General features: G+C 47.6%; 1 protein-coding gene and 1 non-coding gene across 2 annotated transcripts; one reads left to right on the plus strand and one right to left on the minus strand.

The window, feature by feature from the left end:
- Positions 1-3,712: 3,712 nt before the first annotated feature.
- On the plus strand, positions 3,713-3,819 carry LOC112439238 (U6 spliceosomal RNA). The gene has a single exon (XR_003027520.1). It is a non-coding gene; the product is annotated as a U6 spliceosomal RNA (small nuclear RNA).
- Positions 3,820-9,998: 6,179 nt separating this feature from the next.
- Positions 9,999-52,838, minus strand: GYPC (glycophorin C (Gerbich blood group)). The gene is made up of 4 exons (XM_034954263.3): positions 50,310-52,838; positions 16,361-16,417; positions 12,721-12,804; positions 9,999-10,721 (listed from the first exon to the last, which is right to left on the minus strand). The coding sequence occupies exons 1-4, from the start codon at positions 50,329-50,331 to the stop codon at positions 10,525-10,527; spliced, it is 360 nt and encodes a 119-aa protein (XP_034810154.1). The 5' UTR covers positions 50,332-52,838; the 3' UTR covers positions 9,999-10,524.
- Positions 52,839-71,626: the final 18,788 nt, after the last annotated feature.

Genomic DNA, 71,626 nt, shown 5'->3' on the forward strand with positions numbered 1-71,626 from the left:
AATTTACAACAGTGCCAATTCTTGGTGAGGCTCATCTAATTTTTAAAATTCTTTTTATCATATATTTTTGGTAGGGGATGTGGAAAAGTACTTGGTAGGAGAAAAGTATCTGGAAACAATGACCCATAAAGACATCCATAAAGGTGTCCGATCCTGGAAGGCAAAGAGAAGAGGCACAAGCTGATGCTCCCTCCTGTCTCGGCCTCTGAAGCGGGTGGAGTCTTGGAAAACTTCTTGATTCTGATGGAACTTCTTTTAATGGTCTTAGTACCCTAAGTAATTACCCTTAATATGCAGGTGAAATTTTCCAATCTTTTCTGTCCTTTTTTGGCATGCTTGAGTTTACAGTGGGTATATTGTGTATTTTACTGCTTTTCACTTAACATTATATCACAAGCATTTCCTCAACTTATTAAAAATTCTTTGTAACATCATTTTCTTGCTGTAGAATATTTAATTCCAAGTCTGCATCATAATTCTCTTAACATTCCCCTAATGATGCAAATTTAAATAGTTCTATATTTTTTCTATGGCAAATAGAGCTGTTATAAGCCTTTTTTAAGCGGAAATTTTGGCCCATATTTCAGCATATTGTTTTCAGGATAGACTTTGAGAGGTACAATTTTTGGATCAAAGAATACTAACAGTTACAAGATTCTTGGCACACTGCCACATGTACTGTCAGAGAGGTCATGCCCACGTTTATATTCACTAGCCAGTGCGAGCCTAGTGACTTTGGGTAAGAGTCTTTTAAATGATCTCTGGCCTAATTTAATATGTTAAAATGCAATACACACAGGTACACCCATATTTACTACACATATATATGCACATACATGTATATATACAAGTGTATACATACACATCTACCTATCTATATCTAAATCGAATCTATCTATCTATATCTACATCTCTATAAAGTTGACCCTTGAACAATGTGAGGGTTAGGAATACCACCCCCATCCCTACACAGTCGGAAATACATGAATAAGTCTTTTGACTTCCCCAAAACTTAACTACTAATAGATTACTGTTGAGTAGACGCCTTACCTATAACCTTAATCAATTGTTGTATGTATCATATAGTATATTCTCATCATAAAGTAAGCTAGAGAAAAGAAAACGTCACTAAGAAAATCATAAGGACTGCGTGAGGTGGCTTGCACTTGTAATCCCAGCTACTTGGGAGGCTCAGGTGGGAGGGTTGCTTGAGCCCAGGAGTCCAAGGCTGCAGTGAGGTATGATTCTACTGCTGCACTGCAGCCTGGGCAACAGAGAGAGACCTATGTCTCAAGAAAATTATAAAGAAAGAAAATCATAAGGAAGAGAAAATATATTTGATATATTTACTATTCATTAAGTGCAAGTGGATCATCAGAAAGATTTTCATCTTCATGTTGAGCAGGCTGAGGAGGAGGCGGGGTTGGTCTTGCTGTCTCAGGGGTGGCAGAGGTGGAAGAAAATCTGCATACGAGTGAACCTGCTCAGTTCAAATCCGTGTTGTTCAAGGGTCAGTGGTGTATATATACATACATATATACAAACATACATGCATATATGTATTTTTTATTAGTAATGCAGCTGCACATTTTCTTCCTGTTAGAATCATTTTTCAATGGCAGGTGATTTATAGTGGGTGGAATAAACAAGCTACAGAACTTCCTTCTACCTCCCTGGGGGTAGCTGCAGTTAGCTGCCAAGAATTCCAATTCAGCTTTGCTATTTAAAATCTCCAGCCTTGTTTTAAAAATCAAACATGTCTGTGAGGGGAAAATCTCTCTCCATGTAAACAAACAAAAAATATCTTTCTGATAATACATTTCAACAGGGTATTGAAAGGAATGAAAAATACTTATGGTAAAGAGCTTTCTTCACTTTTAGGCACCTCTGCATCTCACTACATTGGCTAATTCTAAGTTTAAGGAAGAAGAAAGGAGCAAGGTTTATCACCCCCCACCCCCCCTTATTTTGGGAGGTTTTTTTGTTTGTTTGTTTGTTTGTTTGTTTGTTTTTGAGACAGAGTCTCGCTGTGTCACCCAGGCTGGAGTGCAATGGCCCAATCTTGGCTTACTGCAACCTCTGCCTCCTGGGTTCAAGCAGTTCTCCTGCCTCAGCCTCCTGAGTAGCTGGGATTACAGACACGTGCCACCACACCTGGCTAATTTTTGTATTTTTAGTAGAGACAGAGTTTTGCTATGCTGGCCAGGCTAGCCTCCAACTCCTGGTCTCAAGTGATCCGCCCACCTCGGCCTCCCAAAGTGCTGGGATTACAGATGTGATCCACTGCACCAGGCCTATCACCCCTTTTTTACTAATGAGGAACAAAACTCCAAGAGGAGAGCCACCTGACTCTGCTCCATGTCATCTCCCAGGAGCTGCCTTGTCTTATTCACCTAGTGAGTATCAACTGCAAGACACCAACAGATTCATTCAATTGTCAGCCCACATGTGGTGTCTAGTAATTGCACAGGTACCCAGTATTGAATGGATGACTAGTATTGCTCTGGTATCTAGTATTGCACAAATATCTAGTATTGCACAGGTGCCAGTATTGATCAGATGCTGGTACTGCACAGCTATACCCAGTATTACACAGGTACGTATTGCCCAGGTGCAAACATTGTTTGATGCTAATGTTGTACAGCTGTCCAGTATTGCACGGGAGCCAGTATTGCTCAGGTGCCCAGTATAGAATAGGTGCTTAGTATTGCATAGGGGCCAGTATTGCACAGGTATTCTGCATGGCACATGTGTTGATATTACTCAGATGCTAGTGGTACACAGCTGTTCAGTAGTGCTTAGATGCTAGTATTGTACAGGTGCCAGTATTGCCCAGGTGGCTAGTATTCCACAGCTAGCCAGCATTGCACAGGTGCCCAGTATGGAACAGATGCTAGCATTGCACAGGTATCCAGTACTTATAACATATGTGAAGCCTGCTCCCCCTGGCATCTCCATGACCTCATTTCTTAGGAAAATGAGAAAGTGGGACATGAGTCCCATACTGGATTTTATGACCTTGTCTGAAACACTTGCCTGACTTCTAGCACAACTTTTTTTGGTCTCATGTTCTCACATGGGCGCAGGATGGCATTCCGACCTGAGAAGCGTGTCAGAGCTGAGCCGGGGAAGAGTAGTGAACTTGGAATCATCTACGTTTTCTTCCCTCCTGTGTCCCTCCCACCACACACTCCACACACATGCCTCGGCATCCCTTTTGGCGATCCTGTCTCCAGATGAAGAGGGAAGGTGGTGGGCCTTCTCACTATTCTCCCTGCTTCCTCCCTGCCTGGAGGGACGAACTTGGCAGAGAGCTTTCTAATACTCATCCCAAAGAAGAAAACTTGCAGGATAAAATTTCTGACTCAGGTCAAAAGTCTGGGTGGAATGGCCTTCCCCCTGGCCTCCCAGAGGCATAGAGGCCAGGCCTCATGAGGTAGCCCTTCTGAATCCTTTGCTTTCATTTTCTCTTTGGGATCCTAAATAGGTATCTTTTGTTGCAGAGGAGCTGCAGATGTGTCTATGTGATACTTAAAAACTTGGTTTATTCCATAGAGATTTTAGTACAAAGGCAGATGAACGGTCTTCATCCACAAACTCAACAGGTCTAGTTTGGTCTTTTGCTCCAGGGGCTATTGTGTTCTGTACACATGGTGCTTCATAACCAATTCAGGGTCATATTGATTCACAATTGTGTTAAAAGAGGATTTTGGTGCTCACTTACGCAGCACATATACTAAAATTGGAATGATACAGAGAAGATTAGCACGGCCCCTGTGCACGGATAACATGCACATTCATGAAGCGTTCCATATTTTTATTTAAAAAAAAAATTAAGAGGATTTTGTCTCATCCTGAAAGATCTCTCATAAGGTGCTTTTCCCTGTTCAGGCCTCAGTAATTTCTAGGCTGTCTTCCTCCCCAGAGTACAACCTCTAATTCCTCTCAACATTGGATGCAACATAATTTGCAAATCTGACCATATCTGCACCCACTTTCCTCCTGTAAAGGGCTCTTACCACCTTCAATTACAGCATAGTGGCCAGCCCCCTCATTAGCTGATTCTTTGCAGTCTCTGTGTCTGGAGTCATCCTCGGTTACTTCCATACATGCCTGAAGCTGCAGGAAGAATTGCACACTTGCAGGTTCCAATATCACCTTGATTTCTCTGCATTTGTCATCCCCTCACCTAGACAGCTCCTTCAAAACCCATCTCAGAATTCTCCCTCCAACAATCCTTCCCTGACTTCCCCTCAGGCCATTTGGTCCTCTGTGATGGAACCGTCGCAGCTTGGACTATTTTAACACATCTCTTATTGCAGCCAGTGTCCTCCAGGGAGCCAGTAAGGCCTTGCTCAGCTCCAAATCTCTGGCATTGCATCACCTGTAGTGTAAATGCAGAGAACATTTGTGTTCCGATTGAAGGAATTAAGGGTGTTATCTCTGCCTGGGAGCTGAGGTCTGGATGCCTACCATCCTTTCACCCTAACACCTCCATTTGTTACCTTAAGAAGACAATGTCCGTGCACTGCAGCTATGAACAAAATGGTCCTTCCTGGGCCGAGCGCAGTGGCTCACGCCTGTAATCCCAACACTTTGGGAGGCTGAGGTGGGCGAATTACCTGAGGTCAGGAGTTCAAGGCCAGCCTGGCCAACATGGTGAAACCCCTTCTCTACTAAAAGTACAAAAAATTAGCTGGGCATGGTGGTGGACGCCTGTAATCCCAGCTACTTGGGAAGCTGAGGCAGGAGAATTGCTTGAACCTGGGAGGTGGAGGTTGCAGTGAGCCGAGATTGCATCATTACACTCCAGCTTGGGCAACGAGAGCAAAACTCTGTCTCAAACAAAACAAAACAAAACAAAACAAAACAAAACAAAACAAAAAAGGTCCTTCCCTGGAGAAAGGAGTGGCCTCACTCTGACTTGGGGAATCTCAGTAAGCCCAGAGGAAGCTTTATCTTGAGAAAGCTGAATATAGAACTTGTTTCTAAGTACTTTTTGAGAGAAAAAAAATGATAATAATTTCAGCTACTTGAAAAATAAAAGGTGGCTAATGTAATGTATTTGGTTCTAAAAAAAACTAGGAGATCTGCATATCTTAACATCAGCTTTGGAGGTCTATAATGTTGGCAAGAGACCTCTTGATTACAGGATGATCTTAGAATAGAGGCTGGCGAACTCCACCCAACCTTATTGCCAGGGCTCTGGATTTATGGATCCACCCATGAACCAAAACATTCTCACAGCTGTATGCCTCTATGTGTTCCTGTCATAGCAAACCAATAAAAAAGACCAAGCCTGCAGTGAGATCTCTCATACACTGGCCAGAGGATGGAGAAAAGTTTTCTGCTTTAAACTCTTGCATGTGGTTTGAGAAACAGAAGATGTTTTTGATTTTCTGGAGAGAAAGCTGGGACACTTTAAAGACCTATGAGCCCTGTTATTTAGTTCATTGCATTGTTCATTCAACATGTATTTATTGAGTACTCACAGGTACCAGGCACAATGTTAGGCAGTGCCTACCTTTTTGGAAGACAATTCTCCATGGGTCTCTTGCATTTTTCACATCTGTTGAGTGAGGCAGGAACTGCACTGTGTTCTTGACTACCTTTTCCAGGATGTTTGTGTATTAAACAGACTTGGAAGACTCAGTAGTAGCTCCCTCCAGTGCAAAAGGCAGGCATTTTACTGCCCATTATGAGATTCTGATTTTCTTGGTTCAAGATTTCTCTTCTGGAACTCCACCCACCATATGGATAAACATCCTCTGAGATCACCCACATCACCCACGTGTAACTTGGAGATGAAGAGATGCCATTCAAATATGCTGATGTCATGCTGCTTGCTGGGTTGTAAGTGCCTTTGTCTCTGACCCAGGTATCTCATGTCTTCTGTCAGCATCTATGAAACTGGTACAGGCCGAATTGCTCACTTAAAAGCAGGGCAAAACCTCAGACCCTTCACAATTCTTGGCAAGTTTCTATCTTCCTTTAACTTACTATTCAAAACATGAAAATGCAAATATTTTGTCACCATGTTACTGGTAAGAACCGTGGAGCACGGAGAAGTTAAGTAACTCTTCCTAGGTCACGCAGAGCTAGTTAGTGCCTGAGATGAGATTTTTGTCCAAGTCTGTCCAATTCCAGAGCCACTCTCTTTTCATAGCATCATGCTGACATGCTAAATTGCAAACATTAAAATGCCTGTAGTTCTACTTGTGACAGTGGGCCAGCTAAAGTACTGTTGGCCCCTAAATCATTCCCGTTGCTATGATGATAAAAATCTTTAGGTAAGGAATGAAAAACAATTGAGCAGATTCTCTCCAGGGAGGACAAAAAGATAAAATCATGAAGGGGAGTTCCTTCCATTAAAAAAAGAAGAGAAAAATTCTCTCTAATATTTACATAACAATTGGCTCAAAGCCTTGACCTCCTGCCGCTTCTTCTGGTGAATAGATGAGATCCATCTCTCTCCAGGCAGGATGGGCCGAGTCATGTGAAATTCAGACTAAACAATGGAGCAGCTGGAGGAGTGGGTGAGCCCCAGGGTGGGGAGGCCTCCAGCTCCACAGGCAGGGTCTGAGCCTTGCTAGATCTTTTGAAGCCCCTTTGTGAATTTCCATGGTGCATTTTCATCTTTTGTCTTGTTTAACTTGATCATTATCTTATCCATATGATAGAGACTGACTTGTTCCTTCAGTGACTCTTTATTACCTATGCAACAAAGTCCTAATTTCTTAGCTTGGGACTGAAGCCGCTCTGTGGTCAAGCCCTTATATACTGTGCAACTGGCCCAAGCCTCCCTTCCTCTCTAAAGCATTTCCTAAGTCCATCTCACTCCCAAGATAGAACTGATCTCTCTCTCCTTAGTGTTTTAAATTGATCTGTATCACTACTCTCTCAGCATCCATAATACTTTAGGGCTTATATACATTTACATGTTTATCTTCTCCCCTAAGCTAGGGACCCCTGAAGGCAGAGGCTGCTATATTCAGCTATGTAATTTCAACACTTACATGGCACCTAATAAATGTTTGTGGATTACAGCTATATGCTCAGACACACACACATATATATTATCTATCTGTCTCTGAATCTGAAATTTAATCACTAAATACTCTTAGTTTGGGAATGAGCACTTTGAAGAAGCACAAATCATCTAAGAAGTGTTGGTAGAGATGCTTTGGCATGATGTAATCTAGATGATCACTTTCCTTTTCATAAGACTGGCCTGGGTGCAAGCGTCCTGGGTGCTGGAAGTGTGGATGAGGTGTGACCGGGCTGGCAGCACTTGCTATCTCTATAAGCTAATCATCCCACCAAGAGCAGATAGACTCCACTGCATTATCTCTCCCCACCAGGAGGAGAGACCTCTCAACCAGGCCAGCTCTGACTAGGGATGGCGATGCTGGCAGAGGTGCCTGGGCCATCACTGTCCAGGGCCACTGGGTGGCAGAGACCTGGCTGGGGATTCTCTGATCCCAGCACTGGTCAGTCATGCCAGCATCCATGAGTCTTGATGCCACCTGCTCTGCTCCCTGGGCAGCTCCTGCTGACTCATCTCAACCTCCTGAAGGGAGGCCAGACAGGCCTGAGATAAATGGCTCCTCTGCCATTAGAAACTGTGAGACCTCCAGTAAAGCTCATTGACCTTTCTGCGCCTCAATTTCTACAGATCTAAAGGGAGGATAAGGATATCCACTTGCCAGGATTATTTCGAGGATTAAAGGAGGCTTATGTGCAAAGAAGCTGGGATTTTCTACAGACAGAGCTCTGTCCCTTTCCCTCTTCTTCCAGCCCTTCTCTGCCCCATCCCCTCTCTTCCTTTCCTCTCCTCTTTCTTCCTTCTTAACAGTCTTTTTGACTCTTTGGTGTGTGCAAATTTGTGCATTATTTACCCCAACTAATACTGGTTGCAGGCGTGCTGCAGAATGACTTAGTGCATTGCTGGAGGAAGTATCAGATTTAAAAACCTGGTCCCTAATCTAAGAGAGGATTATTAATTGCCCACAAGTGTCCACCAGTGTGCACTGTGTGTGTGTGTGCATTATCTCTTTAAGTTGCCCTGCTCTCTGGTGTGGCCATCTGGCCTCTGCAGTTAGCCTGCAACAGTTCCCTCCTCGTGGCATCTGAGCTAGGCCACCTGGGACAAACCAGCTCTGCAGCTTCCATGTCATCACTACTGCTGCTGAGCCTGATTCTGGCTGGGTCTGGGGACCCAGTAGACTGGGAGCAGACTGTGTTTCAATTGTTTTCCAGGACACTAGGCAGGCAAAAGAGTGAGGATAAAGGGAGGTGAGGAAGGGGAGGTGAGTGGCCAGGAAGTCAAGCTTAGTATAGACAGCTCCTGGGCCCAGTGAGGGAGAAAGGAATGAGTTACCATCATCCTTCCCCCACATAGGCACCTGCTCTCTAGGAGGCCTGGAGAGCCCTGGGCTCATCCTCTTCTGGAGCCTTTTCACCCCAATGAGTGTCTATGTGTAGGTTCTGGTGCCTCCTCTGTGCTCACTGGACAGTGATCTGTGCTCCCAAGATGTGGGTGCTCAAAAACCTGAAATGGCATTGCCACAGGAAGGGATGTTAGAAACCATTTACCTGAGTGTTTCCAAAATGTGCTCCGAGGACCACTTGGTCCACGAGTTCCTAGCAGGTATCCTGTGAGCAAATGGGGTCTCTGGTTCAACATGCTTGGGAAAGGCTATGTGCACAGCTCCCCTCCCACCAGTGTCAGCATCCACACTGGGCCAGTGAAGACGCTGAGGAGCCTGCACTGCTTTCACTTTACATGATACATCATTTTCTAAACTGACTTGTGCATATTCATTGGGACTATTTATCGCCATTTTTGCCACACTGGTGTTCTGAAGATCAGTGTGGGCCATGCAGATACAGCCAAGCCCTTTATTTCATAGATGAAGGCCTGCGAGCTCGGGTCACCAGGAAAAGGTCTCACTTTTGGACCAGGCTTCTGCCATCACTGCTTCTGTGAGCTCCCAGCTCATCTCCCCCACCACGGCCCCAGGATTGCCAGCTCCTCTGACAGGTGGACCCCCCACTGAGCTCACATTCCCCATAATCCTCCCAGGGAGATCTTTGGGACCTTTCTGCCAACTCCCAAGTGGAGATGGTGCAGCCTCAAGAAGCCTGAGCCCCAGGGAGTACCTAGGTGACCCCAGCACCTGGCGTGCAGTCTTTAACCTCATAGCTGCTGGTCCTTGGAGTGACAGCTGAGCTGTTGGGAATCTTGGAAAAACTCGCCTGGAAGGGGATGGTTAACCAGTTCATCTTCTCTTCCTGTTACTCTGTGATTTTGAGTGACAGCTACTCCTCAGGAAGTGTGCAGAAGTAGTGCAATGAAGAATGTTTGTTTACCGTTGCACACAGTTGCTGACACTGGAAGACAGGGAGGTCTGAGCACTTGACCCTCAACGCTGGGAGTCAGGCACAACAGAGGTGTCATTATCAGCATCATTTGTACATGAGGGAGGAGAACACAGAGGCCAGAGGGGTCAAACAAGTTGTTCAAGGTCCTGGGACCAGGAAAGGGGAGCTGGGACCCAAAGCCATCGAGCGGAGCTCTGCAGCCTCTGCTTCCACCCCTGGGTGCCACGGTCACTGTGATTGGAAGGACAAGACTCACTCATATTTTTGGATCAGGTCCGTTTGTTCTAATACTGCACCTTGGAAAATCAACACTTCAGCTAGTGCCCTGGCCACTGGGAAAGGCTATTTCTAGAGGGACATTTCACCCTGCCTTTTGTTTCATGCAGCTGGTGCCCCTGTAGGGAAAGGAAAGCTGGTCACTTGTCCTTCCTCCCTTGGCAGGCTTGGGAGCCGCCTGTACTGGCTGTGCTCTCTGGGAACTGGCCCCCACGGGAGCCAGAAATGAACTGTCCTGGCCCCGTCAGAGAATATAATATTGCACAGGTGAAAAGCAAGCCCTGGGTGGCGTTTATCTTTCCCCAGATAACTACAGTAATACTGTTGGACTCTGAATGCTCGGTTACATTTCAAATTTATTTCCAATCGTTCTGAGCTGGATCAATGGGAGACAAAGGTACCTTTTAGCTCTGGCACCTGCTGTTCCCCCCAAATGTCAAGGACTGACATTTGATGCCATTATCCCCAGTCAGCATACAGATGACTTATTTCCTTGCTTCCCCAGCCCCCGGGTACCCCGGCACCCCCTCACTCTCAACAAGGACTTTCCTTCCAGTGAGCTGATGTTGTCCTGCACTGCCCAGGGGGCCCCATGTGCCCAGATTTTCTCCCACCTCCGTGGAGCAAAAGGTGGCCTCTGGGGTGGCCATCACCTCCCTGGGTCCCTGGGAGTGGCCTCTTGTAGCGCGAGTCCTCCTTCGTTCCTCCCTGGGCAGGCACCTAGTGTTTCCAGGTGCCTATCTTGGGAAGAATCAAGTGCTCTCTCTCTCTGTCTGGTGGTATCAGCAGGGGTGCTGGTCGATGGGGTGTATTTTTCCTGATGGAGATGGGGGAGGCATTCAGGGAAGTGAAATCTGTTGTCCCTCAAATAAAGTACTCCTTTCTGCTGCTATCACCAGCATCTTGGAGGGCAGGGTCGCCCTGCAGGGCTGCATCTGCACTCTCAGCAAACTCCGTGCCCTTGGCCTCATTGGTGTGGTACGTGCCCTTGTGCCGGTACATGTAGCGCAGCATGACGAAGAGGAGGGAGATTAGGACGATGGCCACAGCAGCAATCACGCCTGCAGGTGGGAAGAGGTGCAAGGGTCAGTCTGAGGCAGGAGCTCTGGGGCCTGGGATGGGGGTCAAGACTCACAGGGGTTGTGTGAGGACAGATACAATGCCACAACCGAAACAGATGCTCCTTGATTTATGATGGGAGCCAGGTTCCTGTAAGCCCATAATAAGTTAAAAATACTGTAAATGAAAAATGCATTTAATACTCCAAACCTACTGAGCATCAAAGCTTGGCCTAGCCTACCTTAAGCAGGCTCAGAACACTTACATTAACCTAAAGTTGTGCAAAATCATCTGACCCAGAGACTATTTTATAATATAGTGTATCATACTATATATTGCCAGCCTGGGAAATGGTCAAAGTTCAAAATTCAAAGTACCGTTTCTACTGAATTCTTTTGCATTCACGCCATTCCAAACTCAAGAACTCATAAGTTGAACCGTGTACACTGGAGACAACTGTACCAACACCAAACAGGCCAGTTCATTCCTTCCCCATGCTTCACCAACCTGTTGTGTGGTGGCACTGTAACCTGTGCCTTCCTAAAATAATCCTCCTTTCCCCTTCTCTCCTCTCCTTCCTTCCCTCCCTTTTCATTTTCTTCCTCACAGTTCTGCTACTAACCACTCTAACCACTCTGCAGACAGGTTAGAATCATACCCCAGGACTGAACGTTGTTTGGAGATTTTCCATTCTAAAACTAGGAAAGTCCCAGAAAACAGGGCAGAGCTGGTTGCTCTATGTACACTATAGAGGGGGAAAAAAGATGAGGCTATTAACTGTGCTTGGGGCAGGTTGTGTGGTTTGTGTTTTTCAATGGCCCGATGGCTGCTCCTCACCCTACCCTGCTCCCATTCCCTCCGGGGGACTGAGGACTGGGCGAATCTGCTGGAGGAGCAGGACTTGGCCACACAAAGGACTGAAGTGGGAGAGGGTAACGCAGAGGATGCCAAGGTGGTGGCTGTGCGAGGGGTAGTCACCCCTCACTTCTGCTGGGACTCCAGAGGGGTGGGGAAGTACAGTGTGAAGCTGCTCAGGAGGGGTCAGATCAATCAGGACCTTGAAAGTGAGGGGGCAGCAGTCTCATGGGGTGGGGGTGTTTTGAGTTTGGGCATTTACTTTGAAGCTGCATAACAAGCCTCTGTCTTTTCTTAGAATGCAGGCTTATTTGGAGGCCTTGGGGAGGGACTGCTGAAGAATATGGAAAGTCTGAAACTGCTCCCAAGTCCCACCTTTACAGAACAATTTCCTAAACTTCCTACTACCTTCAGGGGTACACTTGTATCTGCAAAATGTTAATAATACCATCTAAGAAGAAAAAACGCTCAGTGGTGCAATGAGTTGGAGAATGCCCGATTACACAGAGTCCAACAGGTGTCTTTGATTGCTTGCTGCTGATGCTTTTTCTTTCTTTTCAAATTGTAGATGTTTCCTGAGTTATTAATAAGCTGCTGAGAAGTGTGGATCTCAAAGAAGGTCGCAGAGCATACAGCACCTCCCAAACTTGGTTGTTCTTCAAACACAGTTTGCAGTCACAGCCATGACCCATGGGGAGCCCCTTGCCCAGGGTTCAAAGCAAGGCAAAGGCAGGCTCAAGTTTCCTTGAGGATGGAGGGTTGGGGGTCATGGACCCAGGGAAGACAATAATGTGAGATGAGGGAGATGGTGGAGAAGTCTAAGTAGCCTGATCAGTCTGCCCTCATCCCACCTCCACCCTCAACCTCCTTCACCAAAGCTGCTGCCTCTCCAGCCCCTGAGTTCCTGTGAGTCAACAGCCCTGAGAAAGGCCAATAAATACATACATAGATATGTACGATGTATGTGTGTATATATATATTTACCCAGGGCTAGACTCCTCCATTCCACATTCAAAACCACCTCTGAGGGAGAGAAAAAATTGCTACAGCCACCACTGCCCAAGTCCTTAGGTCAGTTCTCCCCTGGATGTTTTCACCAAGGCCCCCCACCCTGGCTGCTTAAAGGGCTCTGTAATGAGAGCTCACCTGCAATGATGACAATGTCCATTATGGTAGGGGTGGAGGCCTCCATCAAGCCATCCACCCCTCCAGCCATCCCTGGATCAGGCTCTGTGAACAGAGGACAAGAATCTGAGGTCAGAGAGGAAGACTCTCCATGCCTAGCAGCACCTTGGCCCAAGCTGCATCCTTTGCTCAGGTGTAAGCAGCTCTGAGAATGGGTCCAAGTGGACAGAGACAGTGTGGTGCACCCACCAACTCCTAGCAGGGGTGCACAGACCAGGAACCAGGTTCTGCTTGGTCACTGACTGGGATGGAACTGTTTGAACCTGAACCACCAGGTCGCTCCAGGCCCATTTGAGTTCTCTGCCATATGCCTCCACTGAGGGTGCTGCCTACACCTGGAAGATGATCAACAGATGTCTGTGGTATGTATGAAGGCAGGTACTCTTGTTGTGTTTAAGAAAGAATGTTTGTGGAGTGTCTGATGCTCACACCAGCTATCTCAGTCCAATTTGTGTTGCTATAGCTGAATACCTGTGTAATTTATAAAGAAGAGAGGTTTATTTAGCTCACAGTTCTAGTGGCTGGGAAGTCCAAATTGGGCAGCTGCATCTGGTGAGGGCCTCATACTGCTCCCACTCATGGCAAAAAGCAGAAGGGGAGCAGACATTCGCAAAGAGACCACAAGGTGATGTAGAAAGCAAGAGAGTTTAGAAAGCTGAATTTGCTTTTATAACAACCTGCTCTCCAGTGACTAATCCAGTCTCACGACAGCTAGAACTCCCTCCCTCCCTCAAGGGGGTATTAATGTATGCAGGAGGGATCTGCCCCTGTGACTCAAATATCTCCCACTAGGTCCCACCTCCCATCACTGCCACCTTGGGAATCAAATTTCAACATGAGCTTTTGCAGGGTCAAACCACATCCAAACCATAGCACCAGGTGTTGCTTTAACTGCCTTCTATCTACTCTATCATGCAGTCTTCACATCCATCCTATGAGGTGCCTGGTGTTATTGGCCCGTCTCACAGGAAGAACACCAGGGCTCAGAGACGTGATGTGCCCGTGATCACACAGCTCATCCGATATCAGGTCAGGACTTGGCCAGTGCTCTTGCCTCTGGAATGTACTTTCTCTCTTGGAGAAGCCCTTCTCAGGGCTCCTGTCTGAGGAGTCATTCCTGAAGCCCTCCCATAGGTCTTTACATTGAATCTGCTGTGGGAAGGACCACTCTATGACACTCTCCAAGTTACTGAGTGTGTTTTTTCACAGCTTAATGGCCTGGCCAGAGAGGGTAGGATGTCTAGGACACTGGGGACCGGGATGTTTCCTAGAGCTGCTGCACAGAATGCCTTCTCTCCTCTGGGAGATGATTGTGAAGAAGGATTTATTGGATCACAGAAATATCAGTGTTAACATAGGAAATCCCATGTTCCCATTACAATGGCTCTGCATAATAAAACAGAGAAGGATGCTTCATAATAGTCATTTCCACTCAGATAATCACTTTAATTATAGTGCTATGAGGTCATTCTCCCCAGTGCAGCTGCCAGATGCCTCTTTCTTATAAGTAACTGCCTGCTGGAGTCAGGAGTCATAGTGGGTGAGGGGAAAACAGACTCCCAGCTAGGGGTCCACAGCAGGACGCAGATGGGCCAAGCTAGGGGTGTCTGGGGCCACCAAGGAGCTTGGAGGTGGGGAAGAAGATAACACAAGGCATTGAGGCCGCCAAGGGACCCAGTGAACACTGGGTCAGGAGTCAGGACCTTGGGAGCCAGGAACCAGGCAGGGTATAGGATCCAGCATTCATGGTGCTTCTCAGTAGTAAGACCTGAAGCAGGAGCCATAGCAAGTTCAAGTGGGTGCTGGACTTTATTATACAGTGTGAACAAGTGCAGCCTCCAGTTTAGTATCTAGCACATAGTAGGTACTCAATAAATATTCACCGAATGCATGAGTAAATGCATGCATATATAAATGAATGGATTTAGTGGTGGGGTTCTAGACTTTTCCAATCACCAAGCACCTCAAAGTTCGGAAAGAAAGAATAACACCTTGCTTAAGTAGGCATGGATGGTTATAGAAGCTCAAATACCCAGAACTGCCCTCCGAAATTTTCCAGGTGAAGACAACATTTCTTATGACAGGTTGTCCAACACAATCATGGTTAGAAGAGACTGTTATTTCCTCTTCCTTTAAAACAACTAACAATCGCTTACTAGGTGCCAGGTGCAGGTCTCAACATTTAATGCATTTTAATATGGTCCTTGCAACAGTTGCAAGAACGTTGCTTGGAGATTATTCATTCTAAAACCAGGAAAGTCCCAGAAAACAGGGCAGAGCTGGTTGCTGTATATACACTATACAGGGGGTAAAAAGATGAGGTTATTAACTGTGCTTGGGGCAGGTTGTGTGGTTTGTGTTTTTCAATGGCCCGATGGCTGCTCCTCACCCTACCCTGCTCCCAATTCCCTCCTGGGGATTGAGGACTGCGGAAATCTGCAGGAGGAGCAGTTAACTTGGCCACACAAAGGACTGAAGTGGGAGAGGGTAACGCAGAGGATGCTAAGTTGGTGGCTGTGCGAGGGGCAGTCACCCCTCACTTCTGCTGGGACTCCAGAGGGGTGGGGAAGTACAGTGTAAGGCTGCTGAGAAGGGGTCACATCACTCAGGAACTTGAAAGTGAGGGGGCAGCAGTCTCATGGGGTGGGGGTGTTTTGAGTTTGGGCATTTACTTTGAAGCTGCAGAACAAGCCTCTGTCTTTTCTTAGAATGCAGGTTTATTTGGAGGCCTTGGGGAGGGACTGCTGAAGAATATGGAAAGTCTGAAATTGCTCCCAAGTCCCACCTTTATAGAACAATTTCTTAAACTTCCTACTGCCTTCAGGGGAACACTTGTATCTGCATAATGTTAATAATACCATCTAAGAAGAAAAAACGCTCAGTGGTGCAATGAGTTGGAGAATGCCAGGTTACACAGAGTCCAACAGGTGTCTTTGATTGCTTGCTGCTGATGCTTTTTCTTTCTTTTCAAATTGTAGATGTTTCCTGAGTTATTAATAAGCTGCTGAGAAGTGTGGATCTCAAAGAAGGTCGCAGAGCATACAGCACCTCCCAAACTTGGTTGTTCTTCAAACAGAGTTTGCAGTCACAGCCATGACCCATGGCGAGCCCCTTGCCCAGGGTTCAAAGCAAGGCAAAGGCAGGCTCAAGTTTCCTTGAGGACGGAGTGTTGAGGGTCATGGACCCAGGGCAGAAAATAATGTGGGATGAGGGAGACGGTGGAGAAGTCTAAGTAGCCTGATCAGTCTACCCTCATCTCACCTCCACCCTCAACCTCCCCCGCCAAAACTGCTGCCTCTCCAGCTCCTGAGTTCCTGTGAGTCAACAGCCCTGAGAAAGGCCAATAAATATGTAGATATGTATGACATATGTATGTATATTTATTTACCCAGGGGTAGACTCCTCCATTCCACATTCAAAACCACCTCTGAGGGAGAGAAAAAATGGCCACAGCCACCCCTGTCCAAGTCCTTAGGTCAGTTCTCCCCTGGATGTTTTCACCAAGTCCCCCAACCCTGGCTGCTTAAAGGGCTCTGTGATGAGAGCTCATCTGAAGTCATGGCAGTTTCCATTATGGTGGGGCTCTGTGATGAGAACTCACCTGCAATGGTGGTAGTATGCATTGTGGAGGAGGCGGAGGCCATCCCTGGATCAGGCTCTGTGAACAGAGGACAAGAATCTGAGGTCAGAGAGGAAGACTCTCCATGCCTAGCAGCACCTTGGCCCAAGCTGCATCCTTTGCTCAGGTGTAAGCAGCTCTGAGAATGGGTCCAAGTGGACAGAGACAGTGTGATGCACCCACCAACTCCTAGCAGGGGTGCACAGACCAGGAACCAGGTTCTGCTTGGTCACTGACTGGGATGGAACTGTTTGAACCTGAACCACCAGGTCACTCCAGGCCCATTTAAGTTCTCTGCAGTATGCCTCCACTGAGAGTGGTGCCTGCACGTGGTAGATGCTCAACAGATATCTGTGCTGTGTATGAAGGCAGGGACTCTTGTTGTGTTTAAGAAAGAATGTTTGTGGAGTGTCTGATGCTCACACCAGGTGTCTCAGTCCATTTTGTGTTGCTATAGCTGAATACTTGGGTAATTTATAAAGAAGAGAGGTTTATTTGGCTCACAGTTCTAGTGGCTGGGAAGTCCAAATTGGGCAGCTGCATCTGGTGAGGGCCTCATACTGCTCCCACTCATGGCAAAAAGCAGAAGGGGAGCAGACATTTGCAAAGAGACCACAAGGTGATGTAGAAAGCAAGAGAGTTTAGAAAGCTGAATTTGCTTTTATAACAACCTGCTCTCCAGTGACTAATCCAGTCTCACGACAGCTAGAACTCCCTCCCTCCCTCAAGGGGGTATTAATGTATGCAGGAGGGATCTGCCCCTGTGACTCAAATATCTCCCACTAGGTCCCACCTCCCATCACTGCCACCTTGGGAATCAAATTTCAACATGAGCTTTTGCAGGGTCAAACCACATCCAAACCATAGCACCAGGTGTTGCTTTAACTGCCTTCTATCTACTCTATCATGCAGTCTTCACATCCATCCTATGAGGTGCCTGGTGTTATTGGCCCATCTCACAGGAAGAACACCAAGGCTCAGAGACGTGATGTGCCCGTGATCACACAGCTCATCCGATATCAGGTCAGGACTTGGCCAGTGCTCTTGCCTCTGGAGCGCACTTTCTCTCTTGGAGAAGCCCTTCCCAGGGCTCCTGTCTGAGGAGTCATTCCTGAAGCCCTCCCATAGGTCTTTACATTGACTCTGCTGTGGGAAGGACCACTCTATGACACTCTCCAAGTTACTGAGTGTGTTTTTTCACAGCTTAATGGCCTGGCCAAAGAGGGTGGGATGTCTAGGACATTGGGGACTGGGATGTTTCCTAGAGCTGCTGCACAGAATGTCTTCTCTCCTCTGGGAGATGATTGTGAAGAAGAATTTATTGGATCACAGAAATATCAGTGTTAACATAGGAAATCCCATGTTCCCAATACAATGGCTCTGCATAATAAAACAGAGAAGGATGCTTCATAATAGTCATTTCCACTCAGATCATCACTTTAATTATAGTGCTATGAGGTCATTCTCCCCAGTGCAGCTGCCAGATGCCTCTTTCTTATAAGTAACTGCCTGCTGGAGTCAGGAGTCATAGTGGGTGAGGGGAAAACAGACTCCCAGCTAGGAGTCCACAGCAGGATGCAGGTGGGCCAAGCTAGGGGTGTCTGGGGCCACCAAGGAGCTTGGAGGTGGGGAAGAAGATAACACAAGGCACTGAGGCAGCCAAGGGACCCAGTGAACACTGGGTCAGGAGTCAGGACCTTGGGAGCCAGGAACCAGGCAGGGTATAGGATCCAGCATTCACGGTGCTTCTCAGTAGCAAGACCTGAAGCAGGAGCCATAGCAAGTTCAAGTGGGTGCTAGACTTTATTATACAGTGAACAAGTGCAGCCTCCTATTTAGTATCTAGCACATAGTAGGTACTCAATAAATATTCACTGAATGCATGAGTAAATGCATGCATATATAAATGAATGGATTTAGTGGTGGAGTTCTAGACTTTTCTAACCACTATGCACCTCAAAGTTCAGAAAGAAAGAATAACACCTTGCTTAAGTAGGCATGGATGGTTATAGAAGCTCAAATACCCAGAACTGCCCTTTGAAATTTTCCAGGTGAAGACCAGCATTTCTTATGATAGTTTGTCCAACACAATCAGGGTTAGAAGAGACTGTTATTTTCCCTTCCTTTAAAACAGGTAATAATTTCATACTAAATGCCAGGTGCTGCTCTCCACATTTAATGTATTTTAACTCAGACCTTGCAACATTTCCATTTGATAGGAGTTATTATTAGCCCCATTTTCCAGATTTGGCAGCTGCGTCCCAGAAAAGTGTTATTTTCCCCGGCTTGTACCTTGAGAGTCAGAAGTCAATCATTTGAAGCCCTGGCAGCCTTGAGTCAATGTGTTTAGCCCTACAGGGCACTGCGAAGTGTAGAGCCTTGGTAAGCTGGTTTCCAGATGAGATATTTGGCTTGAACAACTTGGGGTGCATTTCTTGGCTTCTGGTTAGGGACCTTGTACCCAAATCTGTATACTGGGAGACTATACACACTTCCAGCAGGGCAGCCAGGCTGGGAGGGGAGGTAGGACCTGAGAGCTTCGGGGCCTCATTGGGAGACCATTGGGATTGCCTGCTGGGCCTCCCAATGTGGGCGCCCTCCAAGCTCATGCCCCCTGAGGAGCGTGGTGGGCAGGAAAGGTCCCTCAGCTGGAACTACTCTCTCCATGCCCCCCACCCCACCAAGTGTGTGGAGCTGAATTTACACATGTTTCACAATGTGACAGACTCCAGGGGAGTGACATTTCAGCCCAACCAGAGCTGCCCTATATTAATAGATCAGAATCAGCATAGAGAGGAAGCTCAAGGCTGTCTGGGAAGGTGCGGATGCTGTGAGACAGCAATTCTCAAAGCATAGTCTCTGGGTACACAGCATCCTCTGGGAGCCTGTTAGAAATAGAAATTCTCAGGCCCCAGCCCAGACCTACTGAAGAAAAACACTAGGACTGGGACCCAGTAATTACTATAGTAGATTCTGATTCATGCTGTAGGCTGGGAAGTGCTGGTGTAAAGAGGGCTTCCAGAAGCGGTGACATCAGGATTGGTCCTTTAAGGGCAAATAGGAGTTTGCTGCACAAAGCCTATAAGCATTCCAGGCAGAGAGCTCAGCATCTAAGGCAGCTCTCCCCACTTCTCAGCTTTCTCCCCAGTGTCTGCTTGCCATCCATGGCTCCAAGGCTCCGGAAGCCTCTGGAGATGGAAGGGTGAGAGCCCCCCTTTGGTGCACTCCCTTACCCTGTACCCATTCAGCTAGCAGCAGTGATATCAGGTCTTTGGAGAAGACTGGCTGAGTGAGCTCAGATCCTGCCCAGAAATTAGGTGGTTGGTCTGCATCCAGCTTAAGGGGCCTGGAATGAAAGCCTGCCCCTTGCTGGAGCTGAGGGATACTTCTGAGGTTGAGATTAGGATCATGCTGAGCTCAGCAACTAGGATGGGGGTGATCTGCGGGCAGCCTTGGGGGTGGGTTCATGGCAGAATAAGGTGTTGATTACAGCCAAGCTTGGGTCTGGTATCAGAAATAGACAATTACCCAGCACAACAATTGGACAGACATGAGAGGACCTATTTTTTGGAAAGACCCAAGCATCCTACTTTTTTTCTTCCCAGCCCTCATCCAGGTTGCAAGGTCCCCCCGGCCCCCTGCAACACCCCACCAGACAGGAAGCTCCACACGTTCAGGCTTGTCTTGCTCACAACTCTATACTCAGCATTAGACTGGGTGCCTGGCACTGAATGACAACTGCTGAATGTTTGAAAGCCTTCTGGGGAACCACGAACCAACTAAACTGCAGCCTTCACTATGCTCATCTTTGTGGAGTTGGGAGTGGCTTTTCATCCATGGGATTTGCCATTGGCTACAGTCATTCCTACTAACTCTCTATGTCCTCAGGATGTCAGCTGTCCATTCCCTGGCAGAAGGCAGCCACCCCTGGAGGCAGCGGGGCACACAGGCACAACCCTGCAGTGCGGGCAGTGCTCTCTGCTTCAGTTGGCAGCTTGAGTGCAGCTGTTGGGGTGCAGAACCTCAGTTGCAATGGATTCTCAGGGCCAGTGGTATTTTTCAGATGTGGACGGAGAGCAGGGGTCAGGTGCTAGCCCTGAGGATGGAAGTCACACTCCTCTGTTGCCACCAAGAGCCTCTCTTCTCTTGCATTTTCAGATGACACTCTGCTAAAAAGTTCTCTTTTTTTCCTGCATGGGCTGGTCTTTACATTTCCCGGCCCATCTCCTATGGCTCCCCTCTGCCATAGGAGTTGTTGAAGGGGTTCCCCACTTCCTGTCTTCCTCCTGTCCATCTGTCCCAGCAAAGAAGGAAGAATTCAGGCACAGGGTGAGGGCTCGAAGGAGGGGAGTTGAGAATGAGGATGGCTTCAGACTAGAACACCTAGGTGTTCTGGGAGGAGGAAGATGATTTCAGCCTCAAAATCATGACAGGAAATGCAGGTGTTTCATGGGGGTCCTTGGAGACTTCCTGCAATGACAAACCTTGTTGATGACAGTGATGCAGCAGCAACAGCAACGTTGACTGCTTGACAGTTGGCCAGGTGCTGTGGCAGTTACCTGGAGTGTTCAATTGCGAGGAACCTACAAGCCTGGTTAGAAAAGTCAATTTACCAGGCCGGGTGCAGTGGCTCATGCCTGTAATCCCAACTTTGGGAGGCTGAGGTGGGTGGAACACCTGAGGTCAGGAGTTCAAGACCAGCCTGACCAACATGGTGAAATTCCATCTCTACTAAAAATACAAAAATTAGTTGGGCATGCTGGCGGGTGCCTGTAATCCCAGCTACTCAGGAGGCTAAGGCAGGAGAATCACTTGAACCTGGGAGGTGGAGGTTGTGAGCTGAGATTGCATCATTGCACTCCAACCTGGGTGACAGAGTGAGAATCCCTCTCAAAAAAAAAAAAGAAAGAAAGAAAAGTCAATTTAACAAGCACTCTGAAGCAGAAAGGCTTTGTGCAAGTCTGATTTGGGGTTCAAGAGCCAGACAGCAATGGGGGAAGGAACAGTAACATTTGGGGACATGGAAAGTGCTTCTCAGCTAGCACTGTGGTCTTTCTTCCTGCTCTAGATTCCTGAGCATCCTTGCACAAGTGAAGCAGAAATCAGATGAGAGTTGAAGTACATTAACTAACTTTTCTTTTTGGTAGGAAAGGTCAAATGCATTTACTTGCCCTTGATGGCTGGCTATCATTGCTTCCGGAAAAGATGCAGTGTACAGGCTGTAGGGTCTCAGAATAAAGTGCCCCTAAGAAATAAATGAATAGCTTATTACCCACGCATCCATTTCTCCTAGAAGCCCGCCAGTGTTGGCTAAGCAGTTAGCATTTATTCAGCCACAGAGTTACAGGGGAGAGGAGAATATGGTGCGCGTCCCCTGGAAGCATATGACTTGGCTGGGGAGGTGCAAAAGTCAGACTGCCCACAGTCTCTATGTGATGAAGCGTCAAAATGAGCATTGACGAGGTGCTAGGGAGACTTGTGGAGACACAACTGTGAGACTGAGCCCCAGGACTCTAGGATTCTATGGCAATGGGGATGCTCATAATTGTGCTGGTTCATTCTTTCCTTCAGCAAACCTTTTGTAGCACCTTCTACGCTCCAGCCATATGCTCCACCGTTAAGGCCAAGTCCCTGCCATCAGGAGCACGCTGTGTAACCAACAAGGACAAATGCATGTGGGTAAGTTGGGAAAAGGTTGCTCTCTGTTGGAATCCATAGATCTCCAGTGTCCTCAGGAAAGGCTTCCTGAAGAGGTGGCCCCAAGTCTGTCCTTCTGAGATAGTGGGTGGGCAATGCCAGTGTGGTAGTGGGCATGGTGGTGGGAGGGATACATGAAGGGAAGGCCATGATGATAGAGTGGTCAGTAAGCCTCTGGGTTGGGTGGAGAGCTTCCCTGGATGCCTGATCACCATGGGCTCCAGGGACCTGCTGGATGTATGCTATGAGGTCTTCAATCTGCCGTCATTCTCAGGCATGGCCACTCTTCCTATCTGTGCAGAAAGCACATGTGCATTCGTCTGGTCTTGCAGATGGAATACACAGGTGAGGTTGATGTGAACTTGACCAGCCTGTTCAGAACGTGTCTGAAAGACTCAAGGTCAAAAGGATTGCCCTGAAGGTCTGTATGGGTGACCTTACAACAGTCCCCCAACAATCCCCAGGGCTGCCAAGGTGCTGTGCAATTTAGCTGTACTGCTTTGACACTCTATAAGATGATCAGCAGTGCTTTCTTCCTCCTAACCCTTATCTGGTCTTATCTGCTGCTACGGTATCAAAACACCACATCGATGACAGAATTGGACCCACGCAGGCTGCACTGCACCATCTGGATGGAAGTGTAGAGGCCTGCAAAGGTGGTGGGGGAGGAGATGTGGCCTCTCTGCCCTGGAGAAGACAGTCATTCCTATGTCAGTAAATTGGGATGAAGCAGAGGCTCAACACTCAGAAGGCAGAGTCAGGAAAGGACATCTCTTCCTTATGTACATCTTGGAGTCTTGCTGGATAACTTTTCATACCTAGTCACTTGCTTTTGGGATGTACTCCCAGGAGGGGAACTGGAAAGAAAGTGAGGCTGCCGTGACTTAGAACTTGAAATGTCTGGTTCCAGGGTTTCCTCTGTATAGATTTCCCTGTTACTCGCCCTGAGCCTTAGAAAAAAAATTTAAACAGAACCTTACTTCAACACCATAACCAATCTGCCTCGGTTGAGCTACGACATCTAAGTAAAAGGAAAGAGTGCTTTTTCTCCCTTGTGAGGCGAGAGTATGAAAAAGTGGAACCATCATCTCCAAAGTCCGGGATGCTGACAGCAGCAGAAATCAGCAAGGTACTCTGAAGGAGGAAGAATCTGGGGATAAAAGCTGGCTGAGCAAGGTGGAGTTGCCCTTGTCCACCACTGGGGAGATGACTTTGTCAGCTGTGGATGGTGCAGCGTTTGTAGTTTATCAGGAAAGCAGCAAATATCCTTTTTTTTTGAGACAGAGTCTCGCTCTGTTGCCCAGGCTGGAGTGCAATGGCACGATCTAGACTCACTGCAACCTCTGCCCCCCAGGTTCAAGTGATTCTCCCTGCCTCAGCCTCCCGAGTAGCTGGGATTACAGGCACTTGCCACCATGTCTGGCTAATTTTTGTATTTTCAGTAGAGATGGGTTTTTCGCCATGTTGGCCAGGCTGGTCTCGAACTCCTGACTTCACATGATCCGCCTGCCTTGGCCTCCCAAAGTGTTGGGATTACAGGCATGAGCCATCTCACCTGTTCACAAATATCCTTCTTTACTCATGGCATAGACTGAAGGAAAGCAGAACCACAATTCCCCCAGCCTGACCCCCAGCAGACACACCCTGCCAGAAGATTTCTAGGGAAATCAAATTTGAAAGAGGCAGGAAGAGTGGGGAGGAGGCGATTCTAGTGGCTCTTATATCTGGGAAGCTCCTGGGGCTTGGTCAGCATCTGGCTGCTGGAGATGGGTAGGGACTGGAGGGGGTGTCTGGGGTCAGCAGGCAACTGAAGAAGCTCAGGCTTAAGACAACGCCCAGACTGCTGAAAGGAGCCAGGTCAATGTGTTCTTCCTGGAAGCAGAAAGCTGCCCTGAACAGTTGGCATGGCTTCAGCACACTAGCAGGGCAGCCCCCACTGTGTAACCTCTGACTTGCCCCTGCGTCTTCATCACACTGAGGGATCTTCACAGCGGAAGTGGAAGGAGAACAGAGTCCTTAAGAGGGAACTGAAGCTGAGGGGAGAAGCGGGAGATGCCATCTGAGAGTGAGCGGCAACCAGGCTTTCAAGAACCCCACGCTGACAGAGATGAGGACCGGGCACAGTGGAGGACTCGGAGAATCTATTCCTTCTGCGTGTCCCCTGTCTACCCCCATGCCTGGTGCTGGGTTCGGGGATTTGGGGCCTTTGTGCCAGGGTCTGGTCCATGCACACACCCTTCTGCTCCATAGCTCCTGAGACTGCAGTCTCCTTGGTCTTGTTGTTGGGAAATTAAGCACGTGTTCCCAGCTGATCCACCTACCAGACCACTGCTGATTGATTTAAGGATAGCTGAGCTCCAGTGAGGCAGCAGGGAAATGCTTCTCCAAAAATAGGTGTTTGGGGTACCAAAATGGCAAAGAAAATGGCTGTGTGCAGATGTTCTGAGGAGCCAGGAAGGCCCGTGTATCCCAATCAGCATCTGCTTGACTTACCAGCTCCAAGCTCCACCAGAGGTGGCTGGAGCGCAGAACACCCTGGACACACCTATTTCCAGTCCCAGCTCCACCCAGACACCTCCCTGAGGAAAGTGAGGGTGTGCAATCCTGCGCACCATGCTCCTGGGGTCATGCATCTGCCAGGCTCAGGGCCAGGCATCTGGCCGCCCTGCTGTGAAGTCAGCACACTTGCCAGGCATGGCGCAGACAGGTGAGGGAGTGGCCCCTCAGTGACGATACTCATGGCCAGACCATTTTGAGGAATGCTATGTAGCTTTTCTTTCTTTCTTTTCTTTTCTTTTCTTTCTTTCTTTTTTTTTTTGGATGAAGTTTTTGCTCTGTTGCCCAGGCTGGAGTGCAACGGCGCAATCTCGGCTCACTGCAAACCATGGTTTCTTCACATGTAAAACCCGGTGGCACAACAGTGTAGCCCCGTTGTAAGCTAGTTTGTGGTACACAGTGCCTGACATAGGTCAGGCTATTTGAATATTAATTATTCTCATCGTCAATATGTCAAAGTGGGATTCCTAGAAACAAGTACCTTCAATACTCTGGTATACTATTTGGCATATGTATCACCCTGAGAATCAAGCAATCCACTTCTAGGAATTGATCCTAGAGAAACAATCTGGAACAGGAACAAAAGTCCGTGCTCGGGAAAGTAGATGGTAATGCAGTCTAAAATGAAAAATTAAAGAGAGAGAGCAATCTAAATGTTCCATATTTGGGCATTGGTTATGTAAATTATGATACCCCCATATGACCCAGTATTATGCAGTTAGGGAAGGGGTGCACGTGAACTTAGCAACAGGAGGAAATGCTTAGGGTATGATGTTAAGTGAAGAAAACAGGACCCTCTAAATAGAAATGATGAAAAATATTCCACAAAAATCTTAAAACAAAGGAATGAAAAGAAATACGCTTCAAATGTTAAGTACCGGCTTTTAAGAAGTAGACGGGTTAGGAGTGGTTTTGTTTACTTCTAATATATGGCTGTCTGTATTTTCCAAGTCACCTACAAAAAACGTGTTACTTTTACAGTGAAGAAATGGGGATGAATCTTCAGAACTGGCTATTGTCTTGAAGAATCCTCAAAGTCGCCGACTAGAAGGTCTGTTAAGGTCCTTTCCCGCCGCCCTGACCTGCCCGCCTTGCTCCAGGTTCCCACTGGGTGCCTGCACCTGCTTGGCGGTGTCTCCCGTGAGCTGACGTCAGGCTGTTGTTGGATAGTAGGACCATGACCACCCTCTCTGAATGGCCCTCTGAGTTTTGTGTCCACACATCCTTTGCCTAACCTGGTTAGGAGATGCTCCAAGTAGTCATTTTCATTTTCAAGAAAGACATGCATGTTGTGGAAAAGAGACAGTGCATTCAGTGACCACAGCTCCTTTCACCCTTTCCCTGGGCTGCAATTGCACACTGAGAAATCTGCACTGTGGCTTCAGTCCATGGTTCACCCCCAGTCCCTTGCTTCTGCAGGTGGAAATGAAGGGAAGTTCTGACCTCTCAGGGAGCAGGTCAGAGGTTGGGCATTTGGAATCACAGGGCCGCTGGCCACAAACTTTGCTTCTCGAGCTCCCTGAGTTTGTTATTGGTGTGTTACTCAGCTGTCCTCTCAGGGGTCTCCAGTGTGAACGGTTTCCTAGAGACACTGGAAAGGTTCCTCTCACTTCCTACGCTCATTGAGAGTCCGCTGCCAGGATTATTTGAGGGGAGGCTCCGGGTTGTCCCTTGGATTTTGGGCTCATGGAGGGAAACCCTACACTGAAGTGTGTAGACTCAGTTTCCCCTCTTGGCCTCATCTTTCTCCATCTCCTCCTCTGACAATTCCTGTGACCATCTTCAACCTCTTCATCCTTATTCACATCATTGGCTTCCTTTTCCAAGATATAATGAATCTTTCTCTCATTAACAATTTGGCTCCACAGTTTTGTTTCAATATTTATAAAGAAATATGAGATTTGGCTCCTGGATGCAATGATCACTCTGGACCCCCCACTGGAGTTGTGCATGTACAGTGAGTGATTAATACTATGGCCTCAGAACCTGAGTTGCATGGGATGGAAGTGAGGAAACACCGTAAAGAGGTAAAAATCATTGTTAGCTTACCTGACTGTACAAAAACAGGCCACAGGTTGCATTTAGCCCACAAGTTGTAGTTTGCTGAACAACCTGTTCATATCACCATTAAGATGCTTTTTCTGTCTCTGCATTAATTTTTTTTTAGATGGATTTTTCACTCTTGTTGCCCAGGCTGGAGGGCAGTGGCACGATCTTGGCTCACTGCAACCTCCGCCTCCTGGATTGAAGCGATTCTCCTGCCTCAGCCTCCGGAGTAGTTGAGATTACAGGTATGCACCACCACACCTGGCAAATTTTGTGTTTTTAGAGACGGGGTTTCTCCTTGTTGGTCAGGCTGGTCTCAAACACCCGACCTCAGGTGATCCACCCGCCTCGGCCTCCCAAAGCACTTGTATTACAGGTGTCAGCCACCAGGCCCAGCCAACTCTGCACTAATTTTTGAGCTCCTAGAAGACACTGACTGTGTTTTTTTGCTTTAGCATCTGAATGAATGAGTGATGTTGCTTAAAATATCCTCTGACATATCCTGGCTGATCCTTCTCTCATTTTTTTTTTCTTTCTCTACACACCTGCCTCTCAGATGCTGGATAAATAACCTTTCTAAGATTCTCTAAGTCGCTCAATAGTCACTCCATAGATGTATACTATGCTTCCAATGACATTAATGACTGTCATTTATCAAGTTCCTGGTGTGCACCAGACCTTTGTAGAGTCCTGGAGACACAGAGGTGAAGCTGGCATCCTCTGCGTGTGAGCCTGTGTGGGCCCGTGTGTGCTCACACATGTGATCTGGGTTCAGACCATTTGGCCCCTGTGCAGTTTGGAGTCACATTTGGGTGCCCTTCGAGGTACCTGCTCCCTAGACAGATGCTGCGTGCTAATCTTTACCACTTCTCTGGAAGACTTAATTCATTTAAAAAATCATATAATTGCATTTTCAGCATAATTAGGTACTTAATTACATGACTAAATGTCCTTGATTGGGCTGCATGTGTAAATAATGATGATTTAGTTAGGTACGCTTTGTTATTGGGTTTCCAGAAGGCTCATCAGTTGGTTAACAGGATGTGGAAAGTGTTTTTCTCCTTCCTCCACCGGGTTTGACAAGCAGGAGCAGCAGAGCCCATGTGGGGAGTGGGCAGGACCGCAGGGGCGGCAGGAAGCAGGAGGGAACATTCTGCTGCCTGGAAGCTCAGTTCAAACATTCAGGAGGATTGGCTCCAAGGAGGAGGTTCGTGGCTACATCCCAAGGCAGATAGCCGTGCTTCCCCAGGAGATGTGCTGAGGAAGGGGAGGCCAAAGTGGCCCAGAGACAACAGGACCCACAGTTTATGGGCACAAAGGGTGGAGATGCAGTGGCGAAGGATGCTGGAAGGAAGGAAAAGTGCAGGAGCAGGATGCAGGGGGCCGCTTCTCCTCATTCCCTAGAAGGCTTCTCCTCCTCCCTAGCCAGAGAGGGCTCTGTGAGAACTCAAGGGTTCAGGAAAGGCCACTGCATTCTCCCTACTCAGGCCGGCCAGAGGCACACTGGCTCTGTATGAGCCAGAGGCACACAGGCTCAGTGGGATGGGGAGGGAGCCTGCAGCAGAGGGTGGTGACCAGGCTCGCAGGAAAGGATGCCTGTGAAGGTCGTGGGAAGTGTATACACTGTACATCTTAGCCATTGCTATTGGTGATGCTGTGATCTGTCTTTTATGTCAGACTCGCATTTGAAAGTCTGTTGGAAAGAAGGGGGGCATTTATTTTTTTCTTTCTTCTTTTCTTTCTTTCCTCTTTCCTTTCCTTTCCTTTTTTGAGATGGAGTCTCGGTCTGTGGCCCAGGCTGGAGTGCAGTGGTGCCATCTCGGCTCACTGCAAGCTCCGCCTCCTGGGTTCAAGCGATTCTCCTGCCTCAGCCTCCTGAGTACCTGGGATTACAGGTGCGTGCCACCAGGGCCGGCTAATTTTTTTGTATTTTTAGTAGAGAAGGGGTTTCACCGTGTTAGCCAGGATGGTCTTGATCTCCTGACCTCGTGATCCGCCCACCTTGGCCTCCCAAAGTGCTGGGATTACAGGCGTGAGCCGCTGCACCCAGCCGATGGGGGACATTTTCACCTGAATATTGGACACCTATGTTTGGGGCAGTGGTGAAGACAAATGCACACCAACAAATGGCTCTTTCCAAAAAGCATCTTAAAAGTGCTTTAAGGGTGCATCCTGATAGGTGGCATAGGGAGCATGCGTTTTGGTGCCAGAGAGATTTGACAGTAAGTCCTGGTGCTCTGGGTCCCAACTCCAAGCACCCCTCCCGGACCCTCGTGTGCTCGTCCCTAGCGAAGGATTATGGCAGGCAACACACACAAAGCAGCACTGAGTGTGGCTCTCGGGGTGTTGCCCGGCACATGGGAGCTATTCTTATTGTCCTCATATATTTAAGGATGAACATACACACTCACACACTCACACACATACACTCACATACACACACTCACACACAGACACACACACACAGACTCACACACTCTCATACACACACACACTCAGACTCACACGTGCTCACACAGACTCACACACACTGTCACACTCCTACACACACACACACACTCCTACTCTCTCACATTCTCACACTTACACACTCTAACACACTAATAAACACACTCACACTCCTACTCTCATTCTCTCACACTCACACACTCACATTCTTACACACTATCACACACATTCTCACACACACTCACACACTCTCACATGCACTCACACACTTCACATATACTCTTACACACACTCTCCCACATATGCACACACAGGCACACATGCACACACACACTCTCACGCACATTCCTCTCACACTCTTCCACATATGCACAGACAGGTGCACACACAAACATTCACACACACTGACACACACACACAGCCTCAGGGGACAGAAGCCTAGACTTGCTCTATGGGAAGATAGGGTGTGGCAGCCTGGTTTCAGGGGCCAGTTCCTGTGACTGGGGCAGGCAGGGAGTGCTTTATCTCCTGGAGCAGCTGGGTACCTTGAGCACTTCCAGCTGTGCTGTGAACCCTCCTTTGTCCTCCAATCCTGTCTTCTGGGTATCAGGGCAGGAAAGAAGCTTCAGGAAGTTACCAATTCAATTTCATTTTGCTTCTGAAACAGAGCCAGAAAGCCACCTGCCCTGGCTCAAGTGCCCATCCTGTCCTTTCTCTGTGCTTAGGGAGAAAAAGCCATCTCTCTTCACTGTCCCTGCCCCACCACCCCTCTGCCACATCTTCCCAGTGTTTTTCTAGCGATGAAAATCCTCTAAAATACGTCTCAATCCATCACCCTGGCAAGCTCCTGCTCCATCTTCCCAGCCCCCTATCCAGGTCTTGTGATTTATATTTGCCCAACATTAATCTTTTAAAGGCAAAGAAGCCATAAACACATACATAACTCTGCCTCCTGTCAGAAGAAATCCCATGACACAAATCAACTGCCATCTAAATTAGATGCTTCTTTCATAGAAAGTGATAAATGCACTAGAGACTTATCAAAGAAAAGTCAACTAACTTAGACTTTGTTTCATTTCAGGATTTTGTAGTTGATGTGGTTGAAGTTGGACAACCAGTTAATGTCTAATGATCAACAGGAATGGGTGAATTGGCCCAGTCCTGCTGTTTTGATGCTTCCAATGTAAACAGGAGGCTTTGTTCATCATTTATCATCAGGGTTCTTAGCACTTCAAAAGCAAGTTTGAAAGCTAACACTTAATTTTAGGAGAAGAAGGGTAAGCGCAAACACAATCTACTCTTCTGTCAGACTGGTGTGCTAATTTCCTTGATAAAGGCAAGAAACCTTTGCTTAAGCAAACCAAGTAACAGAGTGAAAGCAGTTACCCAAAAAGACATGAGGCAGTTACAGGGGTGGATCTGTTTCTTCAATCAGGATTAGAGGCTCCTAGAGAAGCCAGGTTGTGTGGAGGGCTCACAGCACAGCTGGAAGAAGCCAGGTTGTACAGATTTCAAATAATTGTGTCATTTTCAAGTATAGATGGTTTCATAATGAAACAAATGCATTAATTTTTCTTTACACATTTAACATAACTACTTCTGAGTTGTTTTGGGAAGTATAAACTCTGTGGTTTTAGGTGGGAAAAAATGAAAGAATATAAATGGCTAAACCCAGTACATATCATTAGCTTATTTTTCTCTTTTTCTTTTCCTTGTCTTATTACTTCTTCCACCATCACTACTACGGTGAATATCACTAATAAATTTTATTACTCACCTGCTTGGGTGAGGAAAGGGCAATGAAGGATCCTGAAGATCAGACTAAGAAGTCTGCGTTTTCTCGGGTAGTGACGAACAGCCACGACAGGTGAAGAGGTCATAGAGAAGGGGATTCTCTAGAGTTTTGAAGCAGGGTAGGGATGGAAAGGAGAGCCCATTGTTTAGAATAGCACTTAGAAGCTACTGAGAAAGAATCAGGATGACACAATGAGAGGCTCACAGGAGTGGATGATGGACAGAGACAAGGGTCTGGGTGTGAGGTAGGAGCTTCAGGAGAGGCTGGCGGTCTGAGAATTTGGGGTTTAAGCAGGAGTGTGAGTAGACGCGAATGAAGGGAACATCAGTGTGATGGGAGATGTAGGAGGGTTATGAATAATTATTTATTATTCTATGTTCCCACATGCCCCATTATTGAATCACTTCCACAATTACAGTAAAGTATTAAAAATTAAGATGTGTCTCAGATTCTACATTTACATACAAAATAGATTTCTGTTCATTGTGGGAGGAATCCACGAGATGGATGCAAAGGATGGGAAGGGAATCTGGGAAAGCCCCTTGGAGGATGTTTCTGATGACGAAGGGTCCGTCCACCCTGGGCTTTGTGGCGGGGCCTGGTAGGGCTGCAGCAGGTGGGTGTGCTCAGCAGGAGCCACTCACCCTGGGCACTCAGCTATGGCTGCACCTTGGAATCATCTGGGACCCTTTCAGAAACACCCATGTTCAGGTCCTTTTCTACCACAGCTGCCAGACACAATACAGGAAGCCAGTGAAATCTGACTTTCAGATAAAAAATGAAAATTGTTTGAATACAAGTATGTCCCAAATATTGCATGCCAGACTCCGTTTGAACTCACCAAATGTGTTGGGGGGTTAACAGTAACAGAAGCTGAGGAAAAAAGTTAACTTCTGAAGGTAAAATGTGCTGTCTCAAACAGGGTGTGTGTGTGTGGCAGGGGTGGGATTCGGAGGGGTGAACCCCTCCAGCCAGAGCTCCCAGGAAGGAGCAAGGTGCTTGGGCTTTCGGCACCAGCAGATCTGGCTTCCAACCCGACCACACCACATCATACCTTAAATGAATAAAACACTTAAAAAAAAGCTTCCATCTTCTTTGAGGCTCAGTGCCGTCACATGGGAGCAGTAGAGTCTGCCTCACAGGGAATTCTCAGCACACGCAAAATCCTGTCACACCTGTGGGAGGCACCAGCTCCCACCACCACATTCAGGGCTCGAGGGCCTCTCTAGTGCCCCTTTCTCCATCCGCGGCCTTGCCGAGCCTGTATCCCCACTTGTTTCCCATCAGGTCCTTCCTGTTGCCCATAGCCCCGAGAAGCCTGCCTTGCTTTGGTATCTCAGAAAGTAAAGAAGTTTTCTGGGTCTCACTGCTCCCATTTCTAAGAGGTTGGGGCCTGGGGATGGGTCTGAGGGAGCAGCTGGTGAGCGGCTGGCCCAAGCCCATTTTATCAGCACCAGGCCACCCAGCACAGGCCCACCAGGTACCCCTGCAGCTGACTGATAAGAGGCTCAGTTCTGCTTCTCCCGCTCAGAGGCTTATCAGTGGCAGGCCTGGGTGGAGGAGCCATTTCCATCTGCTTGAATAAGAGGATAGAAAGAAGGCCCTTGGAAGAAATATTATAATATAATGCCCAGGCACACTCAGACACAGCCACATACAGCCTGCCTGTGAGTCCGGGCTTTGTGTCCTGATGTTGCTGACAGGAGGCGGGTGTCTTACTTTCTATTCAGAGACAGGGTCTCTTAGGACAAGGCGCCACAGTCCTGCTCTGGAAGGACTTGGGAGCCCTCAGGTCGCATAGGGTCCAAGCTCAGCAGAGACTCGAGCTTAAATCCAAGAGGCTGATCCTCCTGGATTTAAGAGGTGTCATTTAAGTCTCCCAACAGTGTGCCTGTGCCCATGTGCATGTGTGTGTGTGAGTGTGTGTGCATGTATGTGTGTACACGTGTGCATCTCATGGAGAGGATCTGGCAGTGTTTAAGCATGAAACCATTTGTCCACTTAAAATTATGGTACCTAAAGCACCTGGTTGAACTGAGAAGAGGAGTTGGCACGGTCTGCCTGCCCAGGAATCTGTGGGGGACAGAGGTTGTGGAAAACACCTGAATTCTAGTCGTGGCTCCGCCATTTGCTATTGGTGTGGCTTTAGGATTGTTATTTCACACCTTTCCAATCCCATTTATTTAGGAACACTCAGGATACCAAGTTGCGTTAGGACCCCAGACCTTGTCTTTTAAACAAGGGCATAATGACACTCTCCTCCCGAGAGCACACTGGCAGCTCGACTGGCACAGGGAGGGCTCAGTGAACGTGATCACCTTCTCCACCCCCACCCTGCCACTGTCCCAGGCTGTGGTGAGGACAGAGGGATAAGAAATGTGAATGTGTTTTGGTGTGCATGAGTGATTCCAAGTACAGACAGATGCCCAGCGGCCAACTTCCAAGATGTTAGGTGAAGACGAGAAGCGCGGGAATCAGGAGTCAGTCTCTTCCGGAGCAACTGGATTCTTGTCCTGGCATCATATTACTTAGGACAGGAGGCACACAGAAAGAGCACAGAAAGAGCCCTTGTGCTTGGGTTGGAGGGCTTCGCTCGCTTGCCCTCCCTGGACCGTTCATCACATCAAGCAGATGAAAAGCACCTCCCAATACCCTTCTGGGTCTCCCAATACCCTTCTGGGTATTAGGATCCTGACCTCGAGTGTGACTTGCCTTCTGGGTGAGTTACATTAGTCTGTACCTCTGACATGGGTGAGGATAAGACTGAGGTGGTGGAATACTGGGTTCTAGCCTGAGCTGTGTGAGGCCGAGCTGTTCTCTCTGCCTCTCTGATTTCAGAGAGGAGAAGGAGGCTATGTATCTGGGCTGTGCTTTCATTGTGCCAGGGAAGTGTGGGTGGGGCTGAGTGTGGTTCCTGGCCTTCCTCCCCCAGGTTAGGTGGCAGCTTGGACCTAGAAGCAGCAGGTCGAGACCTCCCTTATCCACCTCCTTTCACAGTTCTGTTCTCTGTCCACTGCTGGGCCAGCCCCTCCACCCTGAGGGGAGAAGGTTGCTGCTCTGTGCTCTCTCTGAGGCTGATGCCTCCAGGGCTTGCACTGACCCAGAGCTGCAGTTGAGGGGTCCATGCACATTCTCCCTGCTCCCTAAGTGTCCTGTGTGCTCTGTGGACTGCAGGTGCTGAGGGGACAGGGGACCCACACTCACACTCATTCCCTGCAGGGCCAGGCACCCAAAAGATACATCTGACAATTTCAGACAGGCTCTGAAAGCTGGCCTTTGTGTGTGTGTGTGTGTGTGTGTATGTGTGTATGTGTGTGTTTGTGTGTGTGCAGGTGAAAGTGCAAATTGGGCACTGTGTGAAGCCCCCCATTTCAGGGACTGCAGGAGGGCTCACTATTCTCTTCCTCCTTCCCAGCTCCCACCTCATGTCACAAGTTGCCCGGGCCTTCCTCTCAGTCTCTAGTTAGGGCTAAGGTGAGATGCAGAAGGGCACCTCCTCAGAGTCATGAGCCTTCTGGAGGGGCCTTGAAGTCTCCAAGACTTAGAGGGGATGGTGGAATTCTGGATGCTGTAACAGGTGCCGGGAGGTGGTCCCCTCATCTCTCTGCCACCTCACCTGTCCACCTGCATCTCTCAGTTACCTTTTCCCTCCCTCCTCCCCCAGCCACCTGGCCCTGGATGTGTCTTGGTCAGACCAAGCCTGCACCTGCCTCAGGACCCTTGCACTTGCTGTGCTCTCTGCCTGTCATGCTTCTCTCAGATGGCCCCATGTCTGGATCACTCACTTTTTTCAGGGCTTTCTCAAACATTGCCACCCTTAGTGAAGCCTTCTATGGCCACCCTATAAGATGGCACCCCCTCACTCCTCACCTTCCATCTCCCTTCCCGGCTTCACTGGCCACCCAGCCCTTAGTGCCATCTGATGTACTGGGCATCCTACCCATGTGTCCACCTCGCCAAAGTGTGAGGTCCTCTTGGGATTCCTGCTGGTTTGTTCACTGTCTTATTCCCAGGGCTTTGGCCTGGGCCTGACACACAGCTGGTGCTCAGTGACCATTTGTGGAATCTGAGCTCCCAGGCCACGTGTGTGCTAGGGCAGTTGGCAGAAGTGTGGACTCCAGGAGACCACGGTTGAGCTCAGGAGCTATCAGGTTATGACTGGACAAATACGGACACACATTGACCCCCGAGGCTCCATCTCCAAATCTAATGATGGCCTCCCGGTAGGGAGAGGTTCCAATAAGGAAGCATGCAAGTGCACAGCTGACACCTGGCCCCGTGCGTGGAGAGGTTGCTCCCCTGTGCTCGTGCCTGTGATAAAGCACTGTTTTCTGAACTTGGGTGTTAGCTGGTTGTCCCTGGCTGTCGGGCTCAGGGAAGCCTGCCTCGCATGCTTGCACCTGCTCTGGCTCTCCCTCCTGCACCTGCCCAGTGAGGTGGGGATTTTCTGCAAGGCAGAGGCAAAGCCCCGAGTGCCTGTATTTCCAGAGGAGGTAGGAGGAGGGCAGGAGAGAGGGGAAGACTACAAGAGCCCCTCCTACCCGCTAGCAGCCTGGGCAGTGGAAGGTCAGGGAATGGGAATTGATGCTCTTCTCGTGGGCCCAGGTTAGTGGGCCTCCCTGGCTGCTGCCTGCTCCCTGACCTCAGGGTGGATTTTTCTTCCATGGCTTCCCATCCACTCATGGGGTTGAGGTGCAATGGGGTCAGATGGGCCCAGGCCTAGAAGTTGTGCCATCAGAGAGTCTCCTGTTGGTTAAAGTCAGGAGTCTATAAAGGGCTGGACAGTAAATAGTTTAGACTTGGGGGCCACCGGTCTCTATGGCAAAGATTCAATGCTGCTATTGTAGCAGGGAAGCAGCACATGACACTCCGTAAATGATAGGTGCTGTTGGGCCCCAAGAAAGCTTCAAGTGTGCAGATAGGGGGCAGCTGGATTTGGCAGTGGGTCTCAGTTTGCAGCCCTCCTGTTTAAGTCTCCCTGTCTCTGAGTCTTTGTGGTCCCTCCCTGGCTAACATTTACTGAGTGTGTGCCCCGTGCTAGGCCTGGGCCTTCATCCACAGCCTCTCACGCAAGGTGCCTGTGGGGACTAAGCCACCAAGAGGCTGAGCTGTGCCTGTAGCCCAGCCTGGCCCCCTCGAAGCCTGTGACCCATGTGATATCCTGCTTCTTGTCAGAGCGCAGGCACATCCCTGCTGCCTCAGTCCCTTCTAGGGATTACAGAAGTGCCTGTGAGGACACAGGCATTGCTGGGGAAGCAGAGGCCAAAGGGGGTGAAACCAGTACCCCAAGGCCACCCTCACTGGCTCATGGCAGGGCCGAGACAGCAATGGGGAGGTGAGGTGGGTGGCCTGCTGGGCTCTTTGTGCCCCTCTGTGAGTGCACTGGTTGGAGAGGCGCTGCACAGTGAGACTTCTCCAGGCAATCCTGAGCCCCAGGGTGGAATCGGGGTGTCCCAGAAGGGCCCCAGCAAGTGAGTCCTGGCTAAACTTAAGGCTTGGTCCAGTGAGGCTAGAGCAGCTCTGGGCAGTGGCGTGCTGCAGCACAAGCCTCCCTGAGTGGGAGCTGCGGTCTCAGAAGGAGACATCATGAACTGGAGCAGAGAGAACTTGTTTTTCCTTGGGGAGGGCCTCACACGCAGGGAATTCAAAGGAGAACCGTCTTTGAGAACCACTGGGGCTCTCAGGGCAGGAGGCAGGGCAGTGAGAGGCCAGCCTTTCATCCTTTCATCCTCCAGACAGTTCAGCCTCTGTTCCCACAGCCCTGGGCCGAGGAAGACGAGATGTGGCCAGAAACTCAGATAATTGTGCCTCTGAGATGTTGCAACCTCAGAGAAGGCTTTTACCAAAAGCACCACCCTGGAAACAGAAGAGATTAGGACCATGAAGAGAGTTAGGCAGAGGACAAAAGCCTCCAGGAAATAATAATAATAAGGCTCAGAAGTGCCCATGAGCGGGAAACACTAGCTCATTGGAACTTCGAAGGAACACCGTGGATTTCATCCTCCTGTGACCGCCACGTCCTGAAAGAGTCATTTTGACTTCCTCTAGCATTGTTGGTTTTCTCAGTGAGTGACAAGCTTCATTTCGCTCAAATAAATTGTTTAAAAATATCCTGTCCCAAAAGGGTTTTTCAGAGGCTCCAGGATTCTGAAATAAGAAATGACCCAGGGCGAATTACCAAGGCCTGATATAAATCAATGTACTCGACAGCCTGCTTGAACCAACTTTCTCTCCCTCCTTCTGGGAGAGGATACTCTGTTCTCCCTTGAAACTCCCCAGTTTCTGCACATATGAGGGAGGGGTGGTGCTGTGCAGGGATTAAGAGATAGCCTAGGGGTTGGAACCCCTGGGCTTGAATCACAACCCTGACACTCACAGACATGTCCTGTACCCTGAGGATGGGGCACGGCCTGGAGCATCCACTCGCAGCACAGGATGATGACCAGGGACAAATGTCACCAGGCAACACTGCGCACGTAGTGAACTCTGGACATCAGCACTGTTCTTCCTGCTTTGTATCCCTGCAACTTGTCTTTACCAATTCATTCTCCAGAGTTAGAGCATCCTCAGCAGTCAGCATTGATCACCAACAACTTGTCTCTTCAAGCACAAGATTTTAATTCAACAAGCTGCGACTATGTCTAACTAGGTCAAAATTTACTATAATTTCCTATTAGCTAGAAAAGCACCCATTTACGTTGGGGGAATTATACTCCTTGAAGTTATTCTCTAAGTAGCTAGATAGCTATTGAGCCAGTTCAGCAACTAATCGCAGTAAGTCATAGGCAATTCGATCCGAAACCTGAATTCGTGTGATAAGAAATTTCTCACCAGGAAGACTGGATGCTTTTTATTCCTGTCATGATGTGAACCTTGCTGTCCCAAGAAGCCCAGCAAGGCTTCGAGGGCAGCCATCTCATCTCACACCTTTGTCCCCTCTCAATTCTGAGGACTGACGGCAGGGGAGAACCACCATAACGCCAAATGTTTCCAATGATGGTGGAACCAGGGATGTATAAAGTGATTAGTAATTGCTTGCGGATGAATTGCTCTCGCAATCCAATTTTGTATCCAGTCTCTTTTTTAACATTTCAGATTTTCTTCCTGGAGTTTGAGCGTAGACCTTCTGAAGTTTGATAAGCATTTTTCTCATGGAACTAATTGGTAAAGTGATAAACAGCTGTGTGTGCATTGTAGTTGGCTGTAGGCAAATATTTAACCACAATGAGAGCATTTCACAACTGTATGGGGTAGAGACGTCTGCTATGGAGGGATTGTCTGAGATCCAGGCCTCAAAGTGTCCTCCTTGAGAGCAAATAGTGACCGAGCATCAGTTAACTGCTCTGGCTCTGGAAGGCACCAGGCAGGAGATCTCAAACTTGTCTCGGGAGTGAGCCATCACAAGCGGCCCTGGGGGTGTGGCCACCAGGCCTTATTCCTTACTCAAATGGGTCAGATGGACTTTTATCTCTTATGTATCTCTAGACTTCATCTAAGAATTAATTTTATAAAATTGCCACTGCTGCAAAAAAAGTCAAAAACAAAAATACTGCAATAGAGATTTGTAGTTGTGACACTCTTTTGTGTGTGTGTGACTTTTAGGGTGGGGATCCCAGGTGAAGACCCCCTTCTTTTGAAAGTTCAGGAAGATGTGGCCTTCATCTCAAAGCAGCCTGGCACTATTACCTGTGTCTGAGCCAGGTGCAGCAAGCAGTCTGCTGAGCCACGTGTCTCTAATCAGCATTTTGACTTATCAGAATAAGTTTTCTGATGCTCCTGGATCTCCCCTTCCTTACTAGGCTGAAGCCCCTTTGAAGATATGGTCTTTGTCCCTTTATGTCTCCTGTGCAGCACCTTGCATGCAGTAGGGACTCCCCGGATTAAAATCAAATGCATCAGATTGGACTGGGATGATCTGAATGGTGGGGCTCTTGACTGTATTCACTATAAGTGGATGAAAAGTTCAAGGCTCAGGGCTCAGGTCACCTGCTACACAAGAGGTCCCTGCAGACTTGGAACTTAGAAAAGGACTCCACAGGCCAGGCGTGGTGGCTCATGCCTCTAATCCCAGCACTTTGGGAGGCCAAGGCGGGCGGATCACCTGAGGTTGGGAGTTTGAGACCAGCCTGACCAACATAGAGAAACCCCGTCTCTACTAAAAATATAAAATTAGCCAGGCGTGGTGGTGCATGCCTGTAATCCCAGCTACTCGGGAGGCTAAGGCAGGAGAATTGCTTGAACCTGGGAGGAGGAGGTTGCGGTGAGCCGAGATCATGCCACTGCCCTCCAGCCTGGGCAACAAGAGCAAGACTCCATCTCCAAAAAAAAAAAAAAAGAAAAAAAAAAAGATATCCAGATCATGTGATAGGCAATGCATGTAGGAGTCATGTCTGGAAACTGACTCAAATATTTAACTGCTGGGGTATGATTGGGGAAGGTTGTTTCTGTTTTCTTTACTGATACACTCCGGAGGGATTCATTGCAGAAGGGTATGGGAGACTTAGTGCTGAACCCAAACCAAAAATAAGCAAAACAGCCTTGCTGAATTCTCTAAATCCACGTATCTCTAAATCCTCTGTCTCTAAATCCTCTGTCTGCTAGGTGGGGTCTGATGGCTACAATGACCTGGAGTGACAAGCAGACAGAAGAGGCTATGAGGAGATATTCTACATGGCAGATGCTCTACACTGAGCAAAGAAGTGGGAACAGAGTCCTAAAAATAGTGGAGTAGAAAAAGTTTCAAAAGCATGGGGCACCTAACACCCAAGGCCAAAAGATGTTGTAGGCAGCAGTTCTTACATTTGTTTCTAGTTATCTTTGGGAGGTCAGTAGGATCCATGTACCAAATGCCTGTCTGCCCTGTCCCGAACCAGATCCCCAAGGGTCTGCCTCAGGTCTGGGTCTGATACCTGTCTGCTGCTAAGAAACGCAAGGAGATGGCGTGTAGGAAGAAATGTGTGTGTGCTTGTGTGTGTGCGTGCATATGTGTGTGCGTGTGTGTGTGTGTGTGTGTGTGTGTAGGGAGGGAGGGGAGGGGAGCAGGAGAATGGAAGGCCAGCATCACAGTTTCTTACTTGCAATGACTCTTCAGCCTCAGCCCCTCCCACTTAAGAATGATGAATGAGTTTCAGTGGCCTGAACAGTACACTCACAAAGGAGTCAGGGACCGAGGACTGGTCCAGTCTGGCTCCCTCTATTGCAACCTGGTTGTGTAAATTCTGCCAAGTCACCAAACTTTCCTGAGGTCTGCTTTATTTACCTGCGAAAGAGGGAGACTAGTATCTCTCGAATGAAGAGAGGAAACAGATTTGAAAGTGCCTAGCAAAGTGTAACAGAAATTGCAGTCATGCAGTGACAATGATCCTCCAGCTGGCTTGTTGTACTTTAACACAGAATAAAGTCGCCAGCCCAGGGGTGGTTCCACGGTGGAGGCATTCCAGGAATTGGCCAGGAGTTGGTGGGGGCATTATTCTCTCCCAGTGCCCCTGTAGTGACCTTGGGAGGCAGCTGCCCACTCCTTCCCCGGGGGAAGATTGGGTTGGCCTGGGCTGGCAGGGCTGTCACAACCCAGCCCTTGTGTACCACTCTGAGCACTGCATTCGCAGCTGCTGGGACACAGGTGGGTGCCTGCGGAGGATGGCAGAGGGAACACAAGTGGTTCCGGGTGTGGGGGGAACAAAGAAAGGCCTTTTCTTCAGAGGCCAGGAGAGTGACCTCAGGGCTGTAACGAGCTGAGCAGAAGGGCAAGGGGTCATGGGCAGCCCCCTCCCAGCAGGGCAGGCTGCAGAGTCCCAGAGCTGGAGGAAGACACACCTGGCTTCCAGGAGAGAGCGTGTCAGTGATGCACAGGGAAGCACTGGGGAAATCACCTCTTTGAGCCTCACTTTTTGTCTTCCTAAACTGGAATTAATAATATCTGCATCTGTGTGATGCCTTCAGCATTAAAGGAGGCACTGTGTGTGTTACACGTCCTCACTAGGTGCGGAGCAGGGCAGAGTGGGCGCTTGCCAGGGCGTGCACAGCCCCAGGCACCTGTGCCGAGTCTGCTTTGCCCTGCGTCGTCATCCCTTGGGCCCCCATCTGAGGTGATCAATGCACCCAGAGGGTCTCCAGGGCTCCCTTCTGGGCCCCTCACAGGGTGGCCTCTTTACACTGACGTCCTCCAGCCTTATCTGTGCCTTAATCTCCCTCCGAGCTGCCACTGGATGATCATCTATCTGTCCCATGAATCGGTGGTTCCCCCTTACCTATGGGGGATGCTTTCCAAGACCCCCAGCGGATGCCTGAAACCAGAGATACCACTGAACCTTACATACATGATAGTTTTCCTATATGCGAATAACTATGATAAAGTTTATTTTATAAATTAGACACAGTAAGATATTAACAACAATGAATAATGAAGTAAAACAATTGTAACAATGTACTGTATAAAAGTTATATGAACTAGTCTCTCTCTCTCTCTCAGTATCTTACTGTACTGTACCTTAGGTAACTGAAAGCTCAGATCAGGGCAAGAGACTGTATCTCAAAGTCACCCTCTTCCCCATAGAGATTCTTCCTACATCCTTCCTCTTGATCTTGTTCATACAATTCTACAATGAACAGGAATTGCTTCTGCAATAATGAAATAGGGCAAAGACAACTTATTTTTAAACTTGTAAGTGAAGAGTAGCCTATTCTTCTGACTTAAAAGGCCAAAAGAGTAAGAGAAAGATAGAGATAGAAAATGAGAGAGACACAGAGAGAGAGAGAGAAAGACAGCAAGTAGTGCATGACCTGAGCTTCCCTAGCATCTACGCCAGCTGTGTTAGTGAAGTCCCACAGGGAGAGGTAGAGGCTGCCCCTGCAGATGCCCAGCCCAGGGAGTCCTCCCGTGACAGACAGAACTGCTAAGGAACCAGGACTGCCAACGTAGAGGAGGATCAGAGCCCTGGGAGCAAGGGGCAGATTCAGGCAGGGAGAGCAGAGGCAGTGGGCTTCAGCCCCTCAACCTCCAATGGGCTGAGCTCAGGTCACAGGGTGACTTCCATGGGCCAAGGTGCTTTACCTTATGGGTCCCTTCTCCTCCCAAATATTAGAAATCATATTGTATAGCTGCATTGGTATAAAGGCAAATGTACTATTTGATCTTAGAGGTTCATTTCCTTCCTTCTGATTTTAAAAGAAGCTCTAATACTGTTGTGGGCCTCTAGAAGCAGTGTGGTCTCTGAGCACTGCATCTGGGGTCAGGCCCTGGCTGAGCTTTCAATGTAGAGGGGGAAGAGAAGGAGCTGTGAGGGGCTGGTAGGTTCTCTGGAAGTCACATCCACTTGCTAGTTTCGGTATCATCACATGCAAAATGGAGATAAAAATACCTCCCTGGGGCTGCCAGAGGGCTAAATGAGATGGCGTCTGTGGAGTGGAGCCTCATCTCTACTCTCTGAGACAGGGCTACAGTCACCAGATGAGGAGGATGGCTCAGGACAGTGTAGAGAATCAGTGACAAAGAAAAAAAAAGACTCTGAAAATTTTTTAAAAAGGGAATACTCAGGATTTTCAACCATAACTGAAATTAATTTCGCTAAAATGAGAAGTTTTGCAGAAGTTGAAGGAAAGGGATTCATATGACAAGTCCTTCCAGGGCATGATCAAGCAAGGCCTGGCTCCACTCCCAGGAGTTTGGGACCTGGAAAAGCTGGAAAAGGCTGAGAAGGAGCTTTCTCCAGAGAGAGAGAGAGAGAGAGAGAGACAGAGAGAGACCAGAACCTTAGAGAGACCCAGGTCCAAGCCCATTCAAAGGGGAGCATGAAGGAAAAAGGAGAAATGACTGCCTAAAGAAGACATTGAAAGGTAGAGCGCATGAGGGCCAGGTGAGCCATGGGAAGGAGGCCCCCCGCTTCACACTCAGGGGAGGGGCACTGGCAGGCAGGGGGAGAGGTCAGGGGCTGAGCTGAGAGGAGCTTAGAGTGCACCAGGGTCAGGGCCTCGCCCAGGGCAGGGAGAGGGTGCAGTGAATGCTGGGGCCCAGGGCATTCTCTGCAGACCCTGCTTCCCTACATGGATGGACCTTCACATCCCTCCATCCGTTTACTGACTCATTCACTCATTCCTTCACTCACACGGTGCTTTCAAAGAGCCTACTCTTCTCCATGGAGAACCAGATGGCCCAGGTATGAGTGGTTGAGGGGCTGGTGCCCAGATGAGGTGGGGGTAAAGACGACCTCTCTCCAGGGTGATGTGAGGAAATGGAGCTCCGGAAGGTAAGAGGCTTGCTCCCCATCACACAGCTGGCGTGCGTGGCCAAGAGCAGGGCCTGCGTGTGTTTTCTGGGCTGTCTCCACCGCAGTGCTGACTCTTGGATAAAAACATGAAGGAGGCTGGGCGTGGCGGCTCATGCCTGTAATCCCAGCACTTTGGGAGGCCAAGGTGGGCAGATCAGGAGGTCAGGAGATTGAGACAATCCTGGCCAACAAGGTGAAACCCCATCTCTACTAAAAATACAAAAATTAGCTGGGCGTAGTGGCACATGTCTGTAATCCCAGCAACTCGGGAGGCTGAGGCAGGAGAATTGCTTGAACCAGGGAGTCGGAGGTTGCAGTGAGCCAAGATCATGTCACTGCACTCCAGCCTGGGGACAGAACAAGATTCCATCTCAAAAGAAAAACAAAAACAATAAAAACCATGAAGGAGCAGCATCGGGAGCGAGAGGGCCTTGCCCTGGTCTCTGTGGGACCACACAGATGCAGATGGCCCCCTGTCATTGGGTATGACTTTCAGTGGCAAAGGGGCAAACATCTGAGGAGTCTGGAGAGCAAGAAGGGAGCAGGGCAGGGGGGAGGAAGCTGGCGTTTAAGCACACACGCACGCACTCAGTGAGCGGAAGCAATTAAGCACAATTATGAGCACATACCAGGCACTACACTAGGATGTTTATCTGTGAGAATACACTGAATCCTCCGAACAAAGCCCTGAGGTAGAGACTGTTATTAGCTCCGTTGACAGGTTCAGGACTAGCTATAGAATTTGCAGAGCCCAGTGCAAAATAAAAACATGAGGCCCCTTGTTCGAAAGAGAAGAATTTGAAGATAGCAGTGACAGAGCATTAAACCTAGGAAGTGCCGGACCCTGCTGGGCAGGTCCCATCCCTGTGAAGCCATCCCTGTGCCAGACGATGGACCAGCAACTTGTCCCAGGTCACAGCCAGCTCATAGTGGATCCAGACCCAAAACCTCATCCTCAGATTTCAAAGCTAACCCTTTATCACTAGCAAATTGACACAAAGTCTATTTGAGCTAAAGGTTTAAAAAAAAATACAGAAGGGGAACCTGAACTTGAAGCTTCAAGCATTGCTAAGGCCTGTGTGTAGGTTTCGGCAAGAGCACTGGATGAGTTTCTCAAGCGAAAGTGGATTTCACATCCAATGGGCCCCTGTTGCCCGGTGAATAGAGGAGAATGGCTTGGCTGGGCCCCACACCAGAGGCATCATTGTTTTATCAGGTTTTCATCTGGCAACCCATAATTTCCCCCCTTTTAAGACTGTGCTGAGAATACATGTGCCCATCGGCTGCTGACAAAATGTGAAGATTCTCCATTCCAGAGTTCAAGGAGGAAGAGTGGCAGTGCTGGGCTGGGTCAGCTGGAGACCCTGTGCCTGAGCCCCTCGTAAAAATGCCCACTGCGTGTGGGAGCAGCGGGTGTGAGGCGCCCTGGCAGTGGCTCTCTGCGAGGATGTGTCAGTCAAGACCATCACGTGCAAAGTGCAGATAAACAGCGCCATCAGGGTGTGCCAGGGGTGCAGGGAGATAACCAAGGCCACCCTGCCCAGGGCTGGCTCTACATGCCCCGAAGCGGAGCTTCCTCCTCTGAGCCCTGGAAAGGGGTCACTGTTGTGCCTGCTTGGCCCCAAGCAGTGTGTGAACACAGTGTTTTGGCAATAAGAGAAGGGGCATCTGGTAGGCTGGGCACAGTGGCTCACGCCTGTAATCCCAGCACTTTGGGAGGCCAAGGAGGGCGGATCACCTGAGGTCGGGAGTTCGAGACCAGCCTGACCAACATGGAGAAACCCTGTCTATACTAAAAATACAAAATTAGCCAGGCATGGTGGTGCACGCCTGTAATCCCAGCTACTCGGCAGGCTGAGGCAGGAGAATCGCATGAACCCAGGAGACGCAGGTTGCGGTGAGCCAAGATTGTGCCATTGCACTCCAGCCTGGGCAACAAGAGCAAAACTCCGTATCAAAAAAAAAAAAAAAAGAGAAAGAGAGAGAGAGAGAAAAGGGGCATCTGGCTTTCACATGCATAAGCAGAAGCAAGACAGACTAGAATGCAATTCCATAGAGAGTTCTGAAGGAGGGGTGGTGACGCCAGCAGAACGGGAGAGGGAGCAGAGACCACAGAGCCAGGCAGGTCGGCAGCAAGTCTTGCTCTGCCCCCATCTACAGCTGGGGGATGCCAGGCGAGGCAGGCACCCCTCACCAAGCCCAGGGCTCACTTGTGAAGGGGTCAGAACTGCAGAGGCTCTCCAGGGGCTGGAGAAGTCATGCCAGGGCCCACCCAACCCTCGCCTTGCCTAAGAAGGAACCCAGTGTCGCGGGCCTGGCTCTGCCTGCACATGGGAAATGGGCTCTTGCCAGTTTCTGCCATGGGTTAAGATTTTGTATAGGAACATTGTTCTGGAAGAATGTAGAAAAATGAAAATGTATAGTCTAAGGAGAGGAGCCAGCATTCTGTCAGAAGTTCCGATTATGTAAGGATCTGAAGAAAACCCCAGGCCAAGATGAGAGGGAGGTGGGGTAGGGGAAGGGAGTGGATATGAAAATGAACCCCAGCTGGGTGAGAAGGTGGGAAGGACTAGGTGGGATTCCTGGGGCCCAACAACTGTGCCTTTAGAATTTGTTTGGGGTTGACTCCTGTCCATTTCAACTTAGTATTTACTGGCCTCCAAGTCCATGCCAAGTTCTGGACCAGGAGCTCCTGAGTGAAGGCTTTTTAAAGGCTCTTTTGGTATTGGAATTGGTGGCAGTCCTGGGAGGGTGGGCCTTGGGTCATCCCTGCAATCATCCACCTGCCTCAAAGTGGCTCAGCAAACCCCTCTCTGTGACAGGCCCTGAGTGGGGACAGGCGGGGTCACAGAGCCCCTGGAGAGGTCAGAATTCTGGGAAAAGGCAGACTCAGGAATTTGTCAGGGCTGCAAACTGTGCCCAGGGCTGTGGTGGGTCATTTTCTAGGCTTGGGAAACTGGGTCCTAGCAGACCAGCGGGTGAGTGTGTGCCAGGCCCGCGGCGTGCTGAGGGGCCTGTCGTGAGCAGTTGTGAGAAGTGCAGCTGGAAAGGCAGCAAGCCTGGGACGGTGCGTGAGGGAGGGCTCGAGGGCCACCCCGAGCCAGCTGCTGAGGCAGGCAAGGGCAGCAGCAGCCCAGAGCAGGCCAGACCTGACCACAGAAAGCACAGCATGGACACAACGGTGGACTGGGGTGGGACACAGGCCCGGCTGAGGAGCTGGGGGAGGCAGGCAGGTCCTGAGTGTCTGTGCATGCAGTTCCTCAGTGTGCAGAGCTACAGCAGCAGGCCCTGCCTGGCACATACAAGCTGTGGGCCCACATACCCTGCAACTCTCCCCTTGGGTTGGCCTCATTTGCCTGTGGGGTCTGGCAGTTTGTAACTACAGCCTGGCTGCACCCTCAGTGCCTGGGTGCCCTGTGGCGGCTTATCTCCCCCGAGCCTCTGGTGTTTCATCCGAAAGTCTCTACAAAAAATATAAAAATTAGCTGGGTGTGGTGGCGAATGCCGGTAGTCCTAGCTACTTGGGAGGTTGAGGCAGAGAATCTCTTCAACGCAGGAGGTGGAGGAGGTGGAGGGTGCAATGACCTGAGATCACACCACTGCACTCCAGCCAGAGTGACAGAGCACGAGACTCTGTCTCAAAAAAAAAAAAAAAAAAAGAAAAAAGAAAAGAAAGAAAAAGAAAAAGAAAATGCCTATCATAGCAGGTGTGCAGGGGAGACCCAGGAAAGCCCCTTACCAGGGCTCGGCATCTAAGTTTGTTGTTATTTTATCAAAAGCGAAAAACAACAGCTGTCTGGAGGGTGACTCCTGAAATTACCAGCATCCTCAGGCCAGGTTTGCTCCAATAAATTTCGCTAACAAAAGCCACCTCCCAAGCCTCTGCCACTGGGAGCAGGTCCAGGCCCTGCTGCTGTTGCTCATCGGGTGACTCTGGGGAAGTGGCTGTTATCATTCCCACTCACAGATGGGAAAACTGAGGTGCTGAGGTATTTCCTCTCTCTCCCAAAGCTGGTGAACATTGGAGGGCAGTCAAACCCAGGGCTGACTCCACAGCACGGATGTTGCTCTGGCCTCTGCTCTGCCCCTCACTCGTCATGTGATGAGGACACGTCCTTTCACTTCTGGGGCACGTTTCCTCACCGGGGTGGGGTGCTGACAGGAAATGGACAAAGGCATCAACCGACACTTCCCAGAAAAGTAATACAACCTCTTATGGAAGTAAGAAAACATGCTCAGTCTCACTTAATTACAGACGCTCATTCCAAAGTGACAGCGTTTGTTTTGTTTTTTTACCTCTCAGTTTGGCCAAGATAAAAAATGCAGTGTGAGTGAGGATGCAGGGAAATAGTGACTTTCATAGGCTATTTGTGAGCATGAGAAACCGGTGTGACCTTTAGGAGGGTAGTTTCTTAAGATCTACTAACATTTTAAATGAATACACACTTTGTCCCAGAAATCAAATGCTGAGGTGGGAGAATTTATCCTAACAGTTTACAGACACGTGCATGTAAAATCCTCCTTACTCATTGTCACAGGACTACTGTGTGTGGTTTAAAAAAATTAAATGAAGTCTGCATACAGCCTAAATGCCCATCAGCAGAGGAACTGATTAAAGAAAATAACAAGGTATAACCTTTAAGAGATATTCTGATGGAAAAAAACAAGATGAAGTAAAATATATAAAATGCATTTTTATTATGTAAAATAAGAAATATTTGTATCAACAAATTTACTTCTAGAAGGATTATCCTCAGTAAATAAAGTAATTGCCATTGAGGTAGGGAGAAGGTGTCTTTCTCCTATTTTTAACTCTTCATTCACTGTTAACTTTACTGTTTGTTTGGTTTTGTATTTAGAGCGTGCTTGTTGGCCCACTGGGTATGCTCAGTTACTGGAAGATGTTTTGGCTGTGGCCTCAGACAGGCACTTGAGGCATAGATGTACATACAGGTCTGCCACCTGAAGAGGCAAACTGACTTGACTTGGCCCAACCTCTCACCTCTGTTGAGGGGACCTCTTCTTACTCACTGCAGATGGGTTCACTTGTTCCCACCACAAGTGCAGAATGTGCTTCACAACCCTTTGCTCCCCAGGGAGCTCTGCAAGTCCCCAGAAATACTTGCCCAACCACGGGCACCCTTGAAGGGTCCAGCTGCTGACCACCAGCATCATGTGACTCCCAGTGCCAGTGACATCTGGAGGAATTGAGCAATGGCTGAGGTGGAATTTCATTTGGCACTTAATGCAATCCTCTGCTTCTGCCAGAGGCGGTGAATTCTATATAAAGCTGCCAAACCTGGCCGTCTTCTCACTGAGCCTTGACCCCTTCCATCCAAGGGCAAGGCAACGGATTGCTGTGCATGACTCACGCGCAGTAACTGTGGCATTGGGGCCTAGCCCAGCTGAGCTGAGCAGAGCAGGCCGGCCTGGCGGAAGTGGGTCCTCTCCGCTCTAACCTCTGGCTCTGATGAGCAGCTACATAAACTGAGACAGGATATAGACACATCCTGCCTGAGTTAGCAGCAAGAAATAGCCGCCCCCCACCCCCTGCAGTTCTCGCACAGCAGGGATCCTGCCATAAATCAATCCGAAGTCTAATGTGGAATGGCTTGCAAGCAAGGGCTGCACCGCTGTTTGTCTCCCAAGGCAAGTGTTGAAGGTCTGAAACCTGAGTCCTGGAGAACTGCTTGGGCTGCTGGGCTGGGCTGGGCACGGGGGCGGGGGTCAGGCAAGCCCATCCTCTTCAGACATGAGAATGCCTCTCAGCCTCACCTCCTCAGTGACTGAATTGGAATAATGACAGTGGCTCCTGTCCCTTTAACCCAGGACCCGCCGTATACACACACATAAACATATGCTCAAGTTACGTGCTCCGGGAACCACAGTCTCACGTACAATTATATAAACATGCCCAGCACGGATCCAGCACTTAGGATGTGTCAGTCTCCGTGCCGGGACATTTATACGCACTTCGTACTGCTGGATGAGTTATCTCCTGTTATTATTCCTACTTTCCTACTTTGCAGATGAGGAAACTGGAGCTAAGAGAGGCTGCCTTGTTTATAGGCAGTGCAGATGATCCCAGTGCAGACTGAGGGGCCTCGCTCCCAAGCACCACTGATGCCTGCGCACTCCCAGGCTGACGCAAGCACAACCACAGGCACATGGAGTGCCGTGTACACACGTAGACCGAAGCAGCACTCCTCCACGCCAAGCTCCAAGCTCAGGCGGGGTGAGGGGTGAGGCCTCACAACCCCCTGGATTTCAAAGACTTATAAAAGAGTTGGTGTCTCCAATACCCATATCATTATCATATCAATAAGGTATCATTGTCACATGGTAGGCTCAGGATATCTCCTCTCTGACAGACTCTAAGAATCAGACCGCGGCAGGACGGGGGTAAGAGGGATGTACATTAGGTTTTTTGGTAAAATCAAATGGTAGTTTTTATTGCAAAAGTCGAACGGCAGAGGAAGAGGGCAGAGAGAGGCCCAGCAATGTTTCCAAGCATCTACAAAGACTTTCATCGCATATGATTTCCTCTCAGCAAGAAAACGTGATGGTTTAAAAGAGAAAACTAGCAGCGAGGAATTACAAATCCCCAAAGGATCCAGGCCGCAGGATTCCCTCGCATCTGTGTGCCTTTGCGGCGCCCAGCGGAGCGAGCAAGTCCCTGGGCAAGGCTGGAGTTGCCTGGAGTTCACCGGAGCCTGGCCGGTCGGACCCTGGCTGGGGAGCAGCACAGAAGCAACTTGTGATGTGAACTCTTACCTTACTGTTCTTTAGGGAGACAATTCTGGCCCCACACATTTCACATGCCCCGCACAAAGAAACAGAAAGCGGGCGACACGCCCTGGGAGGGCGGGCTGGCGGCTTCTCCAGCTCGGAGCGCGTGGAGGCTGCGCGTAGGGGTCCGGGACGCGGGACAGGGACTCCGCGCAGCCCAGGCGCCGGGGAACCGGGGCTGGAGTCGGGGATCTGAGCCCAGCGGACGCCTCCTCCGCCTGGAGGCCGGGCACGGACCGGGACACCAGGGCGTCCGTGGCCGTGGCTCGGCCCCTGGCTGCTGCGGGCCGCGGCCTCCAGTGGGTCCCCAGGACCCTTCCCCACGGCGGGTACTCACCGAGGCCGAGGGGCCACGACATGCTGTTGGGGCTTCTCGTCGACCACAGTCCTGGGCGTCAGCCCGGGCAGAGACCGCGGGGACTGGCCAGGCCGGGCCAGGCCGGGCCAGGGGAGGGTCGCGCTCACGGGCTCCTGACCCTCGGCGGCGAGAGGAAGCGGCACCTGGGTCACACTCCTCCCGCGCGGGCCGAGGGGAGGGGCTCTGGCCCGGAGATAGGCAGACTTCATTTATTTTTTTTCTGCAGACTTGGCTGGTGGGGTTTCCACCCCTTTTTTTTTTTTTTTTAAACACACACCCGCCCACTTCTGAACTCTTCTTTGCTCCAACTTTCCTGCGCAAGAACCACGCTTTTCTAACCGTTTCTCTTTCCATCTGCCACTACCGGATACAGAGGTTGTGGTTGAGAATTCCCCCTGGAGTGCAGGGAAAACTCCCCAATGTGACATGATGGCCTGGCCCAGCACTGTCGGGGATGGTGACCAAATAGGGCAGACCTGTGTTGAAATCTTGGCTGGCTGCGCGGCCGCTGGATAGCTGGGCGGCCTCTCTCAGCTGCGGGGCATTTGTCCCTGGAGAGAGTCCCTGTCTTGTTGGCCTTTGGGGGCCCTGTACTCATGGATGGGCTGTTGAGCAAAGATCATTCCAAAACAGGAAGAATTGCTGGACAAGAGTTGTGATTTGTTCCCATTGCTTTTGTCTGAAGCTGCCAGACACAGTGCAGTTTGTGAATTCGCTCTACTTTTGCCATGAAAACCTCCACGTGGATTTCGATACATACCTTTGTTGGTTAAATGCAGTCAAATGGCACCACCTACAAAAAACGTATCATAGCATTATCTGCCCCTTCTGCCCAGAGACAAGGGCAGGGAACTTGAAGCCCTTGTTTTAAATCCCCACCCAGGGGAACACCCTGTGCTTCTCCTGTGTGATGTCTGAACCTTCCTGTGCTGCTTTTCATTGTTTACTCTCTCCCCTACCTTCTGCCATTAAGGCCTATCCTGCACAATCCGGAGAGCCAGGCCAGCTGTCTGTACAATGTATGGGCTGTGCCTTTGGGGCTGTCATCTGCATTGAATACAATGAGAGGCTGCGCCCTGGAGATTTGCAACACAGAGGCTTGGCTCACCTCTAGCCGGGCTGCACAAACTCCAGGCCTTCTTGACGCAGTGGGAAAGCACTCGTGATTCACTTTAGTTAGATCATGAAGAACCCCCGATGCTGATAGATCTTTACTCCAACTGCCATGTGCAGCACAGCCATGTTGAATTGAAATAAACTACTCACAGAATGCCTTTGGCCTGGTGGGGAAGCCCTGAGTCTTGATTTCCTCATCTATAAAATGGAGGCAAGAACACCTGCATTCCGGGGTTTTACAGAGGCAGTGATTGTAGAATCACAGTGGGAACGGAAAAGGCATTTAATAAACAGCAATGAGAAATGATTAATTTATTTTTATTTATTTATTTATTTTTCTGAGACGGAGTTTTTGCTCTTGTTGCCCAGGCTGGAGTCCAATGGCGTGATCTCGGCTCACCACAACCTCCGCCTCCTGGGTTCAAGCAATTCTCCTGCCTCAACCTCCCGAGTAGCTGGGATTACCAGCATGTGCCTCCACGTCTGGCTAATTTTGTATTTTTAGTAGAGACGGGGTTTCTCCATGTTGGTCAGGCTGGTCTCGAACTCCCGACCTCAGGTGATCCACCCACCTTGGCCTTCCAAAGTGCTGGGATTACAGGCATGAGCCACTGCACCCGTGATTACTTTAACAGTTTAACTTTTTTTTTTTGGTAATACATACACATATGTCTACGTGGAACAGTAGTCCCGCTCCTCTGTCCTGAGAGAAAACAACTTTAATTATCTGAAATGCAGCTGGAAAGTTGGAAAGAAGCAGAAAGTTCTGCCAGGTAACAACGGACAAGTCATTAGGTCATTGCAGCACACTTAGAGAAGTCACTTTTACAGACTCATTTAGAACCTACTGGCCTTAGACGTAATCATAAGAGATTTCCTTAATTTCTTAGGAATAAGACAGGTTGAAGGCATCAAAATGTTGCAGAGAATTCCTTACAGAAAAGAAGCCAAAAATTAATAAACTAACGAACTAAACAGCGAAAATTGAAAGCCCCACAAACTGCAGAGGTCAGATACAAGAACGAAGTAGCATTTGTTACAGAACTAAAGCAATCTCAGCTTCAGCCATCACTGGAGGATGTGACAGTTCCTTGCGCTATTAAAGACCACAGGGCTTTGGAACTCAATCTGGGTTAGTTACTCTACTGCCTACTAGCTGCGTAACCTTCAGCATTTCACTTTCTTTCTCTGAGCCTCATTTTTCTCAGCCTGGAAATTGGAGCAATCTGCAAAGTTAGGCTGTTGTGAGTAATATATTCGATAATAATTAAAGAGGTAATTACAATGAGAGTACACTGGAGTTACTTAAAGATATTGGCCCCCTTCCTCCTCTAACACATACTTTGTTCATAGTAAGGACCCCAAGTCATTTGAAAAAGAAAGTAAATAGTGTGTCTTAGTGTGTAGCAAATTAGCTAACAGGGAAACATTTGACATATTTTAGAAAATTTAACTATGAAAGTGTCTAATGTTAAATAAATGACTCTTAAGAAGGGAAAATAATTATGTGAAAAATTTAATTATATGGTAACAGTCTGACATAAGTCAAGAAATGTATTATTAGTGTGTCTTCATGTGTTGGATATTTATTAATGAAGTTAAAAAAAAACCTCAGCTATATCTTGCAATAATAAACCAGTTCTTATCTTGTCTAGTTCCCATAAATACTCTTAAACGGAGTATTGCCAAGAGTCCATTGTAAAGATGAGAACCCAGAAGTTCAGCACAGTGACAAGAGCTTGCTCTGCAGTGCAGCCGGGATGGACGGTTCTAGCTGTGTCTTCATTGACTGTACTGTGGCTGATACAAGCTGCAGAGCCCTCCAAGATGTGAGATGGTATGATCCAGTCCTGGAGATGAATTTTCTCTTCCTCTTCAGGGAAGAAACTGCTCATGGGAAACTGCCTTCCAAATCCTCAGTGCTAGTTCCTTATTGGGAGCGGAGTTGGAGGTCCCCTCCTGCTGTTGCTGTCTCCTGGGTGAGCCCTTACAGACGGTGGTAGGTAGATGTTGCTTGGGCCTTTAATGAAAGGTTTTGCCCCTCATCACAGCAACACATGCTCTTTGTGCAAAAAGAAAAAAAAAAAGAAAAAGCCAAAAAGATACCTAAACCCTAAGAATTGCTTGCAATCTCCAGCACATTAAGGTTATTTACCTTTAGTCTTTTTTATGCATTTACGAATATTTGCTTTATACTCTTGAGATTTTACTGAATACGTGATTTCAAGTGCTGAGCTTTTACTACCAAACATTATGTCATGAGCATTTTCTCATATAAAAGTAGAAAAGCTCTTTAACTCATTTTAATTACTAGGTTGTTTCATTTTCTTTGCTGGTTGAATAGTGCTGTGATAACCATATGAACATAAATATCTGGATTTCATAATTTTTTCCTTAGCGTATATTCTGACAAGCAGAATTACTCAATCAAAGGTTACAGATGCTTTTAAAGCTTTTGATACATTCATAAGTTCTGGCTGTAACCTTTACTTTCTTCCCAATCAAGAGTACCAGTGTTTATCTCAGAGTCTCTTGCCAGAATTAAACAGCAAACTTAAAATCATAGTTAATTCCGTAGAAAAGAAACATACATAGTTATTTGTGTCAGCATTTTCTTTGATTACCAGAGAGGCTGCATATGCTGTCACTTGCTTATTTACAAATCACAGCTTCTTTTAGGTGAATATTTTGTTCACACTGTTTCCTCATTTGGAGGTGTGATGGTTAATACTGAGTGTCAACTCGATTGGATTGAAGGATACAAAGTATTAATCCTGGGTATGTCTATGAGAGTGTTGCCAAAAGAGATTAACATTTGGGTCAGTGGGCTGGGGAAGGCAGATCCACCCTTAATCTAGTGGGCACCATCTAACCAGCTTCCAGGGAATATAGAGCAGGCAGAAAAACATGAAAAGGAGGGATGGGTCTGGCCTCCCAGCCTACATCTTTCACCTGTGCTGGATGCTTTCTGCCCTGGAACATCAGACTCCAAGTTCTTCAGTTTTGGGATTTGGACTGGCTCTCCTTGCTCCTCAGCTTGCAGACAGCCTATTGTGGGACCTTGTGATCATGTAAGCTAATGCTTAATAAGCTCCACACTATATATATATACAGATCCTATTAGTTCTGTCCCTCTAAGAGAACCTTGACTAACACAGATTTTCGTACCAGGAGTGGTTCTAGAGGAACAGAATATGAAGGATGGAGTTCCTTCATTTGTTTTGGGGTTTCTGGAGTTGGCTGCTTAAGATGATTAGACCCCAAAATGCTAAGGAATCTACTTCTAATAGTATGGAGAACACTGATAGTCCTTGGCATGAACTGTTTAGAGAGTTATGCAAAATAAATGCATTTGACACTCCTGATTCTTCACTCGTGAGAGGCCAGTAGTTTAGTAACCCTATACATAATGCCTTTGACCATATGTGGAGAAACAAGGAACATATCGAAGCTGGTTGGTTGCTCCTAAGTTCGGGGACAAAGTGATGAAAAAAATGATGAACTCAGGGATTCTGTCTCCCGGCTTCAGAAGCAGATACTGAGCCTCAAATCTGCTAAGACTGCCCTGAGCGAAAGTCTGAACTTCTATAGAGAAAGAGCTGAAATTGTGGAAAAACAGACACAAGTTCTTATACTAGTGGCTGACCTGCAATGAAAGATGCATGCACAGCCTCACCAGGTGTCTACTGTTAGAGTGAGGGCATTGATTGGAAAAGAATGGGACCCTGCAACTTGGAATGGGGACATGTGGGAGGACCCTGATGAAGCTGGGGACACTGAGTTAATAAACTCTGATGAACATTTTTGGCCAGAAGGAACAGCTTCCCCATCCCCAGTAGTGGCAACATCCTCTCCCCCACCCATGCTGCTATCAGCCTTTCCACCTTTGTCTGAAGAGATAAACCCTGCGCTGCCTGAGGCAACAGTAATTGCCTTCCCTGAGGCAGTTGCCAGGCAAAATAATGTTGATTCTCCTCAGAAGCCACCCCCAACACCTCTGTTTGCTTCTAGGCCTATAACTAGACTAAAGGCTTGGTGGGCCCCTAGAGGTGAGGTGCAGAGTGTGACCCATGAGGAGGTGCACTACATTCGAAAAGAACTGTTTGAGTTCTCTAATTTATGTAAACTGCAATCTGGAGCACAGGCATGGGAATGGATATTAAGGGTGTGGGATAATGGTGGAAGGAACATGAGTTGGATCAGGCTGAATTTATTGATTTGGGCCCACTAAGTAGGGACTCTGCATTTAATGTTGCAGCTTGGGGAGTTAAAAAAAAGTTCTAATAGTTTATTTGCTTGGTTAGCTGAAATATGGATTAAAAGATGGCCCACTGTGAGTGAGCTGGAAACGCTTGATCTCCCTTGGTTTAATGTAGAGGAAGGGATCCAGAGGCTTAGAGAGATTGGGATGGTGGAGTGCATTAGTCACTTTAGACCTACTCATCCCAACTGGGAGGGTCCAGAAGATATACTCTTGGCCAATTCCTTGAGAAATAGATTTTTGAGGGCAGCAACTGCATCTTTGAAGAGCCCTGTATTGCTCTTCTCTGTATATCAGATCTAACTGTGGGAACTGCAGTCACTCAGCTACAAAATTTAAATACGATTGGAATAATTGGATCCTGAGGTGGCAGGGGCCACGTGGCAGCACTCAACTGTCAAAGGCAAGGTGGCCATAGCTACCGTAATGGACAGCAGAGTCAAAGCGGCAATAAGAATAGTCTGACTTGTGTAGAGCTCTGGCATCAGCTAAATAATCACGGTGTTCCTAGAAGTGAAATTGATAGGAAGCCCACCACATTCCTACTTACATTATACAAATGGAAAACTTCTAGGTCAAATGGACAAAATACTAATCTGAATTATGAAAACAGAGAATCATGGCCCCTCAATCAATTTGCATACTTGAGCCAGTTTACAGACCCAGTTTACAGGCCGGGTCCCCTTGATGAAGGACCCCACTACATTACTGACAGTTTATGCAATGAATCTTTCTCTCATCCTTTCCCAAGGAGACCTCCAGCCTTTTACCAGGGTAACTGTGCATTGGGGAAAGGGAAATGATCAGACATTTCAGGGACTACTGGACACTGGCTCTGAGCTGACGTTGACTCCAGGGGACCCAAACTGTCATTGTGGTTCTCCAGTTTAAGTAGGAGCTTATGGAGGTCAGGTAATTAATGGAGTTTTAGCTCAGATTTGACTTACAGTGGGCCCAGTGGGTCCCCGGACTCATCCTGTGGTCATTTTCTCAGTGTCAGAATGCGTAATTGGTATAGACATATTTAGCAGCTGGCAGAACCCCTGCATTGGCTCCCTGACTGGTAGGGTGAGGGCTACTGTTGTGGGAAAGGCCAAATGGAAGCCATTGGAGCTGCCATCACCTAGAAAAATTGCAAATCAAAAAGAATACCACATCCCTGGAGGGATTGTGGAGATTACTGCCACCATCAAGGACTTAAAAGATGCAGGGGTGGTGATTCCCACCACATCCTCATTCAGCTCTCCCATTTGGCCTGTGCAGAAGACAGATGGAGCTTGGAGAATGACAGTGGATTATTGTAAGCTTAACCAAGTGGTGACTCCAATTACAGCTGCTGTACCAGATGTGGTTTCATTGCTTGAGTAAGTTAACACATCTCCTGGTAACTTGTATGCAGCCATTGACTTGGCAAATGCCTTTTTCTCCATTCCTGTCCATAAGGCCCACCTGAAGCAATTTGCCTTCAGCTGGTAAGGCCAGCAATATACCTTTACTGTCCTACATCAGGGGACATACTGATATACTATCCGGCTTTGTGTCATAATATTATTCAGAGATAGCTTGATCACTTTTTGCTTCTGCAAGATATCACACTGGTCCATTATATTGATGACATCATGCTGATTGGATCCAGTGAGCAAGAAGCAGCAAACACACTGGACTTATTGGTAAGACATTTATGTGCCAAAGGATGGGAAGTAAATTTGACTAAAATTCAGGGAACCTCTACCTCAGTAAAATTTCTTGGAGTCCAGTGGTGTGGGGCCTGTCAAGATATTCCTTCTAAGATAAAGGATAAGTTGCAGCATTTGGCCCCTCCTACAACCAAAAAAGAGGCACAACATCTTGTGGGCCTATTTGGATTTTGGAGGCAACACATTCCTCATTTGGGTGTGTTATTCTGGCCCATTTATTAAGTGACCTGAAAGCCTGACAGTTTTGAGTGGGGTCCAGAACAGCAGAAGGCTCTGCAACAGGTCCAGGCTGCTGTGCAAGCTGCTCTGCCACTTGGGCCATATGACCCATCAGATCCAGTGGTGCTTGAGGTGTTAGCCTTTGGGAAGCTCCATAGGCGAATCACAGTGGAAGCCTCTAGGATTTTGGATCAAGGCCCTGTCATCTCCTGCAGATAGCTACTCTCCTTTTGAGAGACAGCACTTGGCCTGTTACTGGGCTTTGGTGGAAACTGAATGTTTGACTATGGGTCATTGAGTCACCATGTGACCTTAACTGCCTACCATGGCCTGAGTGATTTCTGACCCATCTAGCCATAAAGTGGGTCATGCACAGCAACATTCCATCATCAATTGGAACTGACATATACATGATCAGGCTCGAGCAGGTCCTGAAGGCACAAGTGAGTTACATGAGGAAGTGGCTCAAATGTCCATGGTCTCTACTCCTGCCACCCTGCCTTCTCTCCCCGAGCCTGCACCGATGGCCTCATAAGGAGTTCCCTAGGATCAGTTGACAGAGGAAGAGAAGACTAAGGCCTGGTTCACAGATGGTTCTGCATGATATGCAGGCACCACCCAAAAGTGGACAGCTGTAGCACTACAGCCCCTTTCTAGGACATCCCTGAAGGACAGCAGTGAAGGGAAATCTTCCCAGTGGGCAGAACTTCAAGCAGTACACCTGGTTGTGCACTTTGCATGAAAGGAGAAATGGTCAGATGTGTAATTACATACTGATTCATGGGCCATAGCCAATGGTTTGGCTGGATGGTCAGGAATTTGGAAGAAACATGATTGGAAAATTGGCGACAAAGAAATTTGGGGAAGAGGTATGTGGATGGACCTCTCTGAGTGGTCAAAAACTGTGAAGATATTTGTATCCAATGTGAGTGCTCACCAATGGGTGACCTCAGCAGAGGAGAAGTTTAATAATCAAGTGGATAGGATGACTCATTCTGTGGACTCCACTCAGACTCTTTCCCCAGCCATCCCTGTCATTGCCCAATGGGCCCATGAACAAACTGGCCATGGTGGCAGGGATGGAAGTTATGCATGGGTTCAGCAACATGGACTTCCATTCACCAAGGCTGACATGGCTATAGCCACTGCTGAGTGCCCAATTTGCCAGCAGCAGAGATGAACACTGAGCCCTCTACATGGCACCATTCTTTGGGGTGATTAGCCAGCTACCTGGTAGCAGGTTGATTATATTGCACCTCTTCCCATCATGGAAAGGGCAGAAATTTGTCCTCACTGAAATAGACACTCCAGATATGGGTTAGCCTGTCCTGAATGCAATGCTTCTGCCAAGACTACCATCCGTGGACTCACAGAATGCCTTATCCACAGTCATGGTATTCCACATAGCATTGGCTCTGACCAAGGCACTCATGTTACAGCTAAAGAAGTGTAGCAGTGGGCTCATGCTCATGGAATTCACTGGTCTTACTATGTTCCCCATCATCTTGAAGCAGCTGGATTGATAGAATGGAAGAATGGTCTTTTGAAGTCACAATTACAACGCCAACTAGGAGACAATACTTTGCAGGGCTGGGGCAAAGTTCTCCAGAAGGCCATGTATGCTCTGCATCAGCATCCAATATATGGTACTGTTTCTCCCATAGCCAAGATTCACAGGTCCAGGAATCACAGGGTGGAAATGGAAATGGCATCACTTACCATCACCCCTCAAAATTTTTCCTTCCTGCTCCCATGACATTACATTCTGCTGCTAGAGGTCTTAGTTCCAGAGGGAGGAACAGTGCCACCAGGAGACACAAGAACAATTCCATTAAACTGGAAGTTAAGATCGCCACTTGGACACTTTGGGATCCTCCTACCTTTAAGTCAACAGGCTAAGAAGGGAGTTACTGTGTTGGCTAGGGTGATTGACCCGGACTACTAAGATGAAATCAGTCTACTACTCCACAATGGAGGTATGGGAAAGTGTGCATGGAATACAAGAGATCCATTAGGGTGTCTTAGTATTACCATGCCCTGTGATCAAGGTCAATGGGAAACTACAACAGCTCAATTCAGGCAGGACTACAGATGGCCCAGACCCCTCAGGAATGAAGGTTTGGGTCACTCCACCAGGAAAAATAACAAAACCTGCTGAGGTGCTTGCTAAAGGCAAAGGGAATACAGAATAGGTAGTAGAAGAAGGTAGTCATCTATACCAGCTACGACCACATGACCAGCTGCAGAAACCAGGACTGTAATTGTCATGAATATTTCCTCATTCTTTTGCTAAAAACATGTTTGTGTTTGTATACACTTGTACTAAGAAAATATATTCATTTTAGTTCCTTTTCTTTTATCATGTGACATAAGATTTATTGACTTTATATGAACATTTAAGTATTGTTAACTTTATGTAATAGTATTTGGGTTGGGGATTGGTGTGTTTCCAGTTGTGCAAATGATAGTTGTATTATGTTAGATGTAAATATGACCTTACGATTGTCTTTATTTGGAGATTATGTATGATCTCAGGAGATGTGTATGGGTTCAAGTTGACTAGGGGTGAACTTGTGATGGTTAATACTGAGTGTCAACTTGATTGGATTGAGGTATAAAAAGTATTAATTCTGGGTGTGTCTGTGTGGGTGTTGCCGAAAGAGAGTAACATTTGAGTCAGTGGGCTGGGGAAAGCAGATCACCCTTAATCTGGTGGACACAATCTAATCAGCTTCCAATGAATGTAAAGCAGGCATAAAAACATAAAAAGGAGAGACAGGCCTAGCCTCCCAGCCTGCATCTTTCACCCGTGCTGGATGCCTCCTGCCCTTGAACATCAGACTCCAAGTTCTTCAGTTTTGGGACTGGCTCTCCTTGCTCCTCAGCTTGCAGAGAGCCTATTGAGCCTATTGTGGGACCTTGCGATTGTATAAGTTAATACTTAATAAACTTCTCTCTCTCTCTCTCTCTCTCTATATATATATATATATATATATATATTCTATTAATTCTGTCCCTCTAAGAGAACCCTGACTAATAGAGAAGGAGTGGAAGGAGTGGCAAATGTTTTTCTTTTTGATTTATGTGAACCTTTTATACAAAAAAGGAAACATCACCATTTCATGTGTATTGCAAATATCTTCTCTTTTGGCCTTTTTCTGGTTCTTTCAATTAATGCAGAAACATAGGTTGATTTACATGATTGGCAAGTTGGTAGCTTTTAAGAAAACCCAAGTCCAGCTATGCATATTTTATGATGGATGTGGAAAAGAAGGAGAAGTTTATTTTGTTCGTGCTGCCACAGGCTCCTTCTAAAGGAGTGGACAGTAAGAGGTGGGGACCGGAGAGGGTGGGGACAGAGAGACAGCCTTGTACCTGATCTAGACACCAAGAGATTAGTGGCTACAAGCTCCCAGCCTTGACTGGGAACCTATCCTCCTCTTTCTCAGCAGAATGTTCTTTCTGAGAATTCACTAATGGGGTGGTTTGGAGGCTCAGATGAGTGCCTCCAGGCAAGGGAGGAGACCTTATCATGCCTGCTCAGACTGAGCTGATAGATCCTCTTTCTTTTAGAAGTTGCTAAAGGCTGGCTGTCACCATGCAAGGCAGATAGATGGGAAACCACCATAGGGGACAAGAGAAAACTCCCTTGCCCTCTGAAGTTTCACTGAAAAATTAACTCGCAAAGGGCAGATTAGCTGGAGAAAAGGTCTACAAGTTTATTTTAACATGCATAGCATAGGAGCATTGTAGAATAAGTACCCAATTAACCAATGGGGTACTTCTATATCCTTCTTCTTAGGAGAAGGAGAAATGGGGAAGTGTATTCGTCCATTCTCACATTGCTATAAAGAACTACCTGAGACTGGAGCATTTATAAAGAAAAGAGGCTTCGTTGACTCTCAGTTCTGCAGCCTGTACAGGAAGCATGGCTGGGGCTTACAGTCATGGCAGAAAGGGAAGCAGGCCTGTCTTACATGACTGAAGAAGGAGGAAGAGAGAGAAAGGGGAGGTGCTACACACTTTTAAACAACCAGAACTCCTGAGAACTCTATCACAAGAACAGCAAGGGGGAAGTCCACCTCTGTGATTCAGTCACCTCCCACCAGGGCACTCATCCAACATTGGGATTACAATTCGACATGTGATTTGGGTGGAGACACAAATCCAAGCCATATTAGGAAGTTTGGGTAATTTTAGGAGAGTAATAAGTGACTTTTAGGGAAATTCAATGGGCTTGAAGAACATACAATGGCTTGTGACAAACTGTTGTGCCTAAAGAACAGACCATGGTTTGCGACAAAAGTCTGCCCAGGTGCGTTGACAGACTTCAGACTTTCTTCCTGACATGTGAGTTCAGTTAATGAAAGCCCAGGGAAGGGACCAGGGATCATGTTTTCTTCTTAGGAAGGTCCAGACTTTAGACAGATTAGGGAACTTCAGAGAACAACTTCATCCTGGGCTTTGGGAGAGACAGAGGATTAACACCCAGGAGGTGTTGGTGGGGAGGTGAGAAAGGGGAAGGCCAGACAGACTTTGAGGATTCTTCAGTTCAGCATGTCAAAGGGCTATATTTTGAGGTATTTATTTCTGAGCCCCAACAGCACCCAAGCATTGTGTGAGGCTATGGGAGCTGTAGTCTATTCCCCTGACTTACAGCAGCACCTCATTCAAGGGTAGATCTTTCAGCATCCAGAATGGCCCCCTTCTGGAAGCTTCCTAATGGGCATCTCTAAGAGAACAGGAAGAGCATAAAAACTCAGTGGGAACACTGGGTGGTCTGGGGTGGGCTGAGGCGATGCATAGGCCAGCCTCAACTGCCGGTGTGCACTCTAAAAGCCGATGTCTATGGACTGGGGTTGAGAAAAGTTGGGAAGCTTCAGACTGAGGGGAGAAAAAAGAAAGAGCCCAGAGAAACGTGAGGAGGAGCTTGAATTTCTAGCAAGTCAGTGAAAAAAGGAGACAACACATAGGCAATCTGGGTGGTTCAGATGCTCCAGGAAGTGTGTATTTTTCCCTAAAAATGCATCGCAGCAGGCCCAGGATTATAGGACCCATTTCCTGAGTATATGAGTATTATTAACTGTCACAGCTAATTGTCACAACAGGTGGTGCTTTGTTTTTGTTTGTTTTCCTGTTCACTCTTCATTTGACAGAAGCTGAGGACCAGAGGAGTGACTCTCACACAGCGGCTCGGTGCCTGAGCTGGAATTCCAACCAGGGCTGTCACCCTCTAAAGCCCTGCCATGGCAGTGCTGCCAGCTCATTCTCCTTGGGCTCCCTTCCCACCTCCCACATCCCCGTGTCCCCATGGACTCCTGGTGCCACGGCACAGCTGCATGGGGGTGATTCATGCTGGACACCTGAGACACAAGGAGAGGAGGCAGGGAGCTGCCGAAAGAGATTCAGTTAAAAACTTCCAACAATGAGGGAGTGAGTTACCAACTTTCAGGAAGCCTTGTTTGGGTCCCAGCCCTTTTCCCTTTGGGTATAAGTTGTTGGTATGACACTGAACTAACACATTGCATCTCCAGCTGCTCCCTGCTGAGCTCTGGAGCCCACTAAGGGATGAAAGCAGCTCCTCCTTAGGCCTTTTGTTGTGGCTTTTTCTCTTTTTGGCCAACAGGAGACAGGAATTTGGGAATTATGCAGATGGGGTCTCTCAGAATCTAGCCCTGTGAAGAATAGGTGAAAAGTCTGTCTGGGCATGGTGTCCTGGATAGTCGTCTGGACATGGTATCCTGGGTGTGGAGACTTAGTTTCCTTCTCTGTGGTAAGAATTCACCTTCTTTTGTTAATGTAGATACCAGGGAGGGGATTCATGACAATTGAATTTCTTTTGGAGAAACTTCCCAAGGAAAACTTCAGAGAAAGCCCCTCCACGTGCTTTGGGAGAGAAATAGGATCCAGAGACAGGGGGCAGGGGGAGAGTCAGAGAGACCTTGGTTCTGAGACTGCTCCTTAGTTCAAAGCACTCAGCGCGTCCAAGCACCACACCTTGGGGTATTATTTTCTGAGCCCCAACAGCTACCAAGAAGTGGGAACAGAATGGTAATGATGTTTGCCACAATTTTGCTATAAGCTTTGCTAGGTAACCTCATTAAATTTCCAGAATGGTCTCACAAGCAAGGACAGAGCAGGACTTAGAATGTGGCAGATGTGGCCTCTCGTTCCTGGTTCGCCACCTACCGCTTTGCTTAGTGACTTTGCCCCCACGTAGGTTAATGACATCTGTGTCTGATGTGCTCTGGAGGGTTGAGGCAGGCTCTCCTGGGAGGTTTGCAGCTTCATTAACGATGATAAAGACAAAGGCTTCATAACGCTATAGAAAAAACTAGAAAATACCATGTGAAATAAACACACATGCGTGGATTAGCTGTGCCATGACCACATCCAGATATAACTACTTCCACCCACAGGTAGGAATGGTCATACCAAGGCCATGGGATATGGGTGACTGTTTATTTTCTTAACTTTTTTTTCTCATTTATAAGTTCCTTTGAGTATTTGGCTCAAGTTCATAGATTTAGCATGTTTTGTACTCTCTCCCTCTGGAGAGCCCATTCCAATTGTATAAAGGAATACTGGAAGAAATAAGCTTGCGAGCTGCACAGGGGTTCCTCCAGCCACCTGTGAGATTTTGGGAATTCCTGGCTGCTGGATGGGGTGTGGGAGTGTGCTGAGGGGGAGGCAACAGAGAGCTGGGGACTGCAGCCCACAGGAAGCCCAGAGGAAGGGTGTGTGTGCATGCAGGGTGCGGGGGTCTTAGACTGCCAGAGCCGCAGGGGTCTGGGCTCAGAGATGGCTAGTTGGAGGGTGGGGGTCTGAACTAGGGATGAAGACAAGGGTTGAAGGTCTCTGCTTGCAGTAGGAGCATATATATCCTCCCCACTTCCCCACTTCTGGGTACAAAATGTCAGGCAGGCCACAAAAGTTTATCCACAGGGACAAAAAAGTGTGGATGTCTCTAAGAAACTGTAAGAAAGCCACTAGTGTGGGAAGTGAATGCCTCCTGATGTAGTTTGGATGTATGCCTTGCCCACATCTCATATTGAAACATAATCCCCAATGTTAGACGTGGGGCCTGGGGACAGGTGATAGGATTATTGGGTGGGTTTCTCATGGGTTTAGTACCATTGCTCTTGGTACTGCTCTCAAGATAGTGAGTGAGTTATCCTAAGATCTCATTCTTTAGAAGTGTGTGGCACCTTCCCATTCTCTCTCTTGCTCCAGCTTTATTTTATTTATTTATTTTTGAGACAGAGTCTCGCTTTATCACCCAGGCTGGAGTGCAGTGGCACGAACTCAGCTCACTGCAACCTCTGCCTGCCAGGTTCAAGCAATTCTCCTGCCTCAACCTCCCGAGTAGCTGGGATTACAGATGTGTGCCACCATGCCTGGCTAATTTTTTGTGTTTTCGGTAGAGATGGGATTTCCCCATTTTGGCCAGGCCGGTCTTGAGCTCCTGACTTCAAGTATTCTGCTCACCTCGGCCTCGGAAAGTACTGGAATTACAGGCTTGAGCCATCACGCCCGGCTTCGCTCCTGCTTTTGCCATGTGACGTGCCTGCTCCCACTTTGCATTCTGCCATGATGTCTCAAAAATAAAAATAAAAGTTTAAAAAAATTGGAAGTTAAAGCTAAAGAAAATCTTCTAGACTAAAACAAGATAAAATACTATAGAAAAAATGATAGATAATATAAGGACCTCCAAGTAATATGAACTTCTCAAAGAGAGAACAGAAAAAATGAAGGGAGAGAGTTATATATATATAACTGCAGATATATAACTATATATACATATCATTCTATATACCTAAGTATATATATCTATAGGTATAACTATATATGTGATGTGTATATATATGAAGAAGACAAACAAGAATGAAGAGAAGAAACAGAAGAAAATGTCTCAGAGCTAATGAAAGATAGTCTTCAGACTGAAATGGCTGAATTTAAAGACTACATCTATCTATATCTGTATCTATCTATCTATATATACACACACACAACACACATATACATAATATACTTACAGAACAAATATTTTAAAGGGAAAGGTTTTAAAAGCTTCGCAAATGACGTGGGTAGAGAGAGAGAGGCTTCCACAGAAAATAAAGTCACACACTGGCCTTAGAACTCACATCAATAATGCAGAAGCTAGCAGACAACAGATCAGTGCTTTCAAAGTTCAGGAGGAGATGTCTTTGAACCTTAAATCTTATACTTGGCTAAAAGATCAATTGACTGTGAGAGAAAATAAAGACATCTTTGGAGTTGTAAAGACTGAAAAAGTTTTTTACACAGAAGAAAGCTGTTGGAAAAGAAAATCCATTAGAGCAGGGAGAATGGCAAGGAGAAGAGCCCCGGGATCGGGCCACAGTGGTGTGCCTAGAGGGCGGTGGAGGGACCCACAGGGTTTCATTTTAGTTCTGGAGAATGGCAAACTTCTGGAGGGACAACGCTGCAGAGAAAAATGAAAAGGAGGCTCCACAGGAGAAACAGGGTGATTGAACGGCTGGAGACACCTGAAAATGTGGTGAGAATGCATACTTTGTTTTTCCACAAGGAAAAATGTTGGCCGAAACCCCAGAAAACAAAAAGCTGTACAAATAAGCCATGGGACAAATCTGAAGCTATAAGTAAAGTACAGCATCACTTCGGGCCACTGATGGAGTATGAGGAACGTTAATCCACTGCAGCCCCAGGCTGGGGGCACTTTCCCTGGGGAAGTACAGGGGCCAAGAAGTGGAACCCCAAAAACAGGAGACAAGCCTCTCACCCCACTTGGCTCTGCAGTGGCAAAATCGGATACGATTACTTGTTGTCACTTCATTGGTATTCCGGTTTAGAATGAACCTATAGAGAAACACACACACACACTGAAGATAATCAGGGTCACTGAATTGAATGTGATTTTTGGTGAGATTGAAATTGTGCAAGTCCAGGCCTATCAGTGGCAAGTAGGAGGAGGAGGTGAGAAGTGGAGGGAAGGGAGAGGATGCTGACGGTCTACTTTGCACAGGGAGGTTGAGAGGCAGATGACATTGGATCACACAGGAACACGTGCTTTACCATATTGTTTAAAGTTGCAAAGAAAATCAACTCAGGGGAGAACCAAATGTAATTATAAAAGTGTCCAGTATTTGGAGAAAGCAATGAAAAATGATGTGGAGAGTGATGTCAAGGTGTTGAAGTGCCATCCCTCGTATGCGAGGTGAGTCAGCAGCATCCTGAAGTGACAAAGATGATGGGCACACTCAAAGAGGTTAACGAGGCACAGAGTATTTTGAGGGGAACTCATTTCAGAGCTGTGGGCTGGGTTAAGGGCCTCGCATCCCAGCACAAGCACCACCCTTAGGTCTTAAGGGACAGGAGAGGAATGTTGTTACTGGAGCTGTGCCAGGTGGGGGCCTTGGGTGAGGGGCCTCCCCTCCCCTGTTGCTTTATCGGAGCATAGCACTGCAGAAGCACAGAGGGAGGTTGGGGCAGGTGGGGCCCTCTCTGGCCTAACCTACCTGCATGTTCTGCTGATGAAGCCCTTGCAGTCTGCCCCCATCTCCTGGGCACAGAGTAGGGGAGAATGAATCTAGGTTGGGTAAATGAAGAATTACCTGCATGAAAGCCAATAGACATTGTTTGAAGCTGGTGAGTCCAAAACTAGGATAACAAGCATATTATCTAGAAAAATGAAGTAACCTGTTGGAAACCTACAATCAAAGATGGTGAAAGGAGAGCAGGGCTGTGGGTAGGGTGTATGTGGGAGAGGATTGCTTTTCAAACAAAAGCTCTCTGTACTATTTGAATTATTTTTTTAATTCTTGAAGAAAACTTGTAAACCACAGGGAAAGCATACGATATCAAAAACATCTCAACTGGCTGAGAAAATGGACTTGATTTAGTAAGACGAAATTTAGCAGCAATTCATTTAAATGAATGACCTTTTTTCCAAAAAAGGCACGTGGACAGTACAAAGAAATGACTCAGATAGGCCTCCCAGCTTCAACTCTGCCTACGGCATGGTTAAGTGATGCATTGGGGATGCCCACAGCTTTGTGATCTCCTTAAAGAACCGACCCTGCTTCCCCATTGCACGTGAAAAGCAATTCCAGAGGCTGTAAGTAGAAATGATAACCTACCTTCTCCCAGTACACCATCAGGTCAATACCATTGTCAATATCCCTGCTTACTGGAGTCACCACCCAAAGTTCCAAGTTTCCCAGTCTCTTCTTAAGGCCCTTCATGGAAATCCATCTCCCATTACTCCTACTCCTCCAAACCCTTCCACCAGGTGCCCTGGAATTCACAGTCTGGTCAAAAACTTTCTTTGTGTTCTCTGACTTCTCATTAAATGTGACCAATGTTCATGCTCTTTCAGGAGCCCTGCTTTCCCTGAGGACATTGCTCTCTCTTCAGTCCACTCAAGTGGGGACTGTTTGTTGTTGTTTGTTGTTTTTTCTCATCCTAAGTACCACTGGGATCTACCAAGGGGCAATATGCCGGGGTGAGGAAGGCTGTTCTGTCTCCGTTTCCTCTTCTTGCAAACACCCAGTTGTTTGAAATGCCCTTTATCAGATTCCATTCCTGCTTCCCGCCCCTTAGTCATTCTCCCTTGTTTCCTGGGGATACCTTGCAGCTTCGTGCTTTTCTCTCCAGCACAACGTTTGCCTTTCAGGATCCACATAAACCTTAGTCTGATTTCACAGTTCCTTGGCCTGTTCGCCAGCACCGACCATTTCCTCCGTCTCATAGGCCCCCTGCGGTGGCAGCAGGCCGACCTTACTGCTGCACTGCCTCCAGTGTAGCACCATCCAGCTCCCTGACCATCTGCACCCCCACATTCTCAACACTCTCTCTGGAGCTGATTCTGACACTTCTCTAGGCTTGTTGGAATCCTCGATACTTTGACCCTATCCTGTCTCTCATGTCCACAGTTCTTTCCTCACCCCGGTGAGACTCTGAAGTCCACATGGGACCCACCCTGCAACCTCAACCTCCGCTCCTCCTTGCCCGTTAGCGACCTTGCCCTTCTCTCCTTGTGACTCTCTGTCTGAAGAAAGCCCAGCCCCGATGGAACACCATTCACCTCCTACCCTGCACTTTCACCCTCGCAGCTCAGCGTGTGCTGCCGACGTTGTGTTAAATTTATAAGCACTGGACTTATATAAACTCCCAGCTCTGCCCAGTGGCCTGTTACATTTTCTGGTCACTTGGATCCTCTCTCTGGGAATGCTGTTGCACATCTCTTCTCTTTTTTCTCCAGACCCCTGAAGCCCTTCTCTCATCTTATTTCTTTCAAAATAGAATCCACTGAGATATGGCCACTTCCTCTTTCCACCACAGAATCTATGATTCCACAGGCCTAGAAGCACAGTCCTGCTTCCGTCTCTGGCCACCTTTCCGCAGGGGCGTTCGATGTCATCTCTTCTTTCTTAGGGGTCTCGCTCCTCTGCCTCCTGGATCACTTGGATCAGTGCACATCTTGCACTTTAACCCCTTCCATTTTCCTCCCCAACTACCAATTCACTTGTTCTCTATTGCAGCAAAACTTCTTTAAAAAGTCACCCAAAGTTACTGCCTCCAATTCGCCTCCCATTCTTTCTCCTTTGACTATATTTTTAAAATTGTGAAGCTTTACATACATACAAAACATGCAGAAAACAATAGTGTACATAACAGCTCAATGAATTGTCACAACATCAGCCCCCATGGAAGCACCGTCCAAGTCAGGACACGGGACATGTCCAGCCTCCCAGAAGCCTCTCATGCCATCTCCAAATCTTACCTTCCTTTTCCCCACACAATGGTAACAGCTATGCTAACTTTATTGTATTCGGTTTCCTTTTCTTTTCTTTTTTTTTTTTTTATTTGACAGAGTCTCGCTCTGTTGCCAGGCTGAAGTGCTGTGGCGTGATCTTGGCTCACTGCAACCTCTAGGGTTCAAGTGATTCTCCTGCCTCAGCCTCCCGAATAGCTGAGACTACAGGCTCATGCCACCACACCCAGCTAATTTTTGTATTTTTAGTATAGACAGGGTTTCACCATCTTGGCCAGGATAGTCTCGATTTCCTGACCTCGTGATCCGCCTGCCTCGGCCTCCCAAAGTGCTGGGATTACAGGCGTGAGCCACCTTGCCTGGCCTTCGTTTTTCTTTTTCAAGTTTCGCCTAAGGAAGAATATGTTTTTCTTTGCTTTTTGAACATTACATAAATGGAATCATATAGTGTCTACTTATTGGAGCCTGGCTTTTCTCACTCAACTTATGTCCATAAAATTAATTCACTTTGTTGTTATCCGTAGCTGTAGTTCATTCATTTTCATTGTATCCTAATATATAAATATATTAGAATTAATTTGATCTATTCTGCCACCAATGGACATTGGATTATATCCAGTTTGGGGCAATTATAAGTAATGTTACTATGAAAATTCTTGTGCATGTACATGTACCCTGGTGTTCAGGTACACACATTTCTGTTGGATATGTATTTACAGAGATATATACACACACGCACACACTATACATTATATATACATACTATATATAATATATGTGCATACTATACATATTATTTATGTATACACATTATATACATAATATATACAGATACTACATGTACTGTATGTATAGACACATACACAATGTACATAATATACACAGACACTTATACATTATGTACACACACACACACACACACTTCACACTATGCACAAAAAAGTGGACTTGCTGCTTCATAGAGTATGCATTCGACTTTGTTAGATAATATAAACTTTTTCCCAAAGTGCCAATTTCCATGGCCACCAGCAGTATATAAATTTCTCAATATTCTACTTCTTCCAAACAGTTGGTATTTTGAGTGTTATAAATTAAGTTATTCTGTCTGGCATATAGGAGTATTTCATTGTGTTCTCTATTGGCATAGATAAAGAAATCAGATAGGATGACGTTTGAGGCTGAGTATCAAAAGAAACTGGAAGGAGCTCATGGTTGATTACATGGGCCGGTAGAACTAGACTTGACATCTGTCTTAGGCATTGACTCACTTACTGACACTGGACTACTTAGTTTCTCTCCTTGATCTGTAGCTTTCTTTTATGTAATGTATGCATAACTTTCACCTTGCAGATTTATGGAGAGGATTAAAAATAATAAAGCTAGACACTGTGCCTCACCCCTGTAAATCCCCGCAATTTGGGAAGCTGAGGTGGGAGGATTGCTTGAGGTTCTGAGTTTGAGACCAGCCTGGACAACATAGTGAGACCCCAATCACTACTAAATATATATATATGTTATATAAATAAATATATATATTATATAAATAAATATATAAATATATATTTATATACAAATATATATATTAATATATAAAATATATATATAAATATATATATTTGTATACAAATATATATATTTATATATATAAAATATATATATATATATTGACTGGGGCATAGTAGGTACCCAATAAGTGGTGACTGTTTTTACCTTGTATCTTCACTTATTAGTGGTAAAGTCACCAATGGAAACAAAGCAGGCAGAGTTCCAGCAGACTGTGGGGAAGCAGCAGGGGTCTTGAGGGTTCACTGCTGAATGGTCCCCTGGGATAGCTTGTACTGTTGTGCAACAAATATTTACTCTTCCCTTCCCCAGCATGAGCCCAGTGCACTGCCTTACCCTAGTCCTCTGGGATTTGCTTTGGCTGGGGGAATGTGAGTGAACATGACCTGAGTGTATCCCAGCACAGTTTGGAATGTGCTAGATGGTTTGGTTCAGCCTCTTGCCCTCCAGCTCTCCCTCGTAGGAAGAGCATGTGCAGGAAGCCACTGTTTCTCCAGCTTGAGCCATGCTCCTGGAAGCTTGGATGGCTCTTACTATGCCAGCTTGATGCCTTGACTCAGCTGTGTCTGACTTTGTCAAGAATTGTTGGAAATGATGACCATCTGAAACATCAGAATTTTATTGTGCATGGCAACAATAAAAAAAAAACATGAAATAGATTTTC

This window comes from Pan paniscus, chromosome 13, assembly GCF_029289425.2.
Source record: "Pan paniscus chromosome 13, NHGRI_mPanPan1-v2.0_pri, whole genome shotgun sequence".
NCBI lineage: Eukaryota > Metazoa > Chordata > Mammalia > Primates > Hominidae > Pan > Pan paniscus.

What these genes read in the sequence shown, in the direction of transcription:
- GYPC (XM_034954263.3), bottom strand. Translation starts at nt 50,331, where the DNA reads ATGTCGTGGCCCCTCGGCCTCG. An exon ending in GTCGTGGCCCCTCGGCCTCG is followed by an intron (nt 16,418 to 50,309) that starts GTGAGTACCCGC and finishes CTCTGTTCACAG; the next exon opens with AGCCTGATCCAGGGATGGCC. An exon ending in GGACATTGTCATCATTGCAG is followed by an intron (nt 10,722 to 12,720) that starts GTGAGCTCTCAT and finishes TCCCACCTGCAG; the next exon opens with GCGTGATTGCTGCTGTGGCC.